The sequence below is a fragment of the Raphanus sativus genome, chromosome 6 (assembly GCF_000801105.2).
Source record: "Raphanus sativus cultivar WK10039 chromosome 6, ASM80110v3, whole genome shotgun sequence".
NCBI lineage: Eukaryota > Viridiplantae > Streptophyta > Magnoliopsida > Brassicales > Brassicaceae > Raphanus > Raphanus sativus.
The window spans coordinates 15631100-15698807 of record NC_079516.1 but is presented as its reverse complement, the minus strand read 5'-3'; the positions used below and the strand labels follow the sequence as shown (position 1 = coordinate 15698807).

Sequence of the window (67708 nt, the reverse complement as noted above, 5' to 3'; positions counted from 1 at the left end):
CGCAAAACCATGTTTTCCCATAAAAACTGCAAAACCATATTTTAGCTAGAACTGTAAAATCAAGATTTTTTCGTCAAAACTGCAAAATCAAAGTTTCTCATTAAAACCACAAAATAGGAATTTTATTAAATATAATAACTAATTCATTATTAATAATTTAAAGCTTATACTTTTAGTCTTATTGCTAATAGCATTCAAATGCTATTATATGATAAAAACAAATAAATGTATCCAAATGCTATTAACAGAGCATCTCCAACCCTCTTCTATTTCTACCTCTATAATAGTATTTAGAGGTAAAATCACTCTAACCCACCTCTATTTCTATCTCTAAAATAGAGATTGCTATTTTCTCCTCTATTTATAGAGAAATAAATAGCATTCTTCTATATTTTGCTATATATTTGAAGATTTCTATTTTAGAGGAATACATTGGAGTAAAACACATCTCTATTATAGAATTTCTAGATTTTAGAGGTAAAAATAGAAGAATACATTGGAAATGATCTAAAAATGAACATATTGTAGATGCAACATCCCGATGTTGTATTTATATGCTGTATTTAGATGCTAGTTCCAAATTCAAAAGTGAAGATGACATTATTGTTTTTAAATGGAAACCTAATTAAATCTTGTTAAAAGTAATACCTGAATTCCTTCCCACAGCTTCTCAAGCTTACTATTCTTCATTTTGAGTTCAACCAGACATTCCGCTCTAAAGTTAAAAGGCATAGATTTGGATGGATATTCATCCCAAAGTAGCAATCTGAGTTTGCGTGGAAAAGGATCCAGGCCTTGATCAGGTAAATACAATCTGTCTTTTCCAGTCTCCCATGGCCACCAGGATTTGTAAAAGTTTAGAAGTTTCAGATTACGCATTCCTTTAAATGACTTTTTATTTATAACCAATGTCTTGTTGATTTCCGACATGTTCAAATCCAGGGCTAGATTATTCTCTGTGCCCTGAAAAAAAAAAATTAAAATCCTCATTGTATCTTAACAATCCTTATATTGATCAATAACCAAATAACGATCCAGTCTAGCATGAAAGCCATATGTTAACTCACAGTTTTATCGGTAAGTACATCACATATATCATCAGCTTCCGTCAAGAACCTACAATTGTTGGTGGTCTCTGCACGATCGATTTCTTTACCCAACTTCTGTAACAAATTGTGCATTCGAACAATTCCTGTTGATTCCCTACGTATCAGGGACTTGTCATTCAGTATTTTGAGCCCAATTTCAGCACCTTCTCCGAGCAAATCTTTTAAGAACTTGACTTTACGACCATCGGGTAAGCATGCAATCCAAAGGAACAATTCTTGCTCTTGGACATCTAACCTATCATAGCAGACTTTTAGTGTATTCTTGATTTTCCTATCCAAACTATTCAGGAGCCTAGGCAGTATCTCTACCCACTCGTCCTTGTTCATCCCTTTCAACGACGAACCCAAGACACTTAAACCTAAAGGAAGATTACTGGAATGCAACGTAACTTTAGTAGCGAGTTCTTCGAAACCATAAGGCGGAGAGTTATTCCCAAACGCAGATCGACAAAACATCTGCATAGCCAGATCGTGCGATGGGAGCTCCACCTCATAAATAAGCTCAATCTCTTGAGACTTTAAAAGTTTCCTATCTTGAGTTATCACAACGATTCTGCTCCCGGATCCAACCAAACTAGTTTGATCCATCAAGGTGTTTAGCACTTCACGATCATCCACATCATCAACGATGATAAGAATTTTCTTATGCATTAGCCTTTGTTTTGCCTCACCTGCATGACGTATCTTTACGTCCTTTTGACACGAAATTTCCGACAGAAGCCGTTCATCCAAACACAACTTCAATTTATTATCGTCCCACTTTTTTTTACTCTTGTAAGAGACGAAGAAAGCGTGTTTGTGGAATCGGCTAGAGAGTTTACTACAAAGAGCTCTTCCTATGGTACTCTTACCTACCCCTGAAGGCCCCCAGATGCCTAACTTTCTAACATCATCAGACTCCAAACACAAAAGCGAATTCAACCTCTCAATATGACCTTCAATCCCCACAATGTCACTAAAATCATTTGATGGCATCATAAGTTTACTGAACACATCCTTTGCTATATGTTCAATCATTTTTGCTTCGCCTTTACCAGTCCTGAAATTAATATATTAGATGTCACTAACAGACACTTGAAATCTATTCAAATAAATCATTTATACTATTTGAGAATTTATTCTCATGATTTTATGAGAAGTCATTAGTTTAATTAATATTTTATTTTAATAATGTATATTTAAGATAATTAATAAAGACTAAAAAATTGTAATAATATATATATATATATATATATATATATTATGAATTTAAAATAATTTATGTAATTATCATGATATTTAGAACATTTAATTAATAAACAGATATTAACAATATCTACCGATAATATTGTAATTACGTTAATCTAATATTTAGTTTATGATTTTAGTGACTATTGTGATAGCCAATTTCTCCTATTTTTATTAAAACATTGATCCAAATAATTATTACAGTATTAAAGTTAAGATTAAAGGTAAATCATTATTGAAAATATATCTTATAATATGAATTATATACTTATGTTAAATATATATATATATATATATATATATATAAACGATTATGTTCCTAACCTAAAATAAATTAATTTGCATTTGTCCATGATGAAACATCAAAAGCAAAAATGAATTTATGCTAATAATAAATACAATAAGTGTTTAAGTTCAATTCCGAATTTCATAATTTGATTACTAATAAAAAACGATTTTGATCTAGAATCAACATCCCATAAATAAAACTATGAAACAAAAGAAAATAATTTAGAACATAAATTACTATTTTATATATATATATATATATATATATATATAATTCTGCACAAATTGCAGGCCACCAACTTAGTTGATAAATAAACAAACGTACCAATTCTTAAAATCCTCTCCAGCCAAATTTGCTACATCCGTTAGTGCTCGCATCCACCTTTCTATCTCACCTTCTGTTTTTTCCTTGCATGTTTCTGTAAACCTCCCGCCGAATTCCCCAGTCTGCTTTCTAACCTCAGAAGGATCGACATGGTAAAAAATCGAATCACCATCTGATCCAGATCCTTAATGCAATTGTGGATCTCCACCAGTTCGTTTAAAAACCATGTTGACGAAGCGTAGTTCTTAGAGAAGATGACGATTGCGATCCTAGAGTCTTTTATCGCCGATAAAAGCTCAGGTCCGATAGGGCGGCTTCTGTCGATGCCATTGTCGTTGAATGTAGTGATCAAGTTGCGTTCAAGCTCCATGAGAAGATGGCTGAGGAATGTGTCTCGGACATCTTCTCCACGAAAGCTTGGGAAAACATTGTATCTCCAGTTGTGAGAAGTAGTAGTAGTAGAGGAAGAAGCCATGGAAAAAGGATAGAGAAGAGCAGTTGTAATTAATATTATTGTGGTGAAGAACTCAGGAAAGGGTGTAGACACATATATAAGAGTAAGGAAGCGAAGACCAAGACTTTTAGGAAAGTTCGAGCTGATTTCCATTTTCCATTCAAAGCACACAACAAATTTGTAGGTAATTTGAAAGAAATGTGAAGAGCAATAATGGTCACATCCAACTTTAAATTAAAAGAAAAGACAAAACCATGGGCCATAGCATACCTTGTTTATAATGCAAGAATATTTGGGCAATTGACATAGAGCACACACCTAATAACTATCTAAAATTCCAAACGGAAAAAGAAATAGAGTAGGGCACAGTGCCACACCACATTTTCAAATTTCAAACGAAGACTTACAGGAAACTTCGAGCTGATTTCCACTGATTGTTACAAGAGAGATACGGCGGGAAACTGACAAGAGATTTCCAGCTGATTTCCACTTCCCAATCAAAACTATTCATCTTTTATTATCTGTAAATCAAATGGAAAAGAGAAGACCAATTATTCATGGGTCACTTACTCATAGTCTTAGACTTTAGTTAAGATGGTTTAGTATTGTCTTAGTTTGGATGGAGTTAGTTAGCATTACTTACATACGATTACTGATATCTACGTACTCTTACAAATGACTGTTATACTTGTTTTGATTCAGTGATGACTGATGAGCGCATGGCTTTTTCGTTAGTTTTATTTCACAAATAACTGATGTCTAAGTAGAATGTATAATAAAATTATAAACATAAAACATTGATTTATAAAGTTGTGTTATTATCTTAAAATGTTCTCCTCAATTTTGGTATATTTGACCGTTTGATAACATATGAGATCCGCACTGAGCGCGGTTTTATTTTAAATTTATAAAGTACTTTTATGTTTACAAGGGCTTTTTAACAGTGCACCAAACGTCAACAAAATTTAGTCACATGATGCACTCTGTACACCTAAGGAGCTAGATCTCTTACACTAAGAAACCTGGAGAGGTGTACTTGTTCCAAGTGACAAGAAACAGAAACGAGGTTCTTGGCAAAAATTTCTTAGGCACACTTATGACAGTACAAAATTTCCCTTCATGCATGAAACAGAAAATACAGAATCGCATGTGTGATATAAATTTCCCTTTATGCTTTCTTCTTCTCCAAAAACAGCCTCCTGGTTATTTCTCCTTGAAGAAAATGCTGATATGCTATCATAAGCCCGGTCTAGATCATCACCCTGAATCCATGTAAAAAGAAAAAAAGAAACGCACCATAAGAAGGCAGGAAATAACATCTTAAGACGAAACACAAGTTTTATGAACTCTCAAAGCAAACAAGTAGTTACCTCTAAGAGCTTCCCTTCTCTATGAAATTGCTCATATCTGGATCCAGAAACAAGAGAACATCCCATTAGCCACTGATATATGAACCAAATACATAGGGAGAAGTATCTTGAATTAAAAAAAAAATACCAAAGTACACTACAGAGAATAGCTGAGGATGGAAGAGCTTTCCATTCACTAAATATAACAAGGACTTTAATATCCAGCTGAACGTGTGCATGCATATAGGAATTATATCTGATTCATTCATTGCTAATATGTTCCTCAAAACTAAAATGCAAGAATAGCATTGATCAATTAATGGGATAAAATTAGCTAACTAGCAACAGTGATCGAAAGTATAAGCACAAGGTATGTTCTAGTTGAGACGACATGAGCTTCATCACTACTGGCATATACCTAATTCACTAGAAATCAACACAAATTCAAACAAGAGCATGAATCGTAGAACGGGAGAGCGGCAAAGTAAACGCACAGGGAGAGGACTTTGGACGGGCGAAGAGAGGAGCAGATCCAGTCGAGGATAGGGCGGGCCTCGTCGTACTGGAACGGCCATTCGAAGCTGTGCGGGTTCAACTTTCCGGTGCCTTCGAAACCTAGATACGCCACTAGAGAAGCACGTCTCGCACGACTCATCTTCGATTTGCTGAGATCGCACTTTTATGTTTTCAGCTCCAGTGGTAGTGGGAACAAGATTCGAACTGAGATTTGAAATTCATTGCGTCATATCTCTTGACAATGTGGTTGCCTCTAAACTCTATTTTGAAAATTATATGCGCTTGTATCCAATAAATACTTTTAAAATAAGATTTTTTAAAAAACTGTGTTTTCAAATGTACAGATTTTTATGCTTTGATTAATTAAATATGTTTACATAAATATCATATTATATAAATTTAGGTGCATTATGTAGGTTTCATCTCTCATATATTCCCATGCATTTGATCTTGTACTTTTGGTTAAGTAAGTCATGTACTAAAAAAAAAAAAGTCATGTACTAAAACTGAAGTTATAAGATTATCAAGCATGATGCTTGACATATTATCTTTTAAAAACTGAAGTTTAAGAATAGCAAGCATGATCCATGACATATTATCTTATAGAATATGAATTGCATAAATATCATATTACAAATTTAAATGCATTATGTAGATTTCATCTCTCACATGTTCTTGTGGCTCCTGCATTTGATCTTTCTACTTTTGGTGCAAGTAACTCATGTATTAAAACTGAAGTTATCAGAAGATTAAGCATGATGCATTTATATAATTTTGTTTACAGCCGGAAAAAAAAGATCTGTTTTAGCAAACAGAATCATCGATTACATTCTTCCGTTATGGAGTAGAACAAAAAGGAGATAAGAGCCTAGGAGACACAAAAGCAGAAGATATCATCATGAAGAATCGCTTTTAGTACCTGAAAACGAGAATCACCAAACACTGACCAATTCCCATGTTCTCTGCAAATTTCATGATACATTATTTATTGCAAAATATGATGCATGCAAAATTGTTAGTCATCATATAGATATGTGTGTTACAACTCACAAGTATAACTTTTAAACTGTTGAATCGTCCATGACTCAACAGTTTACACAATTAGATTTGGTCCGTTATGAAACTAACAAAAAAACAATGAATACTACTGTTTTGGAATTTCATTTTTGTTTCTCTCAGTTATAACTGATAAAAATTCTGTAAAATATAGTTAGAAAATTATATGTTAACTAGGTGGTTGCCCGCAAATTTGCGGAAACAAAATTTTAATATAATATAATATTTTGTGTTTTCGACCTATGATATATATTTTAATATTTTAAAACCGAAAGTGAATTTTTGGTAACTAATTTTAAACATATTTTATTTATTAATACTTTTTAAAATTTAAATAGGATTTATGTAGTATTTAGTTTTTTTACATCTTTTACAAATCAATATTTCATTAAATTGTTTTATAACATTATTGTTAAAACATATATATATATATAATTTATTTGGTTTGTAGATCAAATTTTCGTCCATAAAAATTATTAAAATCTAAACATCAACTAATGTGACAAATAGACCAACACTTGCAACTAAAGTATAAACACACAAAAATTATTAAGAAGAAACAAAACAATATATATATGAATTATGTTGATTTAATAGAAAACGTTAAGAATAAAAAAACCATAAATTTAGGAATATACTTTTATTCATAATATTTTTTGAATTATTTATGATTGATGTAATTTTCTTGTTACTTTCTTTTAGATAAAATCAAAACAATTTTTTTGTTTTTGAGATTTTGAAAAAGTTTTTGAAAATGATGAACTTGTAAGAAAATAATATTTGCGATTGATTCTGATTTGATAACATTTAAAACCTCTTAGAAAGGAAACTATACAATTATAAATAATACATAAAATATTTACAAATTTTAAATTTTATGAATTATTTCTCAGAAATTTTAGAATCTTTATAAATAGTTTCATAAATCTTTATAAATAGTTTCATAAATCCTAATAAATGGTTTTATAACTCAAGAAAATAATTTGTTAACAATGATCAATAATTTAAAATCTTAACTTTAAATAATTTTATAAAGATTTTATAAATATTATGTAAACTCCTATAAATAATTTTATAAAGATTTTTAAAACTCCTGTGATGATTTAAAATCTATTAACCATCATAAACATTTTGTGAACTCCTATAAATGACGAGAAATTCTTCTTTATAAATGATTTTATAAATATTTATAACATTTTGTATAGATCCTTATATATTGATTTGTAAGTTCTTATTAGTGATATAATAATAAGTATTGATGATTTAAAACCTTAAAATGATTACCAAATATTTATATAATTATATATACTATTATATCTCTGGTATAAATCATTACTAATGAATCATTATAAATGACTTTAAGTTTTTAAAAATATATATTTATATATATTAATTATCACAGATGATTTTAAACTATTTTAAATAATTAATAAACTCGTTATATGATGCATTAATAGTTATTATAATATTTTATTATTAAAATTATATGTTTTATATATGTATATTATGACTTATATAAAAAATAAATTTTTTACGATGGTTTATAATAGAAAAATAAAACTAGTATATTAGTTTTATTAACAAAGTTTTAACAACATACTTCATATAATTTATAAATTGACTATTAATAAAAAATGTAATGATGAAGTATTATATAGAATTTCCATATTTGATACTATAAATGATTATGCATAAAATTATGTAAATAGTTTGGCAACTAACATTAATTGATTCTGTGATTTTTATTTTTTTATATTTTGACTAAAATAAATAAAAATAAAAAATCATCGACCAACGAAATTATAAAAAAAATTCTTAGACTGTCTATATGAATGACACATCAGCAGAAGTCACTTCTCATTCAATATACAGGAAGATTTAAACAAGACAGTGCATAATGTCTTTAACTGTGCTTTATAGGCTTTATAGTGCTACACTATTAATCTTTCCCTAATATTAAAGCGTGGGTCTATTTCTAAGCTTTAACAAACATTTGATTGCTATAATTAAACCACTTTGTCTCTTTCTTTCTAAGCTTTTCCCTTTATTTGAACGTGTATTTTTTTCTTTCTTTCTCTAAAAAGATAATAAAAAGACGAGAAATTTTCATTAGGAAAGAAAATTAACTGTTTTGTTTTTTGTAACCTGGATTTTTATAGTTGCAACATAAAGACACGACTGTTATAATTCATCTTGAGTCACGCCCAACATATATGTGATACTTTAACTCATATGGCCGGCCCTGAAATTTTAGGGGTCTGTTCTAATATCTATGAGAAAAAAATTAGGGGCTTAAAAGAAAATTTTATGGGCTTATGTCTATATAATTTTCTTCAAAAAATTCGTGGACCTGTTGCAAATGTTTTACTACGCATGGTTCAAAATCGGTCCTCCTCATATAAAGTCATTTGATTGTTCTGTCTAAAACAAAACAAAACAAAAAACATCCGGTTACATAAAAGTCAAATTTTTGGATAATTCAAATAATATTATACGGGGCTGATTTTATCATGGGAAGAGTATTTCAAAGTTGCTAAAATCCAGAGAAAAAATGCAAAGAAAAAAGTATGATTTTTAGCTAGAAAAATAAATGAATGAAACTTTGGAATTATTAAGGCATATCTTCAACAAGATTCATCCACATCATGAATTCCAAAAATGTACCATCAATAATTTACTATACCACAGGTCCACAGTGAAAGTTGAAAAGAAATGGAGGAGCTGTCGACAACATTTGTTATGTAAAAGTGTAGCAGTGAAAAAAAATAGAGCGAGGGTGATCGATCATCAATCACCATGCATGTTGTTAACACTTGAGTATAAAATTAGCTAAACAACTCAAATATGATTACATCAATTTACTGAAAATTATCGGCCAGAATTTCATTAAAAGGTATTTCGTTGTTCAGCTAATTATTAAATTAATTTAAAATCTACCAAAAATATATTCTAAATTTCATTAATATTCATGTCCTCCCAATCATTTAAATCCTTTATGTGGTTTTCATCTATACTATTAAAGTAAAATACCTAATAGGTTTTTGCACTTGATTTTTGAAGTTAATTACAATAGTATGCCATTGCTATATTTATGTCATTGCAAATGTTTCCATATATATACTAATAAATATATTCAGAAAATTTAATATATCTTAAACGTGAGTCTTTTAATATTCTGTTAAGATTACATCTCATAAATATTTTGTTAAGATTACATTCCATTAATATTTTGTCCGATTATATAAATATTTATAGTAATTTGTTTTATTTTCTTTAAATCAAAAAGGTATTAGACTCATTTATAATAATAAAATAATAAAAAGATACTTCAGAATATGTTTTCGATATCTTATTTTGAAAATATTAGAATAACATATAAGATTAGAATATTTTTTTAATAGTAAACAATTTAATTATATGAGAAATAATATGAAGTTAAATAATGTAATGATCCAACATTGACGTTTGTAAGTAGATTTTTTAGTGATCACAGGTAAAAAATATATATCTCATGTAAAAAAATATTTTTTTAAATGTAAAGACCATGTTTTTATTGAAAAAGTTTATATAAAAATATATAGGTCTGGCTTTGTTTCTTAAACTATCTGCAACAGAAAAATATCCACATAAAAACTTACATAGTGCTCATATTAATTTCTATAATTATAAATATTGTATATGTTGGTAATAATATATATATACATATTGGAAAATAAAAATATACTGTATAAAATATATACAAATTTTGATTTTACCGAATATATATTCAATTAAGAATATAATTCCGCGCTTTTAAAGCGCGGGTCAAAATCTAGTTAACTCTTAATACATAGTCCACTATTTTCCAAATCACAAAAAAAAAGAGAAAAAGGTAAAGAGGTAGCTCTGCCACAAGTCAAACTTTATGTAGATGACGAAGCTAATCTATTCTATTCAACATTCCCCCTCCTTCCTCAGCCTTTTAACTCCTTTCACATCCCAAATCTTTCACCAAATCCAACAGTTACATTACAAAACAGTACAAACTTGGACATACTTCGAAAATATGAAAAAGTTGAAAAAACAAGATCTCATTTAAACAAAAAAACATATTCTACGTTACAATATGGCTCTCTTTTCCCGACGCATATTAAAGCTTATCGTTTAGAATTAATATTCTTTTTTCCTAAGCATAAATATTACATACACAACTTCAAAAAGCATACGGTATTTTTAAAACATACTCCAAAGTGTTGTCTGACTCACAATCTGTCACGCTTGTGGCTTCAAAGCACCCGTGTTGGCAAAAAACATCTTGAAATGCACCCAAACCCACCTCCCCTTTTCTGCAATTCCAATTATCAACATATTAAAATCTAATTCATAACAGTACTCAATGTGTTAAAGATAAATGTACAAATATCTACTTACCTTTGTGGATTTGAGGGAGAGAAGTCGAGGGGAAACCTTGTACAAGTCTTCATCCACAGGCTTCGGAGTCGCTGTCCTCCGCTTCACCACCGGTGTTGGACAGCTCCTCGGCGCGTTAGACTCACGCGCTTCCTTCTTGAAGTTGTGTTGCTCCTTGGAGCTGGTTCTCTTCGGCTCGTGGCCCACCTTAGCCTGAGAAGAAACGTTTTCTCGGTAACATATAAATCAATGCGTCGTGGATGAGTGTCAAAATGAAAGGGAAGAAATAAGTACCCGGCGTCGAGGGAGGAGGATGACGGCGGGAGCAACATGGTGGTGGTTGTCGTAAAGATCGCCAGCGAAGTAAAGATCGCGATCTTGAGGGTAAGGAGGGTAGTGGTGGAGATAGGAAGGCTGCTGGATGGTTGCTGTCTCGAAGCACTGAGTGAATGGTACGGCGTCGTTCCAGTCCCAACCGCCAAACGCCGGCACGTGTCCCCTCCTGCAGTACTCTCCTCCATATTCCTGGGTAATAATAACAAAAACAAAAGGTTAAAATTTAGGGATACCCGAAAGAAAAGAAGAAGAAAAAGAAGAAGAAAAAGAAGAAGAAGAAGAAAGAGAAGGAGCTTACGTAGTCCATGGCTGTAGTGGTGAGTGAGTTTGAACTTTGATGATGTTAGATTCTCCTATAAGTAACTTAAATAGAGAGAGTTTTAGTTTATAAAATGGCCAGATGGGTTATTTTACATTACTCAACACTGAGAGTCTTAAAGTCTAGTTGTAGGAGAGGGGAGAGTCTAGGTGAGAGAGAGAGGGAGTAAGTGTATGTTATATGAAAAATTCAGTAGGGTAAGTGAAAAATTAAAATAAAGTTGGCTTATCTACTTTTCTGCATCTTTTTTTACTTTTTACAAAACTCTACTGTTTTTTTTTTGGTCTTCTGAATTCTTTTTATAGCCAGTCTTCTGTAGTCTGTCTTTACTTTTATTTATTTATAATGTTTTACCCTTGTTTATTTTGTTTTATTGGCTTTAGATTTTGTTTTACATGGGGGTTGACAAACAAACAAACAAAAGAATTAACGTTACTTTTTCACTATGAAACCAATAAACAAGAAAAGTTATTACATTGACCAAGTTTCATGTCATCTAATAAAAGCTGATTTAAGCACTCGATATTATTTAGTTCTTTGCTAATAATGTTACTGTTCTTGTGAGGCAGATAACATTACTGATCTTTATGAGAATATCCAATTTGAAAATCAAGAGACAAAAGAGTTAATAAAGGAGCTTTTGGAAGAAGGGGCCACATGCAACATTACCTCTATTATGTAACATTGTGCTATGTGCAGTGTGCAACCAACATTGCCACGATTCCAAGCAATCCCATTTATTATCTTTTGTCAATTTTCTCACCCTTTCTACTTATAAAATTCCATCTCTACAAGACTACAATAGTTTTTGAGTACTTTTTTCATCAGAGGTTTTATTTGACAGAGGACAGGTGGGGTAAGGTCTATTCATACCAGCATAATTCAATTGCAACTGCTCATTGCAGCCTTTGAAATGGAGAAAGCAGTTAAAAAGACATACATCAACAGAATGGCTTTTAATAAATGTTTAGGTTAGGTAAGTTAATCCTTAAAATCTGATATAATGATAAGAGGCCTAGAAATATAATTACATGCCTAGAGAGTTCAGCATACCTAATACATGAGCGTGTTGTACTGCGTTTATCACTTCAATGGTCCTCATGGATCCATAACACGTATCTACACATTGGGATATAGAGATTGAAAGCAGAATTTGTATTTTAGTTTAAGATATCGTGATGTTTTGGCTTTCAGTCTATTGTCTAATTTGCTTTGTCCTACTCTATTCCTAAAGTCTAAACGTTTAAAAATTTCTTTCGTTAGTCCTTTCTATCTCTTTTATCTAATGTCTCTATCATTAATCCACTGGGTTTGTGTGTTTGTTGCAGTCAATTCCTTGTTTTTATCCTATTTTACTAAACTCCTAACCTATTTAGTTTCACATCATTCATCAATTGTTTTTAAAATGCATTTCAGAATGAGAAAATTGCATGTTAATTTTTCCTTTTCTCGAAAATCGTTCGATTGATTCTGAAATGTTTATTCATATAGTTCTTAGTTTTTATAATTAAAAACTGTTATTTGTTTAGTCGGTAGAAGTAGAGCTAACCACATATGGGATATTCGAACCTGAAGATGTATGTTGGAATATCTAACTAAATACACATTTGTGGAATCTGATTATCAGCCAGGATTTTTCTGAAAACAAAGTTATACCACTAGTTTTCAAATTGACTATAAAATACACTCTGTTATATGTTTTAATCATTTTTCAGTATGCAATTTAAACTACATAATTTTGAAGCAAAGCTAAAGTTTTGAACTGAAACTGTGTATTAGGTAATAATAGTAATAAATATAATTTCTGAAATGAGAAGGAAATCTGATGTCAAAAAGGAGAGAATGGAATAGAAACATGATAGTTGTAACTTGTAAGACACACCAGAGCTAATTAACCACACATGACACATAATATATAACATTCAGAAGATAATTGATTTGTATATATGGTTATTTGCAATGAGCTAATGCGACATGGCGATGTATTAGGTTTTACACTTGTCACAGCTAATTAGGCTCTACACAAGTCACAGCTAGTTCTGGTCAACACACCATACTATTGTACTTCTCAATGCAACATAAAATCCATTTATAGTCTACCAGTATGGACTAATCCTATATATATTTATTATATATCAATCTAACTACATCTATGAACCCATCAAATCTGAGCAAGACGAGATGTTAGGAAGATATCAACTATTAAGGATAGATACATTATATTAAAACCAGTTAAGCATTGATAAAAAAATCAGTTAACCATTGAAAAAAACGATTCCTAGACAACAGAATCGTCATGGTATAATATGACTTTTACCAACAGAAACATTGTAGAATATGACTAAGGATTAAAATTCAAAAATAAAGGAATATAGTATTGTTTAAGAACACCGAAGAGTAAAGAAAACTGAGAATCTAGAGATCTGGATTCTCTCCACACTCCCCAAAGAGAGAATGAAGTGAAAGGCTACGTCTGCAACTCTACATGCTCTTAAGAAAATTGTCAAAGGCTATCTTCTGTTTTCTTCTTCTTCTTCTTCAACGTCTTACTTTTAAATTTTTGTTTCCACCTTTGTGAGCAAGTTCGAAATGTGCAGTAAACTTTTTAGCTTTTTTAAACAAAAAGAATCCAAACGTCTGGAGTCGATGGGGTAAAAAGGCTGATGAGAAAGCATCTAATATGTAAAAAAGATAAGAGACTTGGGTTACAATTAAGTTCTATTTTTCTCAAAAAAAACAGTTGCACTTGATGTAAAAAAGTAGTTTTTCTTTTGAATAAATTTAACATATATTCAAAAAAAAAAAAGAAAGCATCTAATATGATATATTCTCTTCATTCCTTCCACATTTTGTCCTATTATATACCAACTGATGTTTTTATTTGCTTTGTGATTGACAATTGAGTGGAAAAGGTAGCTTACTAGTATTTATTTTTGGTGTCTCTTCCGATTATTTACGGAACTAGTAAATTTTAGAAAGCCCACGAGGATATGAGGTAAACCCCAAGAGGAAAAATAAACATATCTTGTAAATGGGCTCAAAATAGGCCCATTAAATATCTGATGCTAAAGAATGTTAACTTTTTCAAGAAACATACTATTATGAAAATTATTGTATAGTTTCATACTGTAGGGAATTTTCTTCTTCCATTTGCAGTAAGATACCCCATCCCAATAGTGAAGTAAATATTCCAAAAGCCCGTGACTACTGGAATAATCCAACAATCTAGTTCACGGGTCTCTCCAAGACTTACTATATATACACCCTTCTAATGCACATTCACTTTCACATCACAAAAACATCAACAAAATTAAAAGAGGATAAAATGGCGAGCAAGAAGGTGGGAGTGATGGTGATGATGATAGTGGTGGTGATGGCTATTTTAGCGGAGAGGTCAGTGGCGATTGATATCTGTGGCATGACCCAGTCAGAGTTGAATGAGTGCAAACCAGCGGTGAGCAAGGAGAATCCGACGAACCCGTCAACGCTCTGCTGCGACTATCTAAAACACGCTGACTACAGCTGTCTTTGCGGCTACAAGAACTCTCCATTGCTCGGTTATTACGGTATTGATCCGGCGCTCGCTGCTGGACTCCCAAGCAAATGTAACATGCCCAACGCTCCAACTTGTTAAGCTTTATGTGTGTGCTTTTGTCTTTGTCTAACAATTATGTGTTAATGTATTTCATAAAAGTTCTCACCAATGGCGTTTATTGATGTAAAACCCAAAGGAATGCTTAAAAAGATAAAAAACAAAGTGAAAACTTCACAAATTACGAGGCCCAAAGGCCATACAAGGATTTGAGTTTTGAGAGGACCAAAATAGAGGAAATTTGTAAAATAGACCAATAAGCAAAAGAAGAAAAAAAAGCACGGACCTAGAGGCTTATGGTTTTACTACACCCGACAACAAACTGACACCAGAGACTAACATTAACTATTCGCAATTACATTCTTATCTCTAATATCAAATAAACGGTTCTGTTGCCCAAAAAAAAAAAATCAAATAAACGGTTCTATCTCTAAAACAAAACCACTAAAATGAGACATAAATGGGAAAATCTACAGAGAATATGGAATAAGAGAAGTATGTTGCACGAAAAAAAAGATATGAGAAGCATAAATCATCAACATCCGAGATAAATTTTTGTTTTCTTTCACCAAAGTATTGTCAAAATGGGTGAAAATTAAATTTGAAACAAAAGTCATTTAGCTAATCGATCCGGTTAACTGATACCGGAGATTCCACAAAAAGACAAACTAAAAACAAAAACAGATTAGAGATAATAAAAGTTTGTTCAGACAACAACCGACGACAGTTAGAGCATCATTATTGCTAAGTCCTTAACATTAGTTCTTAATATACATATATGTATATGTATATATTATATATGCGTATGTAATTGTTTGCTAAGGACTTTACGGAAACCGAAACCAAAAATTCCTTAATTAAGAAACTTTCGGTTTCGGTTTCCGTAAAGTCCTTAACAAACAATTATATACACATATATGTATGGATTAAGGACCAATGCTAAGGACTTAGACCTCTTTAGTTTTGTCGTTCTCACACTTCTTCGCCGAAGAAACAAAGATCCATGTGAAACCGAAGGGATCCGTCACTTTTCCCTTTACTCCTCCCCCTTCTTCACCTTCAACCTCCTCCTCCACTTTGACAGCTCTGGCGGCTACGGCTTTCGCAACGGCAGCTTCCACGTCATCAGTTTCGAAGATTGCAGGCATAGTCCCCTTGTTCGTACTATGTAACAACATGTAACATAAAAAAATATGTTTTAATAATAAAGCATAATAATACTTGTAAAATGGTTTTTAAACACAATATAATACAGATCTTGAAACCCAAAAGCAAGCGTGGAGAGAGCTTACGTAGAGCCAGAGTTAACGGAGACGTCCGAAACAACGACGGTAATGCCAGCGAGCTTGAGCTCGGCAGAGAGTACGTGAGGGAGCTCTTGGTTAGCCTTACGCTTAGGGTAGAGAGAGTGTCCAGTCTCCTCCGCACCAAACACGGCCTTGTAAATGTTCAAAAAAAAAAAAAAAAAAAAAACACGGCCTTGTAAAAGTCAACAGCGTCACCGACCTTCTGTGCCTCCACGATCAGCTGGGGCTTGTACACAGTGAAGGTAACAGACTTCTCCACCACTGTTGCAACATTAGGAGACACTTTTTACCAAAAAAACATTAGAAGACACATCTTCCTAATCCTGCTATATGTGTCTTGTCTATTCGGCGTGTCTCGTCGCCAACTAATCCGTTTGCAAAAACTTTTTAAAATAAATTTACTCATAAATTAATCATTTAATACTAAAATTATGGTTGGAATCAAATATGTTAGTTAGTTATCCAGTTTTCCTTATCCAACTGTAACGTAACGAGGAATAGTTGAAGAAGACGGGAGGATAAAGGATAAATATTTAATAGAACAATGGAAAAAAAAACGCCGACTGTGGGGATCGAACCCACGGGGATTAAAAGTCACACCACTGAGCTAAGATGAATAAAGAAGTCAATGGAAAAAAAAACGCCGACTGTGGGGATCGAACCCACGGCCACGGGATTAAAAGTCACGCGCTCTACCACTGAGCTAAGTCGGCTTTGATGCTATATGTAATTAGTAATCTTACATAATGTAATGGAACTGAAACCAAACCACTTCATGATAAATAAATAAAGATTGGTTTATCAATATTGGTTTGGTACACAAATTCAGGTTTTCAATTATGGAAATCTTCAGAGCTGATCAGCAAGGGCCCAAATGAAATAATGGTGTTTTATCATTCTTATTAGAGAAGTTCATTGCCCACTTGAAAAATATCGAGTGATCATATCACTTTCTCAATAGATCTATGTTAATATTTTGATCAACTCATAAGATGAAAAGTCGTGTACTAATGATTCGAGGTAAGACATAATCGCTTATCAATGTAATTTCGTTTTCATGAAGTGAGCAAGCCTCAAAGCATGGCAAAGGATTGCTTCATACTGGCTGAATTAGTACAAAACATCTCTTTCTTTCTCATTCAGTATGTCTGGCACATGCTTTATTTCCAAATCTTCTTTTATGTGTAGCTTTTATAATATGCCGTTGAAATCAGATGTTTCTTTCATGCCTATATATAACACGTGCATTTTTATAGCAGAGGTTACACAATTACTAGTTGACCACCAAAAGTTACATTATCTAATCTGATCAAACCTTAACTAGCAGAAAATACCACATAACACATGCATTTCTGGCATGGTTCAATTTGCTCAACGAGTTATATATATATAGGCCAACGCTGCAACTTGTACACGCACGGTTGTTATATTACAATATGTGACATATTTATCGTTGTCTTTTCTTTTTTAACACTCAACTTCATTCGAAAAACAAAGAAGGATACAAAGTAGGACTCAGGTTGCTGACAAAAAAAGTAGGACTCAGATGTGGAATACAATAGCTGGTAGGTTCCAAACCTCCAGAGACAGCCCTCATGGAGACATAACCTAAACTGAAGAGAGTAAAAGGAAACCAATCGAAACAGAGTTGAGACAAAATCACTAGCCAGAGAACACAGGTCATAAACCAGAACAGACAACAGACAAAAGAAGCTAGAGAATATGATCAAGTGAGTAAGTGAACGGAAAATACAGCAAACTATGTAAATAATCTTATTGGGATAAAGAATATGATTACACAGGTACATATATTATACATTACAAACATACATATTATGTATTATGCTACAAGGGGGAGAAAAATACATGATAAAGTGCAAAACATAAAAAAACAAAACATTCAATCACCACCTGTGATCGCTCCAACAACCGAATCTCAACATTACATACAAAACCCTCCGACACTTGTTCTTCCCGTCTAAACTTGCGCTCACATCTCTCATTTTCCACTTCAAACAAAGTGAGAAAAGCAATCAGGGGGACGAACAGAGCATCTGACCTCAAATGGAAGGTGTATGTATGTGTCTATGTGTCTTCAAAAAAATCCATGAGCAGCTAAAAGTTTTCTAACTTGTATACTTTAATCACATCTTCATTACAACATTCGTCAACCCTTTTTGGCTTACACAATGTTTCTCCCGACACTTTGATCCACCTCGTAGAATTGTAACATAGATGACCGAATCTGCACACATTAGTATAAAAAGATTACATATCAAAATAAATAATGACCGTGGTACAGAATGGTGACGAGACCATTACCTTATCATCCCCACGAAACTCAGCCTCGTTCTCAACAGCTACACAATCTCTAGGCGTCTCGAAGAAAGACATGGAGTACTGTTTGCGAACAACTCCGACATCGAAGTATATAACACCGGAGCTAGGTATGTCCACGCAAATCCCTTTAACCGGAAACCACAAGAAGAGATCCTGCGCCGATATACCCGACAAACCACCGATGCTTCCGTAACCTAACGTTCCCGTAATGTTGGCCTCGTAATGTATCTCGCTCTCGTACTTGGCCTTGCACGATCGGTTTAGGTAAACCGAGAACTGTCCTGTCTTTGTGTCGACGTCGAACTCTTTTACGCCCTTTGGTAATAGCCCCATTGGTAAGGCGTGTGCTCGAAGGATCTCGTATATCGAATCATTCTCGGCGAGGATCGAGATCGCGAGAATGGCGATGATGAGAAGAAGATGAAGAACACGAAGCATCATCATCTTCGCGATCAGGAGATTGGAGATTAGGGTTTAAACGTTGGAGGAGGAGAAGATGAAGGAGGAAGAAGAAGACATTGATGACAGCTTGAAACATAGTGGATCAGAATTATTGAGAGGCGAAAAGAGGTACGAATCCTCTGCTTCTGTGTTCTCCCTGTCGGAAAACGATTTAGCCAGTAGTATGACGCCACGTGGATTAAGGACAATGTGATTTGCCTTGGAATAAAGAGGGTAACATTTATGATCTGTCTGTCCTGAAAGATGATTGAGCCTAGAGGGTGGAAATTAATGGACCGTTGTCACATGGGAAGTGTGTTGCGGGAATACAACACGCTCGCTAACTGCACGTGGAGAACAAACGCGAAGCAAGTATCAAACCTGGAGGCGCGTGATTGCAATTGGCAGGAAAGCTTAAACTGACAAAAGGATCTCCAAAACAAGCGATCTTTTCAAAATAATCCAATGCTACTAATCTTTCATGCTTGCATGGCTGCATGTGCGTCTCTTGGAAAGGATTGTTTTTGTCTTGGAGTTGTGAACTTAGTCAAAAACTCTATTTATTACTAATTCTAGACAGTTGTTTGTTTCTTTGTCTTGTTACCATCTTGTCTTTGTAACCACAAATTTCTTAGATTTTAAAATTATCTCCGCGATTGGCGCCCACTATAAAACACAAAGTTTAGCCTGGGAAAATCTATAACAAAAAGAACTCAGGTCTAAGCTTTCCTTGTATTAGCTAGATCGTCCATCCGTAAAATGTTTTATTGAAGAAGGCTAACACGTACTTCGTTGATAGTTTAGTGTGGTGAAAACATCTAACTCTTGGAGCCTGGGTTCGAAGCCCTCTTGATGGTTTTATGGCCTTTTATTTTTTATTAGCTTTTGGCCTCCAAATGTGTAGGACCGGCTCTGTTTCTAAGTTAATGTTTGCCATGGGACTAGATGAAAAAGCTCCACTATTCCTTTCATTGGCCTAGTCCATATCTCTGCATTCATTTGTACGGACTGATCCAGTTTTTCTGAGTCTTCACAAGCTCAAGATCCACTGCTGCCAGCTCTGGCAATTCCCTTATTAGAAAAGCAAAACACACACGAATAGACTAAATCATTTTACTAATTAGCTGTAGATTGTTAATTAGTTTCCGTTGTCCACCAAGCAAGTTGAGGATCAATCTATGATGTTATGTAAGGCAATACCATACAACATCTCCAATCAATAACATACATCAAGTTAATTCTTACATGAACTATAATTCGTTTCGTAGACGAGTAGTTTATATTAGATAATGAACATATGAATATCCATAAATAAACATAGAGTATGTAAGCGAGAGTATAAATTACAAAATAACATTCTTAGCTAGGGATGTTAAAATGGGTACCATTTAACATATTCATTCCAAGCTAAATCTATTAGAACATGAGATTTAGTAACTATTCATTTCATAGCTAAATGATGGTAGAGTTTCATGATGGTATATGGTAATACCTCAAGAACAACACTAAAAGAAGAAAGAAAACAAACCAAGCTGGACGTTGTCGGCATTACTTCCATTGCATATCAATGACTTCTCGGAGACTCCTCTGGCAATCTCCCGGAGGCTTTCTTGTTGCTCTCCAGTGTCTCTCCCTTCTTCCTAAACTTCCTCTCAAAGCCTGTTGAGGCTTTAGACCCTCCTACATTTTTCTTGTCTACGAAGTGATCCTTCTTTTAGCTTTAAAGTGGATATAAACAGGTAGTGTTTCCATTTCAAGTTGCTTACATGCAAGCATATATATGGTGGAAGTAAATCAGATTTAGATCCATTTCAATAAACACTTCATAACTGAGTGATCCCACATTTGAAAACAAGAACGTAGACCAGTCGTAAAGCGCTTCAACTTACTTTATACTTTTAATATCATAAAGAAACAAACTTTATACTACTTTAGTTGAGCAGATCATTGTCTTTTCTTAATATGAACAACTTGACAAACGAAAGAAGTAAAGTTATAAAGGGCATTTATTAACGTTTGTGGTCCGTAAGAACGTTGACCCTTAACTCTTAAGCCTATAACTTTAAAAACATTATTCAAACTAAAATAACAAAGATCTCGGGGGTTGATTTGAATATATTCTATAAGATTGTCGGCATTTTAATAATTTATCTGAAAAAGTGGGACCCAACAAGTATTGTGCTCTTTTGGCGCCTTGGGCTGTAATCACATTCTCTTGATTCTTTCTTTCTCTATCTTCCAGACACGGTTAAAAGCTTTCCCACTGGTCTCTCTGCACATGTCTTCTCCGTTCTTACACGAAGGTTCGTAGAGAAAGAGAGATCCAATGCGGTGCTCTCCACCGCACTTCTCGTGCACTTCACTGGTCGTCATATGGTTCTTGTCGGTGGCAACTGTCTGCTTAGCCGCCGACCCTTACGTTTTCTTCGACTGGACTGTCTCTTACCTCACCGCTTCTCCTCTAGGCACTCGCCAACAGGTTCCTTCTCTTTCTCTCTCTCAAATCTTTCAATCTTGAGAACAATGTATCAAGTTCTTGAGATCTCGTTGTAGGTTATTGGGATCAATGGGCAGTTCCCTGGTCCCATTCTCAATGTAACTACGAACTGGAATGTGGTTGTCAACGTGAAGAATAATCTTGATGAGCCCTTGCTTCTCACATGGTACGGCTGGTGAATGGTTGATTCTTGTTCAAATCTAATAATCCTTTTTTTGTGATTAATAAACATTTGTTCTGTTGTGTTCTAGGAATGGAATCCAACATAGGAAAAACTCGTGGCAAGACGGTGTTTTAGGAACTAACTGTCCGATACCTTCTGGTTGGAACTGGACTTATGAGTTTCAGGTCAAAGACCAGATCGGTAGTTTCTTTTATTTCCCATCTACAAACTTCCAGAGAGCAGCTGGTGGTTATGGTGGGATCATTATCAACAACCGAGACATCATTCCAGTTCCTTTTCTTTTGCCTGATGGAGATGTTACTCTCTTTATCAGTGATTGGTTCACTAAAAGCCATAAGGTTTTACACAAAAAAACTGAAAGTTGGCTTTCACTGTTAGTTGTCTCTTTTGCTAATCTCTCTTCTTTTACCAGAAGCTGAGGAAAGATGTTGAGAGTAAGATTGACTTTGGAGCTCCTGATGGCATTCTCATCAACGGGTTTGGACCTTTTCCTTATAGTAGTGAGCTTGCTTCCGGTGGGTTTCCTTATGGGACAATAAACGTTGAACCAGGTATCTTTCATCTTAATAGCCTAATGTCAAAATGTCTCTAATGTAGTTCAATAATCTCATAGATATAGTCAATGTTCAAGAAATCGCTAGACGGTAGTTAGATGGGATTATTCATTAAGCGGTGACAAGGTTTAGAATATCATTCTAAAATATAGTTTTGTTTAGGTCCGATTTACCGACTAGGTGATCACTTAGTCGCCGCCTAGACCGATTTTTTAGGACACTGGATGTGGTACAGTTTATAATATGATTCGTCTTGACCATTTTTCATATGTTCAATCTTTACCAGGAAGAACATACCGTTTCCGTGTTCACAACAGTGGCATTGCAACCACCTTGAATTTCAGAATACAGAATCATAACCTGCTTCTCGTTGAGACAGAAGGTTCATACACAGTTCAGCAGAACTATACAAACATGGACATTCACGTGGGTCAATCTTTCTCGTTTCTAGTCACTATGGATCAGTCCGGTAGTAACGACTACTACATTGTTGCCAGCACAAGGTTTACCAAATCATCCTCGTCCACCAAAGCTACTGGAGTTGCTATTTTGCACTACTCTAGCTCCCAAGGACCCGCTTCAGGTCCACTCCCTGATCCTCCTATCGAGTCCGACACATCTTTCTCGATGAACCAAGCAAGATCCATAAGGCTGAATGTCTCAGCTGGAGCTGCTCGTCCGAACCCTCAGGGATCGTTCAAGTATGGTCAGATTACAGTAACTGATGTCTACGTGATTGTGAACCGTCCACCGGAGAAGATAGATGGGAGGTTGCGTGCCACTCTTAATGGTATATCGTACTTGCCTCCTTCAACACCGCTAAAGCTTGCTCAGCAGTACAACATCTCAGGGGTGTATAAGCTTGATTTCCCGAAAAGACCGATGAATCGGCATCCTAAGGTTGATACTTCTGTCATGAATGGGACGTACAAGGGGTTCATGGAGATTATATTTCAGAATAGTGACACTACTGTTAAGAGCTATCACTTGGATGGTTATGCATTCTTTGTTGTTGGGTAAGGTTGTGTTTAGTTATATGATATCAGATCCCATGTACATGTCCTGAAATTGATTGATGTTTTGTTTTTTGAAGGATGGACTTCGGTCTGTGGACAGAGAACAGTAGAAGTTTGTACAACAAAGGGGATGGGGTTGCTAGATCTACTACGCAGGTGTTTTGTCTTTAACATCTAAAGACTGATATGTTGCATTCGTTTTCAACATGGTTATTAAACGGCTGCTTGTGTTTACAGGTGTTTCCTGGTGCATGGACGGCTATCTTAGTTTACTTGGACAATGCTGGCATGTGGAACCTTAGAATTGACAATCTCGCCTCATGGTATCTTGGACAAGAAGTGTACTTGAATGTAGTGAATCCTGAGATTGACACATCTGAGAATTCCATTCCTGAAAACACCATTTACTGTGGTCGGCTCTCACCATTACAAAGGTAAGATTCATTGTAGACCAGTTTTTCTAGTAATAGTAGGTTACATTTAGTAGTTTATGGAGATAAAACTTGTTGTGTTGAATCTGTGTCTTGGGTTGTCTGCAGGGATCAATCACAGAGAGTAAACTTCTCAGGATCATCAAGGTCCATAATCGCGACAAGCAGAGGGGTCCTTCTCGCTCTTTTTGTAATATTAATTAGTAGTTTAGCCAGATGAGGACTCTGAGGTTTTCAAGCAGGACTGGAGGAAGCTGCCATCCACTACCATCATTATTAGAAGTTGATAATGTTGGTGTAGTAGCGTTAGAAGCTTGAAGATTACAGATGATGCTTTGTTAGTTATGCTGTAGAGATTATTCAGCCATCCATCAAGGCATACAAACATATGTTTATGCTTGAACTGTAATAGAATATTATTTTTCAAGTTGTGGCTGACTATGGTGGATAGAAGAACTTGGTTATTAAGACAGCAATCATGTTTGTAATAACCAAGAAGATTACTGATTGTACTGCCAATTTTTTTGTCAAGGACATCTCAAAGAGATACTATTATGCATCTAGTTGCCGTTTAGTCATTTCAAACAACTTTAATAGAACCTTAGACGATATGAGCAAGCCGTTGACCAGAACCAATCCATGGTTTTCATCTCCATTCAATAATCTTTGGTATGGCTCCTGCTCTGGGATTTGTGAGTCTCTCACCATTTTGTGAGCTCTTCTGTCATACTTATCTGCTAATCATTCTTTAGCTGATGTTTTATTAGCTTGTTAATAGTGTATATCCTCTTCAGGTCTAATTGGCGTATCAAGGAGGTTGCAGGTGTTCCAGACTTTCAAAACGTAACTTGTATGATAAGATGGCTACTATAGTAGCTGGTGCTTGGTGGTTGCTGGAATGGATCTCTGATGCATGAATTGCTTAAAGACGGCAACATTTCAGTTCACGTTCCTGTGAAGCCAAGAAAGTTGAACTCATGTCTGGTTGCTCATTCTTACATTTTATTTACCCCGTAAACATCCTCTGCTAAGTTAATGCTTAGCTGAATATGAGGTTTGTCTCATCATACTTTCTAAAACTCTATGGTTTGAAATCCATACCTTGTATGTTTTGTCTTTAATCTGAAAGCCCTTTTCAAAAAGTAAACATCCTCTGCTAGCACAAAAATTGTTGGCATTTCAAGTCTCTATATTGAACCGTATCATATCATCATCAACACAAAAGGTTCAACTTGTAACATCCCCATATATTCTATACGGTAGTGCATATTAATAATGTTTTAAAGAATTGCTTTGACTATTAATATCATTAGCTATATCTTGAACCGTGTGACCGCACGGATATTAATTTTCTGATATAGTTTTTATTTATTTATTATACTAAATGATATATTAGTCATGTTTGATCCTTTTACATTACATTAGGGATGAGTATTTGGTATCCACTCGGATTCGGTTAAAATCTATTTGGGTGTGGAATTCTCGAGTATAAAGATTTCAGCTCTATTCAGATATTTATAAGTTTTGGTTTCGATTTGATTCAGGTCTTTAAAGATTCGGTTTGGATTCGGATAACTCATTTAAATTATTTTTAAAAAATTCAAATTTGTATATAATATATATATATATATATATATATATATATATTAAATTTCTCAAAAACGTAAAAATTTGAGTGATGTAAGCCAAAATACCTAATTGTTTTTTTAAAAAAATATAGGTTTAACTTGAATATTTGGATGGAGAATAAATATATATTTTAAGTATTTTTGGTATTTTGATTATTGTTTATCTACTTTAGATGTTTACTTTTGACTATTTTTTTTATATTTTTAAATAGTTTAGACAATTTTAAATTGACAAAAAGAACAACTTTAAAATAGCTTATATTTTAAATATTAACTCTAAAAAATAGCTAACATATTCAAGTATATAAATATGATTCAATTATATTCGAATATCCAAAATATTTCGTTTGGTTCTGGTTCTCTTGATACCAAAATTGTAAATATGTTTAGATATTTAACCACTTTCAATTCGAGTTTGGTAATAATTTTTTCAGATTCGTTAATTGAAGAGTTGAAATTATAATTTCCATGAATTGTTTGTACTGTGATAATAAAAATAAAATTTTTTTGAAGCTGATAAAAATAAATATATTTGACATTAATTTAATGGAGAATTAATTGGAGTGTATTTAATTCAAATCTAATTTAGAAAAATACATTAATATAAGTGAAAAACACAAAACATTAAAATATGTAATACTCCCTCTGTTTTTTAAAGATGTATGTTTTAGGAATTTTTTTTGTTTCAAAAAGATGTATTTTTCATATTTTCAATGTAATTTTTGTCAACTAATTATGAATAATTGTGAATCTCAAAAACATTAATTGCATTTCTTGAAATTTTATTGGTTTAGAAATATAGGAAATATAAAATAACAAAAAACTATGCACTAATAAGTAAATTTTAATATGTTTTATTAAAAAGTGTGAAAATCTCAAAACATGTATTATTTAAAAACAGAGGGAGTATTATTTAATTATCAGTGGTATGGCAGTGTAAATAAGTGTGAAAACTAAGAAGTAATTTAAAATGGTATTCTCTTTTAATAATATAGAAGCATATTTATCTTTTCCAACCAGCATACATTCAGAAAGAATGCTTGAATTAAACATGTTTTGACTAGAGTAATTGAATGATAGATGACATATAGACAAGGGATACATGATATGATATGGTGCAATGAGAAATACGGGATAAGATGTGGTGGATCGGAAGATCACTAAACAAGCCTGTCAAATCTGTGAGCGATGGACGCGATTACAAACTCTTGTCTGGTTGATCATTCAGTCATTCTCACATTTTATAAGTTTACTAGTTATTCAAGGATTATTAAGATTAGCACTATGTTAGCGACAAAGTATTAAGGACCGAGCCAATGAGTATTTGTTAGACAATCATGTGCCATGTACGAGTTGATTTGGTAGATACTCAATTTAGCAAACAAAGAAATTGCACCAAAAACTAATGGTCATTGGAACATGGAGATTTTGTTAGACCAACCAAAAAGCCCAGTTTTATAGATTGGAGGAAATTAAACAATTTGGAAAACAATAGCCACAGATTAATCAGACTGGCGAGTATTTTTTTTTCTTCTATTGAATACTCGTTAAATTTATAAAAGAACAAAAAGTATCATACAGTAAAAACTCTATAAATATTAATTTATAGATTTTTTTAGATTTCTCTAATTTTAGATTATATTTTTATAAAATAAGAAAAATTTGTTATTTTGTCATATATGTATTAATTAAATTTTAGAAATTCAGTTTTATATCGTTTTTGCTATACTATTTGGTGTCTACGAACTATGTTTCATAAAATTTAAATGTAGTTTAGATATAATTTTAGTAGCCATTATAAACAAACATTAAAATATTAAGAAAAAATAAAGATGAACTTCATTGTGAATAAAAAACAAATACTACAATATTTTCTGTACTTATAAAAATCTTATATATAAATTATTAATTTATAATTCTAGTGGGACTATATATTCACATAAATTTGTTTAAAAAAATTTATCTTATTATTTTATCAATTTGTGTCATATTTTGAATTTTCCAATCCGAGACCAAGAAATTTATTAATTTAGCAAGTTTATTAAGTTATAGAGTATTAATTTATAGATTTTATACTATATTTACATTTTTCCTTCTTAAGCTTAGAGAGTGAAGTAGATAATTTTATCACAAGATATGATTTGAATTTTTACATCAAGATTGAAAATATATTACAACAGCTACATCTACAATTTACAAACACTGATTGCTTTAAACATCCATTATAACCACATCACACCATTTTATAAGTTATAAACTCATGCACAAGAGCATGAGATGAGCACTTGTATTAAGGATGCTACGAATGATTATAATGGACCTTTGCTACATGTGAAATAGTTCATGTTGAATGTTACGTTGAGCCATTTGAACTACATTCACAACATCTTGCCCATTTATCTCGGAGCCAGTGAATGAGAAGAACTGCAAGAGCAAAAGAGGAAGAAATCCAGTGATCATAAAACACACCGGGAATCTGTCAAGGGTTATAGGATTTGATGTATCATCTGTTGCATATGGAAGTTGTATCTCAAACCCATCCTTTGCTATCTCGTTTAGCCTCCCATTTTTCCTCACATTGGGATTTCTCTGGAAACCTTAGGCACCAACTCGTCACCCTTTTGAAACATCTGATTGAAACATGATTTACAAACCAACACCTTTTATTAGTAAGTAAAAATAAGATGAAGAGTGAGAAAACTGATGAAGATAAATACAAATCTGAAACTATTGGTGGTACTTTGTGTTTTGACCATGAAAAACTTTCCAGGATTCTCTCAAGGATGACTGTGGAGGTATGGCAACTCATCGACAACAAATGTGGCAGTTTTGTTCAACAAGGCTTTAGCATATTTTCAGAATTAATATTGAGACCCTTCTTATTCATTATCTGGTGGCTGGGAGTGGCTAAGGCCGCCATTGCGATGCGTGATCCCAAAAGGTGGCCTACGTGATTTTTTGTTGGAGACTTGGAGTTGTATCTTATCTGTTGCATCGTCATCATTGATGTCAGTGTTGCAGTATAACTTGTAGTCAATATGAGCACTGCAAATACCCAAACTGTAACTACAAATCTTGATAAGTTGCATTTTAGCTTCTCCCCTGTCACAAATGGTAAGCATTAAAAAGATGGAGAACTACATCAACAACTTTATAAATTAATAATGTTTAGAATTATATTTGCTTATTAATTTGCAAAGTTATTAATTATCAGAAATTTTGTTTTTGATTTTATATGTTTTGAAATAAGTATATAATTGTCTCACAGTTTATATGTTGATTAAAATTTGTAAATTCAGTTTTGATATTGTTCTTATTGGTTGATTTAGTGTATAGAAAATATAAACTAACTACAACAGGAGTGTTGAATGAAAGATTCAACAGTTGATTTACTACAATGGAGATGTTGAAAAATGAAATTTGATTATGTAGATTAATTGATGTTGAAAAGATTCAATATGTTAGATAAGAATAAAGTGGAGATCATTGACACCACATATCACTTTTTAAAAGTTTTGATATTTCACATCCTCTTTATTATTTTAAACCAATAATCTTATTATAAATTAAATAATTTATTTTTACTTTTAATATGAACATTTATCATTTTAATTCTCTATCAATAGAGACTAATGCTATTAATTTGGATTAAGAAAAAAAAATTATTTATTTATAAAATATGGTGTTGAATTTATCAACAAGACTGTTGTAGTGAGTAAAAGTTGAATATGTGTTGAATAATGAGGTGGAAAAAAGAGATGATGATGTGGAAAGTTAAAATATGAAATGGAAGATATTGAATCTTGAAATCATTGTACATAATACATTATTTGAGAATTGATTTGACATTTGTTTTCTTTATAATCAATTTCACAAAAATAGATGTGACATAACATTGTAGAAATGATGTTATAACATATGGTTAAATGTGACTCTAATTGCCATTCAATTCATTTGATTCTTATTAATATTTTTGTAGTTCATCTTGAGATTAAGGAGTAGATAAGATTAAGCTAAGGACACACTTGATGTACAAATTTTTTTGGTGAATAAAATTTAACATTCATTCAAAAAATAAAATAAATGGTTTGGATAGTCATGAAAATATCAGATCAGGAGAGTGATACTGCCAAATTTATATTTTGCAAGGTTTGTTTTTCAATATATTGGCTGGATCGGATCATGATCATCATTTTTTTTTTGATCAAACCTTTTGAATTAATTCATGAAACAGAGTTCAATACCTAAACGGTGGTTACAGGAAACAGAGAACAGGCTGATTTAGCAAGACAATCAGCCTCAGAGTTGTTTATCCTAGGAACAAAAGAGAAAGAGATAGATTCAAAGGAACTACTCAACAAGAATATATCATGGAGGATTCCTTGAATTTCCACGGCTGAGCCGTTACTTGATAGGAGGGTGACGAGATTTTTTGAGTCAGAGAAGCATTCCAGCTTCTCAAATCCCGACGACTTGGCAGCAATAAGAGCTGTCTTTACCGCTAAAGCTTCAGCCATCAGGGCCGAGCCAATGTAATTGGGTTTGAAGAACCCTGTCCCACGGTGGAGCCAGAGCTTGATTTGAAGATCCAACCTAAGCCACCCACTTTCGTTCCAGCCATCCAAGAGGCGTCAGTGAAACATTTAGTAGTGGTGGAGGTTTTGTGAACAGCAGAGGACGTGACCTGTCTGTCTGGGCTCTTACTAGGGAATTCTTTTTGAGCATTTTTTCCATGACCTTGCCTCTTTTACTGCTTTCTTCTTTTTTTCAAGATCGAGCATTTTGCCATGATCATCTTTAAATCCAACCAAAGAAGCTGAACTTGCATTCTTCTTTTTTCAAGATCGACCATAAAATAAAACTACAGAAAAGATTAAGGATTTAGCTAAAGGAGAGAAATAACGCTCTGATTAACCAATTATATATGCTTTGGAAGGCAAGCATTGATTAATCAAGCGGGGAGTCAAATCATCATTTTATATTTGCAGACGTCATCAGGTTGGAATGAAGCAAGAATAATATCACAGAATCCCTGGAGAAGAAGAGAGCAAGGTTGAAAAGTAGGCTTTAAGTATTTAGTTTAAGATTATATTTTCCTGTGTCTAGTGTTTAAAACTATATAGTTGTCGCCTTGTTGGGTCTTTTATACTAATAAGGATACGTGAGCAGATAATATATATAGTTATATATTTATAGTAGCCTAAGCTTTTGGTGTGATGCAGATTTACGTAGCACCAAAATGTATCTACACTATACACAATGTTTGGAGGCACTTTCACCGGCATTGTCGCATGGATATTCGGTCCTTTCAACATAAATGCCCAAGTTTATATTCATAAAGATAGTCGTCGAGTTGTATTTTGTTGGGAATACTTATGCCTACTTTCCGATGGATTTTTCCTGACGACCATGTTTTTTTGGTAGTGAAAGATAACATATTAGAGACTATATTAGAGACTGGAAACATGCACGTTACTTTGCGCATCAACAATTTCAACGACAAGTTATGGCACGTAGGTCTACTTTTCTCAGCATATATATAATGGAGTCTTGTTAATGTAGGCATGTGAGCTAGAGTACTTGGAAGGTGGAAACAGACCACTAGTATATATACGTACTCGTCACTTGACGATCATATAACGTTCTCAAAACCTAGAGTTGTGTTACAAGGCAACGCCATTAACACGGAATAAGAAACACTAGATTTTTGATCTGCACGCTCGTGCGGATATATTTTTTATAAAATATGTTGCTATTTATTTTCCATGTCAATATATTAGTTGGACAAAAAACTCGAATCCAAAAAAATTGAACCGATCCCGATCCAAAAAAAAAATACCAAACCTGAACCAAAATTGATTAACTATCCAAATTATTCAAAATTTTGGTATTTAGAGAACTGAAACCGAATCTGATCTGAATCGAAGTATTTCGGATACCCGAATGTATTCGAAATGATTTATTTACTTATTATATATATATATATATATATATATATATATTTTTAATTTATTTAAATACATCCAAAATATATATGGTACTTTTAAGTTGGTTTAAATAATTGATAATATATATAAATAGTCATATGTAAATATCTAAAATCGTTAAAGTATACTCAAAAGACCAAAAATATTTAAAATAATTATTGATTTTCTATCCAAATATATAAATCAGATAAATTTATATTTTAAGTTTAGGTATTATGGCATATGTTATTCAAATTTATACATAATATATTATTTTTTATATATTTGAGAAATTTAAAGTATATAATGAGTTTTAAAAAACAATTTAAATAGGTTATCCGAACACGAACGAATCCGCAAAGATCCGAATAGAATTCGAACCAAAATTTAGAAATATCCGAATGAGACTGAAATCTTTGACCCCGGGAACCCGAAACCTAAACAGACCCGAACAGAACCCGAATAGGTATCCGAACGTCCACCCCTAATTCACGATCTATTTTTTTCCTTTAAAACAGAGTAAACATATAATTAATTGTATTTTATACGTACTATCATATAAATAATCACATATATTATATTTAAAAATTTAATGTCAAATTAAAAAAAATCATAATTTAGTTGGTATATGAAATTTGAATTTTTATTGTATTTTCTTATATATATTGAAACAAACCCGATTTGTATTTCGATTTTAATAATATATATATATATATATATGTCTTTCATTTTATTAGATTTATAATATCTTATTGACCAGTTAGTATAATTATAGATTCTAGGAATATGTTATGAATATATAGGAATTGTTAGATGTGGCGAGATTTGTAGACTGTTTGAAATATTCCATTTTCGTAAATCAAATTTTTAGAAATATGTTGTCTACAAAATATTACGTGAAGTTAAGTTTAGGTAGTAAATAATCAAATGATTTTGGTATAAATGTATTAAATATTTTCTGGTTAATTAATTATTTTTAACTCAGTGCATGAGATTGTAATTCTTTAGCAAAAATCAGGGTTAAGTACTAATTGTACTTTAGTTTTAATAGATTAGATTCCATTTTCGTAAATCAAAATTTTTAGAAATATGTTGTCCACAAAATATTACGTGAAGTTAAGTTTAGGTAGTAAATAATCAAATGATTTTGGTATAAATGTATTAAATATTTTCTGGTTAATTAATTATTTTTAACTCAGTGGCATGAGATTGTAATTCTTTAGCAAAAATCAGGGTTAAGTACTAATGTACTTTAGTTTTAATAGAATAGATGATTTTGGTATAAATGTATTAAATATTTTCTGGTTAATTAATTATTTTTAATTCAGTGACATGAGATTGTAATTCTTTAGCAAAAATCAGGGTTAAGTACTAATTGTACTTCAGTTTTAATAGATTAGATGGCAAGAAGTGACAAGTTATTGGACTGTGGTGTTGGATACGAAGTGATCGCAGGACACAGGAGTGAGAAATAAACATATTATATCTGCAACTTACAAGCAAGTATATGTCAAAACATTATTTATATTTACAGACCTATTCCGGTTGAATCAAGCAATAATCATATCACACTGAACAGACAACCTTCTGGAGAAAGAAGGGCAAGGTTGTGCAGTGAGGTTTCTAGGTCAAGAGTCAGAGACGAACAACATCACAACAATTGTGTAAGCTAAAGACTAATTGGACACAACAACACACAAGACATAGAAACATCCACTATTACACACAAGAACAGAACCATCCACTTCACTTGTATGGGACCTTTTGCTATATTTGAATCAGTTTCTATCCTCTGTTAAGTTGAGCCATTTGCACCACCACATTCCCGTCAAATGGGTCATGGAGGGGGATGGGATGGATAGTTCCTGCAAAGAGAATCCTGAAATGTACAAGTCCTCGTCTCGAGAGAAATACGTTGAGGGAACTCATAAGATCTTTCCATCTATCACGTATCCACATAATGAGAAGTACTGCAAGAGCAAAAGCTGAAGACCCCTCCAGTGATCATAAACAAACCACGAAACCTGTAAAGGTCTATAGGTCTGATGTATCATCTATTATGTATGGCAAACGATTGTCAAACCATGCTTTCGACATCTCGTTAAGCCTCCCTTTTGTCCTTAGCTCCGAGATTTCTTTGGACACCAAATGCACCAACTCGTCACCCTTTTGAAACATCTGAAACATGAACAACACCTTTGTCAGCAAAGTGAAAAAAAGAAGATGAAGATAAAGAGAGGGGACACATACGAATCCGAAACCGTTGGTGGTGATTTGTGGCTTGACCATGAGAAAACGATCAGGCTCCTCCCCAAGGAGGACATTGAGGTATGGCAACTCGTCGATAATGAATGCGACGGAGTTGTCAACAAGGCTTTAGCATAATCTGTAGAGTTATTGAGGCCTCTGACATTCGTTGCATTGATGTTGGTACTAGCTAGGCTCGCATTTGCTATAAGTGATCCCGAAAGGTGACCTATAAAGTCTTTGTTGGAGTTGAATCTTATCTGTTGCACTGTCATCATTGATGTCAATGTCGCAGTGTAACTCGTTGTCAGTATCAGTACTGCAAATACCCAAACTGTAACCACAAATCTTGACAAGTTGTGTTTTAGCTTCTCCCCTAGCATAAAAGAGCAAGCAGGAAAAAGTGAAAAACTATTTTTATGGTCAACTAAAACTAATAATTAAGTGAATCAATGGCTGGTCCTGACCATGTTCTAGTGAAGTATTGGTTTATGGTCTCCAAATTTTCAGAAAGAAACAAAAAAAAAAAAAATATATATATATATATATATATATATATATGTTTCTAATAAAAAAAGTTATATAAAATCCTTACTAAATTGTTGTCTATAACCTCAAAAATCTCAAGACCGGTCATGAGTGAATCCAACACTAACGATTAATTATAACTTATATGAAACTATAAGTAATCTCATCTTTTTTAACAAGAGAATCGGCACAAACAGTTAAAGGTGAAAAATAATTTAAAGCATTACTTCAACCTCTTCTGACCGTACTAGTATTGGCATATATAAGAATTAATGTGAAAAATGCACTTACTGTGAGCATAAACAAGGGTAGAGAAGCCAAACCAAAGCATAACTCCAATCTGTTGAGACCAAGATCCCTGGAACTCAGTGTTCTCAGGTTTTTCTATCAACCAAACTATAATGCCCGTCAAGACAAAGAAAGCTGCACTTGTCATCCAAAGATCTGGTGTTAGAGGCTGAAAGAACACCCACATACCACTCTGCTTTGGTGCCACCATTCCAAGACCCAGTTCAGTATACGGTATTGTAAAATCAACATAACTCGATCTATTGGAAGTGATTGTAATATCTCCCACGGCCATATCATATTTGCCTTTCTGTGGGATCAATGGAGGTGGTTGAATTTTCCACACATTCTACATAAAATATTCGTAATCATAAACTGACCCAAGATTAATTACTAGTACCTGGCTACTAAGTGTATATGCAAGATTGTCGTAGTTAGGACCACCAGTCCAAAGTATGTACTCCACATCATAGTTGAAACGCCTAATGGAAGCATTGAAGACTTCTATACAGAACCCATCAGCAATTTTTTTTTTTGTTACTGGATCAGTCATCCAACTCACCAGCTTTGGGAACCTGTTGCTAGATGTAACCAAAACCCTCAGCGTTTTTCTCTGAATTTCTCCTAGTTTGTGCCCTTGCGGACTTTGAGAAGACACACCGGGCCAGATTATGGTCTCTAGGTTGTTATCAGTAGAAGAAGACAAATGTCTTCTACTGGTGAAACTACCATTAGGGTTCCATAATCCTACCCTTCTCTCACCTGATCCTATCAAGTTCACAATCTCAAACTTGTCTGACAAGAAACTCTTATTCTTGATTTGGAAGTTACCACTCAAACCCTTAAACCTACACTCTGTGATTGCCTCAAGGAGAGTTGATGATACATTTGGCATCCTTGTAACTTCCACTGCTCTCGCCAGCACCAAAGCTATATCATGAGCCCATACACCATAGATGCTCAACCGAGTTATCTCAGACCCAACAGCTTCTTCAACAGGCAGAGAATTTCTCCATCTTGAAGTGAAGTTTTGAAGCTCTTTTGACATTGGAATGTAAGTCTTGAAACCTACCACACCTTCCATTGCTTCTTTTGCATATTCATTGCCATTGTTCCCAAGGAAGCCGTTCATGCTTTTGGCAGTGAGGATCCAAGCAAACCCTTCAGACATCATCCCTAATTTCTCAGCACATGGGAAGAGATGAGTTGCAACAAGCTCAGATAAGTGAACCACAAAGACAGTTGTTCCCAAGTCCTTCAGCTTCCCCAGCTGATCCATCATAACCTCCTCATTTGAAGACACTGTAAAACCAACCTTGGACCGTATATGAACTCCGTTCTCGTTGAAATGGTCTACCATGAGCTGCATACTGTCTCTCCAGTCATCATCATCCTCATAAACAAGAGCAACACTGTTCCAATCAAACCCATGAATGAAAGCTGTAATGCCCTTTGCCTCGGAGGAAGAATCATGCGTGGCTTGGATCAAGTGACCATACTTTCTTAATGACAATGAAGTCGGAGAGTTGAGTGAAATCACAGGAACCCTAGCTTGCTCCCCAATCTCCGCCAAAAGCTTTGTTTCCTGCAACGAGTTCCCGCCAATAATAGCCTCCACTCCTACGGTTTGCAGCAGATCAACAGCTGTTTCATTCAGAAAAGACAGAACATAGGTAGATTGTGAGTGAATGTAGACAAGAGAAGATTGAAGGTGGAATGATGGAGTACGTTACCAGAAGCTAGAGCAAGGAGAGGCTCTCCTCGAGAGTTTCTGATCGAGAGAGAGACTCTCGTTTTGTAATCACTGTTGACGGCGTAGAAATCAGAAAGCGCCAAGGAAACAGAGCTTCTCACTATCTTTCCCTCCACGGAACCCAAATCCAAAACCAACCCGACCCGGACACTAACCCGTTTTTGCTCGGATCCAGAGCCTTCATTAACCGCGTCGGTTTGGTTCGAAACAAAACAGTTAGAGGAGATGAAGAGAAACAGAACAGGAAGAAGTGAAACCAGAGTTTGGTTTTGGATCCCAAACCTCTTCATTAGAAAGAAGTTTCCAATTGCAAAGGAAAAAACAACATACACGTTCTACATGAACATTTTTATTATACTTTTACTATATATAACCAGTCGATTCTAGCCAACCCATAACGTGTTTTTTTTTCCTCTTGTAGAACTATTCCACACTAGAATAAGATTATAATACAAAATATATTCGTATGGTTGAAATGTTCCGAAGTTTCAGCTTGTATTTTGAGGTTGGCTACTCTTTTGTCAATCATATTATTATTTTAGGGAGTTCAATTGTATTTTTCTAATGTTTTAGTCAAAGAAAAGAAAGGAAAATAAGGATTTTATAGTGTAGAAAAATCGTTAGACGGATCAATGTTAGCAACAAAAGTATTTGTCAACGGTTGTCAATGATCTCATAAAAAAACTAATTTTTTGTGGATAACAATTTAGATGATGTAGTTAGACAGAAATTTTTTATAAGGCAAATAGTATTATTTGTTCTCGAATCGTTTATGTAATTTTTTTTATAATTATGATATCATAATAAATCAGCATAAAACAAAAGAATAAACTTTTTAACAAACTTGGTCTTGAATTATCTTGAAGAATATTAGTAATGTTGAAAAAATAGGCAGACGACAATTAAATGTTTTATAGGAGATTATTTCTTAGACTGCGTCTACACCAACTTGTTTAATGACTGTAGATCGATTTTCTAAAAATCATTCTATACAAATCGCTTCTTTTAAATCCGATTTCTCGGTTTGTTTTGGTTAGTACCAAGTATTCCTCTTTTAGGTTTTTGTTTTGGGAGATTTCTTTCATGTGTTTTTTTTTGCTGAAATTTTTTTCTTTCTTTCATGTTCAGCCTTAAAAAAGAATTGATTTGTCATCTAAACATGTGTTTAGTGGGAAGTCTCCCGCTAAACCGACTTATATAACACTAATATTTAGTGCCTGTTTATATTACTAGTTACGCTGCCATTGTTGCCTCGTAGGTCTTTTACACTAAGAATTTGTGAGAAGATCAAAATACAATTGTTTCCTTATGTACGTACACTAAGAACGGTTTTAGTATGATGGATTTTCTTATTTTTATTTTCTTCCCTGGGAGCAAGAAAGAAAATAATACAACAGTGAAAATATAATTAATAGAAATTCTGAGTTTTTTTGTTTTGAGTAGGGTTGATCCTTAAAAATACTAAAATCATCCATACACAACAAACAATGTAACATCGAAGGAAAATGACTAGTAGGAGAGGAGGGGTTAAAGAGCTGCTGCCACTAGTTAACACCATAGAAGAGAAAGAGTTACGGTCACATTCACCATCAACCTTAGTGAAAGTAAGCAGGAGGAGGAGCCTGGTACTGATAGCAGTTTCCGTAGAAGTTTCCATGAGCAGCAGCAGCAGCGGGACTGAAACTGTAAGCCTGAGGAGGAGGATGAGCTTGTGCTGCCATGATTGGACCCCTAAGGAAAGGTCTGTTGTCATACACATACTGCGGATACCTCTCAGGTATCACTCTACCATATCCTGTCTTGCTGTTATTGTTGTTATTGTTGTTGTTTTCAGTGGCCCGGGGTTGAGGACCACGTGGTCGCTTTGTCTGAGGCTTTGTGGGCTCCGTTGCTCTCTTTTTCTCAGCTTTGGCCTTCTCCAGCTGGAGAATCCTTTTGTGAAGTGGCTCAACTGGGTACTGCTCTTCCAGGTCATGCTCTTCCACACACTTTATCACAGCCTTAAGACTCGTCAGCTCCCTCTCACTGAACTCATCCTGCATTAGTACATAAATAAATATGATAATCTGATCTTGACGTTTCAAGTTTCAAAGGGTTTAGAACTCTGAAGTAAAAGATGACCGCTAAAACAGAGCTAAGAGACGTTCCAACGAGGTAAGATTTAACTAAGCAATGTGCATTATCTTACAAGTAATGTGTAACACAAGCTATCAAGTAAGAGAACACTAGCCTGAACAGCAGGAGATGCATTGCCAGGTCTGCCTTGGGAGGTAGATCTACTTGCCTCAGTCAAGTAACATTTAAGCAACTCAACAGGTGGGAACTGTTCGGTGAGTCCAAACGCAAATGCCAAGTTCACAGCATCAATCTGTTTACCACTGTTCACTAGAACTTCAATCACACCTGCAAATAAACAGAACGGTAAGACCAATATTTACTTCATAACATGCAGTAGAATCAGCCATATATCTTTTAAAATTAGAGAACAAACCAGGCATTTTTTGAGACAATCCAAGAGAACGGCAAAGCTCAGCAGCCTGACGGCGACGTGATACCATAGGGATCAGCTTCAAGATCTCATCCTCCTCAAACTCGGAAACAACACCAAAAGTGGCAAGCAATTGCAAGAAAGCATGAGCCTCCAAAGAGTTACCATTGCCAGCAGCATCCATGTCAAGACTCTCCAGCAGTGGACTCCATCCTTCCGCAACACCTTTAGCTCTATCCTTAACATCTTCCGAGAGAACATCAGCAACGGAGTTACTGTCCAGACCATACAACAGTACGCCAAGGCACTCCATCAACATGACACAAGTCCTCCGCATTCCCAAGAGGTTAGCGTCTTTCTTCCCATCACTGGTTGGTGGTGGATAAAACCCTTCCAAAGCGTCCAACACTAAACTAGCCGGATTCGCCGCAGCCCTGAACGCCACAGGAATCTCTTCTTTTAGTAGAACAAGGTTCTTGCGGTTGTCTGATACAAACTTGTGTAGCCCCGCTGAGTCCATATCCCTGCACAGCTTCACTAACTCTGGATAAGCCTTCACCTCAACAACATCTTGCACAGTACCATCCACATCCTCATCATCAGCAGCAGAAGCAAAGGCTTCTGTACTCTTGACGTTGTTGTTGTTGTTGTACTTATCCAAAGCAGTGTTGATAGCAAACACAGCTGCGTCTCTCTTCTTCTGAAGCCTCTCCAGCGACGCCTTCTCCTTGGCCTCAACGTCTGCTTTCTTCTTTTCCAGCAGCTCTTGAGCTTTCCTTGTCTTGGTCTCGTACTCTTTCTCTTGATCCTCGAGCTCGTGGAAACGTCTCTTCAAAGACCTCTCGAGGCCGTGGAAATGCTCCTCGAGTTCGTTCCACTTGAGGTTAAGCGTTACTGCGCGCTGGCTTTCGAGCTCGGCAAAGGCCTTTTGGAGCTGCTGGATCTTGGATGATGTTGAGTCCATGAGGGAAGCAACTGACCTGTTGGTGTCCTCCATCTTGAAAGAGCTTATGGAGTAAACCCTAGCTATACTATTTGGGGGGAAATCAGCAAACCCTAGCTACAGTGGGGACATGATCAGATAAAGACAATATACACTACAAGAGATGATAACAGCTTTACCTGGGAAGATAACAGACCTAAGTAAGAGATCAAGAAGCAGAGGAAGATGGTTGTAGATCCATCTCGAGCGATCGTGAGATTTTCGTGAGAAGAGGAAAGTGAAATTCGGAAAGAGGAAAGTCGAAGGGAGGAGGCAAAAGGAAAGTGGTTTATTATTACACAGAGACACTTTCTATCTTCGTTGTCTTTCTTTTCTTTTGGTAATAAGTGGAGGCACGTGTTAGTGTTACAAAAAAAAAAGAAGTGGAGGCACGTGAGAGCAAAAGTGGTGGTGTCTGGTGTGTGGTGGCTCATTCTCCACCATCCGGCTCCACGAGACATTCGTAGTGGCTCGAGTCATGAATTTTAGAATGTCCTTTTTTTTGAAGTTTTAATTCGTCACGTGAGTTTGTGTGAATCTGCTGGGAACTTGACTTAAAAAGGCCCAAAAAAGAATCTATTTTAAAGATATGGGCCCTAAATAATATTGGGCCGACATTGTTGTTTGTCCATCTGTCGATAATATAATGGTGTTGAAAAAGTCAAAAGCGAAAGAAAGAAAACAAAAACACTAAACGCGCAAAGACTTGACCGGTTGGTTTAAAAGTCACAGCGTTCTCATCAGATTGTCTTTGCCCCATTCTTCACGAAGTCTGAATCTTCCACACATATATAATAGAGGCGATCTAGTCAACGACACACCAAGACAAAGACCGACGACTCCACTCTCTCTCTCTCTCTTTCTCTCTCTTTTATTTATTTTTATTAAAGAAGTCCTTTCTTCATTCACGCTTTTCCTCCTCCTTACATTAACACTTTCCCCCACAACAGATGCGCCAACTTCTTCTTCCTCATTCAACTCAAACACACTTGAAACAGAAACAGAAAGTATTAGCACGACCAAGACCAAAGCTCCTGCCTTTGTATCTCTAATTCTTGCCTTCGTAAGTAAAGCTGATAGACTTTCTTGAATTATCATTTACCTTTCGAGTCAACTCATTTCAAGATCGCTTTCATCTTCTTGTTTCGGTTTCGAATTTTTCCACCTGATTTATTGCTATTTGTATTTTCTTTTGCTTCCAGGACTTTGGATGCTCATCAGAGACAACCCTAGTTTCTAGCAACTTTACTCTGTTTCTGTAGATTCTAGGAGGGGGATATGATGGTGAGTAGGTTAGTATTAGCAGTTTTAATCACGAACTGTCTCTGTTCACTCCTCCTCTCTAGCTTGATCGGTGCAACAAATGAAGCCAACGTTAACTGCTTGAGGACCATTTATAAACAAGTTAAAGATCCTAACGGATATTTAACGAACTGGGTGTTTAGCAACCAGACTGCTGGTTACATCTGCAAGTTCAATGGTGTGGCTTGCTGGCATGATGATGAGAACAGGGTTTTGAGCATTAAGCTCGGTGGTTATGGTCTCGAAGGAGAGTTCCCTGTTGGGATTAAGAATTGCACTGATCTAACAGCTCTAGATCTTTCTAGAAACAACTTCTCTGGACCTTTACCATCCAATATAACCTCATTCATTCCACTTGTTACAACTCTAGACCTCTCTTACAATCAATTCACTGGTCAAATCCCTCCCAGTATCTCAAACATTACCTTTTTGAACTCTCTTATGCTTCAGCACAACCAGTTCAGTGGTACCCTTCCTGCCGAGCTTGTGCTCCTAGGACGGCTAACTAAGTTCTCTGTGGCTTACAATGGTCTCACAGGTCCTATCCCAGCTTTCAATGAAACCACATTGAAAATTGTGGTGGGTGACGTTGATAATAACCAAGGTTTGTGTGGTAAGCCTCTGGATCCATGCAAGGGTCCTAAGAGCTCTCGTGGCAAAGTTATTGTTATAGCAGCAGTTGGTGGACTCTCTGTGGCGGCACTAGTCGTTGGGACTGTTCTCTTCTTCTACTTCCGTAGATTGGCTGTTGTTAGAAAGAAGTTGAGAGATGATCCTGAAGAAAACAGATGGGCAAGAATCTTGAAAGGACAGAAAGGTGTCAAGGTAAACATTTATTACACACACATACTAATGTTGTTATTAGGCCTGAGAGTTCGGTTTTTGGTTCGGGTATTTTGGTTTTTGGTTTTAGAAATTTAGGAACCGTTTGGTTATTTACTAATTTTGGTTTGGTCCGGTGTCGGTGTCGGTTTGCAAAATTGGGAACTCGTTAATATCCAAAATAATTTCGGTTCCGGTCGGTCAGTTTCGGTTTCGGTTATTTCTGTTCTTTGGTTCGGGATAAATGTGTCCATGCCTAGTTGCTATGTTCTGAGTTTCTGATTATATGTTTGGTGTTTGTGTGTCTTCAGGTTTTCATGTTTAAGAAGTCAGTTTCAAAGATGAAGTTAAGTGATCTTATGAAGGCAACAGAGGAGTTCAAGAAAGATAACATCATTGGGAAAGGAAGAACAGGAACTATGTACAAAGGAGTGCTTGAAGACGGGACTCCTCTTATGGTAAAGAGGTTGCAAGATTCTCAGCACTCTGAAAAGGAGCTTGATTCAGAGATGAAGACTTTGGGATCTGTAAAACACAGAAACTTGGTCCCTCTTTTGGGATTCTGCATTGCCAAGAAGGAGAGGCTTCTTATATACGAGTACATGCCTAACGGTTACCTTTATGATCAGTTACATCCCTCAGATGAAGACTCTTTCAACCCTATGGACTGGCCTTCAAGGCTGAAGATCGCGATCGGCGCTGCAAAAGGACTAGCGTGGCTTCACCACAGCTGCAACCCGAGGATCATCCACCGCAACATAAGCTCGAAATGCATATTATTGACTGCAGACTTCGAGCCTAAGATCTCGGACTTTGGTCTAGCTAGGCTGATGAATCCCATTGATACTCATTTAAGCACATTTGTCAATGGGGAGTTTGGTGATTTTGGTTATGTTGCTCCTGAATATTCAAGAACCATGGTGGCAACTCCTAAAGGAGATGTATACAGCTTTGGGGTTGTGCTTCTAGAGCTAGTGACGGGGCAGAAAGCAACGAGTGTGACAAGAGATTCTGAAGAAGAAGACAAGGAAGAAAGCAGCTTCAAGGGTAACCTTGTGGAATGGATTACAAAGCTATCGAGCGAGTCAAAACTGCAGGAAGCGATTGACAGGTCTTTGGTTGGAAAAGGTGTGGATGATGAGATCTTCAAAGTGCTTAAAGTAGCATGCAACTGCGTTTTACCGGAAGTACCAAAGCAGAGGCCTACCATGTTTGAAGTGTATCAGTTTCTGAGAGCTATTGGAGAGAGCTACAACTTCACCACTGAAGATGATATCTTAGTTCCATCTGAATCAGGAGAAGGTGATTTCATTGAAGAGCTCATAGTTCGCTGATCAAAGTGGAAGGGTGAGAGTTGTGAAACGTTATTTAGTCCTAGCAGTGCCAAGATATACATATATATATATATCGGTTTTGTCTTTTATTTATTTTTGGTTTCTCCTCTTTGATAGTGTGGTTGTAATATAAAATAATATTGTTAGATGCGCTGTCTCACATTACTGCTACACTGAGCTTTGAGTGTTTTAAGTACAGCCACTGGTTTGGTCTTGTGGCTGCTGCATCTGTTCAGTTTTTCAAAAAAAATTGCTGCTTGAGAAAAGCTGGAAAGGCTACTGATTAAATTTCATTTGAAACAAGGGGTTCCAAAACTATAATACTACAAAACTTTGGTTCTGTTCAAAGAACTAATATAAATGAGTATCATGATTAAAAGAAAGCAGTTAAAGAAAATTGGGTGACAGAAGAAAAATGCTTGATGAGCTTGTGAAGATGTCATCCTGATAGAAACAAAAAAAGCTTACAAATCCTTTGTCCTAGAAAATGGATTCACCGTTCTAGTACAATGGATTTATAAACTTTCAAGCTTTTATCAGGATGACAATCATCACTAGCTCATCAACTTTTTCTTCTTTCACCCAAATTTTTTCGACTGCTTTTTTAAAATCAAAGTCATCTATTAAACACAGAAAAGCTAAAAAAATAAACATGGTGAAGAGTTTATTGATGAAGCCACCATGTTTACTCTTTGTCCTCATCATCGTCCACCACAACTGAGTTCAAAGCCTTCACTCTCTGGATCAGACAAAGCCTCCTCTCATCATAGTAAGTCTCTTTGGGTTGTACCTATTAATCATCATCCAAAACCAAATTTTCAGAGCCTAACACCGCACTATGCCTAGTTGATCTGTCATGACTCACCCTGAACAAAGCAAAACAAGCCACACTCATTCAATCATCATCCACTATGACAACAAAATCAATTCATCTACAATATCAGATTATCTAGTCTAAGGTAAAAGCTGAAGAGAGACACCTCAGTGAATAACAAAGAGGTATACAAAAATCACCTTGATGGCACCAAACACACGGTTTCCTCCAGGTGGTGGTCATAACAAGTCCAACATCGAGAAGAGCACGGAAGGGCCTTCTGGTATCAGTAAAGTAATCTTCTCCAGTGTCCTGTATGAGAACATAAATGGTGTATCTAAGCATACATGTAAACACTGTAAAAAATTGAGAGACAATTATCAAGCAGTTATAACTTATAAGGGTTAAACTCTATTACCTGAAGCATGGTTAGTAAGACCAGCTTTAAGGCCATAACGAGAAAGCTCATGAGCATTAGGCAGACGCAAGAACAATGCCACCGGTGATAGTGGCAGACACTATTTGAGCAGTATTGTCCTTGTTGATCTATAGCAAAGTGAACGGCATATTTATCTGATTAGACCTGTTAATTGTGATTAGCTTATGTAATGAATGTAATGTCGACCGTCTAGTGGTCAAACATACGAAGAGCAATGGGCAAATACGATTTATATTAAACTTAACAAACTTTGACATTTCGTCGAACACCTTCGAGACTATTATAACAAAGGCTAAAACATTACACATAACAAGTCACCATTAACGAGCTAAACAGAGATCATAAGAGTGTCTTCAAGCTCTTTCACCACGGATCCTCCTCGCCAGCTGGATATCCTTGGGCATGATCGTGACTCTCTTAGCGTGAATCGCACAAAGATTCGTGTCTTCGAACAATCCGACGAGGTAAGCCTCAGCAGCCTCTTGTAACGCGGCGACGGCGCTGCTCTGGAACCTCAGATCGGTCTTGAAATCCTGAGCGATCTCGCGGACCAGACGCTGGAAAGGGAGCTTGCGGATCAGAAGCTCGGTGCTCTTCTGGTACTTCCTGATCTCTCTCAGCGCGACGGTTCCGGGACGGAACCTGTGCGGCTTCTTCACTCCTCCGGTGGCCGGAGCGGATTTTCTCGCGGCTTTGGTCGCGAGCTGCTTCCTCGGGGCTTTGCCTCCGGTGGATTTCCTTGCGGTTTGCTTGGTGCGAGCCATATCGGAATCAAATGGTTAGGATTAGTTTCTTCTTCTGGAGAATGTTGAATGTGAGATTTGATTGTGAAGGATGAGTTGGTTTTTATCATGAGTTTTCTTGAAATTTAGTCCGTTGGATTTAAAAGTGCTATCTACGGCTGAGATTTTCGAGATTTCGATCCGCGTGTTCCCCTTGCCAACCAATTAAAATAGTCCACGTCATGTTAAGCATGTTTCACCCATCCGCGTGATGTTACTATGGACCAATTAAAATCATTCTTTGCAAGACCACGACACCTTTTAGCGCTTACTTCCAAAATGTTTTGAACTTTCTCGCGCCACTCGAAAATTTTGGCCGTCAAATTATTTCGAAAAGATGAGTATTTGTATACAAACATAATGGGCTCATGTGTTATGAGTTCGTAGTAAAGTGTGACGTATTTATTTATAAGAATTTATAAGAGCCTCTGGGCCAACTATTTCTTTTAACACAATACTTAAGAGGAAAATAGTTAACGTTAGGCCTTGACCTTCAGTGGCCAGTTTGGTAACGGTCCGGATGATTCGGATTTTCGGATTTTTGGGGTTATGCTTAAAAGTACCATTCGGTATTTATTAATTATCAGATCGGATTCGGTTCGGTTTTTTCCGAGTTCGATTCGGATCGGATGTAACCAATGTTTAAAATCGTTCACAGACATACTTTTTAAACCTCAAAAAGTGACAAATTTTTGTTTCAAAATATATAAATTGTTTACAAATCTAACTAAATATTAGTTAAACTAACTAAATTAGCTAAAAATAATTCAAAATAACAAATAAAACAAACTACAAATATATTTTGAATAGTCAAAAATAGCTAAATCACCTTAAAATATATCAAAAAATTAACATATTTAACTAATTTCAGATATTTTCAGATCATAATTCAGATTTCGGATCGGTTTGGGTTATAACCAACTACCAAATTACTAAGCTCATAAGTTCCGTTTGGATATTTTTGTACTCTCTATGTTCCAAAATACTTGATGTTATGGATGATGGCACAAGAATTAAGGAATGTATTTTTATCTTAAAAAGTAGCATCGAAAAGAAAAATTAAAACTAATCCAACCAATCATCAAAAAGATTATAAGACTCTATTGGTCACACAGCTTTCAATAAAGCTATAACTAATATAAAAATATCAAAACATCATCTATTTTGAAACATCCAAAACTCTCCAAAACATCATCTAATTTGGAACGGAGGGAGTATAACAGTTCGGATTCAGTTTCTGTTTTTCCAGTTCGGGTTTAGGTAGGTACTTCGGGTTGAGGTAAAACCGCCCATATCTAATTAACGTAACAATGGACCTGCTGAGAGCATCTGAACAAATTTTGGGTTGGATCCTCGCCCAACCGCCGTTGACCACTGAACAAAACTTTTGAGAGGTTAGCTTGTTAGTTGTTATTGCTTCCAAGACCAAATTTCTCTATATTCGTAAAACATAAATGAAAAACGACCAATCCGGTCCAATCCATTACTGACTTGCATTGATTGATAAAGTAAATCGTATTTAAAAAATTGACTCCCTAATTTGAATGTGATATATATATTCGTTTCACGCTAGTTAAATTGTTTAAATAATAGATTAACTGATAAAAATCATCCCTAAAGTTAATATATATATATATATGATATCAAGTAAAAAAATAAAACCTTTTAAGTTTAACTAATAATCTTTTAATATTATACCTAAAATCTATTTAATTATAACCCCTGGATTATAATGATGCAACACTAAATATTAAGTTACTAATTTAGTATATTATTGGTACGAAATTTGTAAAGTAATATACAAATTAAAAACTAAAGTTCGCTAAAATATTAGTTTATGCTTAAAATTTCCTTTATTTCTACTCAAAATTTCCTTTGTATCTACTTTAGATTTCCTTCACTTTAAGTTCTAAACGAATTACATTTTTCTATATTGAATACAAATCAATTTTTGACTCGTATAATAGCGCAAAATAGCATATCACAACCAGCTTTAAAATGTGCATACTCAAGTACTTTTATGAACGACAAATAGACCTCATCTCTAGAAGATTGATTTGTAGATGAACTACTTACTTGGTCCTTTTGTATGGAGCCATTGATTGGTCTTTCCATCTCGGCACCCTTCATTCATGACATTTGGCTGTTCATGTGCGCTTCCAATGTCTACAACTTGCTTTCCTTTTTTTACTTTACAACATAAATAGAGAAATGAAATTATAAAATAAACATATTGAATAAACCTGTAGTTTGTAATTCTGTAAAAGCTCGTGACTAAAGGCCAGCTGTTTATGTATGCCCACACATTCAACATTTTCTCGATCTGAAGTCAGTAAACAAGAAAAATAAATATTGATATGCTAGTATAAATTCGATGGGGGTGTGGAAAACACACAAATAAAAAGATTAACTTTTGAAAATAAATTTTTGTCATAAGTATGTAAAATTTTAACTAACTGTTTACAACAAAATGGTTTTCGAGTCTTTTACATCGGTATAACAACAATTTTAAGAGGAAATATGCTAGGTATAGTCCACCACAAACACGTTTTCACCGGCCATTTCACTTTTACTTATACATTCGTTGTTCAACAACTGTAAATATGATTCTCGTAAAATACTCAGTTATTTTACAACTATTTTTTTATAATCGTGGAGATCCGACGACCAAGATTAATCGACTAGTTCAACGAAGCCCACAACACTTCACGTATTCTTGCGATTTAACGCTAGTCTGGATGGCCAGTGGAAATCTAACTGCAGGTTCATTGTATTGGGATTATCCTTAAGTGCCAATAATCCAACTCCGTTGGTTTATTTTACAATTGAGTTACGACGAAAGTTCTGTAAAGTCGTCACAAAGTTCCATGTGTTTTATTATAAAAAACATTCTCCTAGTAAATTTAGTTATACTTTTTTGGTCTAAATGTTAAAATTAAAACCATTTTTGAGTTTTACATGTTGCATTAGCAACTTATTACAAGAGCAGGAAACAGAGACTGAAACAGAGAGACTAAGACATAAATAAAAGCAAAATTAGCTAAATGGAACAATAAACCAGAAATTAAGCTCTGGAAGAGAGTGAGCATCAGTTGGGGCTGGAGACAGCGACAGCAACCTATCTCGCATTTGCCGGTCCACCATCCTGAAGAAGACTGGAGGCTGGTGATCGAGGTCTCTGAATATTCGGCCGCTCACGCCAAAGAGAATAAACCAAGGTCTCTGAATATTCGGCCGCTCACGCCAAAGAGAATAAACCAAGGTCTCTGAATATTCGGCCATTACGCTGGTGATTGAGGTCTCTGAATTTAGTTATACTTTAGACGAAATTCCTTTTTCATGTAATCTACTCGTCATTTCGTTGTGAATTTACGACGACCGATATTTTCTCATAAATGTTATTTTTTATACGAATGTTTTATGTAGTGTTTATTTATTATATGCATATGCATTCTCGATCCGGAACAAAGAAAATGATACGGCCACTTATGACATCAATTTTAGTTGTATGTAAACTATTGTGAAAATTTATATGAAAATAAGAATACAAACTTTATTTGACTGTAGAACATTATGAAGATAAAAAAAATTCAGCTGTAAAATATATCATATGTTTACATACGTTTTGTTTGAACTTCACAAAGCCATTTTTACCTTCTTCGCCAATATTAACATGTGTCAAATATAGACTCCTTCTTTATCGGTGTTCCATCAACCATCCTCTCGAGAATCTTCCTTCTCCCTCTCTCTCCTTTGCTCTCCCTCTTGCCAAACTCAAAAGGTTTCTATCTATTCCCAACTGAATCAAAACAAACTGAATCGGTTGTCAATTGAATAATCGTACAGAAAAACCATTAACAAAATCACCATTTTGGCGAAACTCTTATCACAGCTGCTCAAGAATTTTGCAATTTCATGTTGAACAAAATCTTTCTCATCTATACTTTTTAGTTGTTGATTCTAATAGGGATGTTATCTTTTCGAATCCCATCTATCGGAAGCCAACCTACGGCATTTGCAGCTAAAATAACAGACACCACAAAGACCGTGGCACAACTCAAATCAGCTGCAACCCCCACCCCTCACAGCACAGTCACGTGCGGTTATCAAGCTCACGTGGCGGGTTTCTTTCGGAACATAACTGTTTTGTGGTCCAAGAATCTCATGAACCATTCCCTCACCGTCATGGTCTCGAGTTTAGACAACGACATGAACTATTGCTGCAAGATAGATCTCGTGAAGCCGTGGCAGTTCTGGAGCAAAAGAGGATCAAAGTCATTCGACGTGGAAGGAAACTTTGTGGAGGTCTTCTGGGATCTCCGGTCGGCTAAACTGTCTGGAAACGGTAGCCCCGAGCCGATGTCAGATTATTACGTGGCAATAGTTTCTGATGAAGAGGTTGTTTTGTTAATGGGTGATTTAAAGCACAAGGCTTACAAGCGGACCAAGTCAAGACCCGCGTTGGTCGAAGGGTTTATATATTTCAAGAAAGAGAGTATTTTTGGGAAGAAAACGTTTTCAACTCGCACAAGATTCGACGAGCAGAGAAAGGAACATGAAGTGGTGGTGGAGAGCTCACACGGTGGAGACGATCCAGAGATGTGGATAAGCGTGGACGGGATCATGGTCGTGCACGTGAGGAATCTGCAGTGGAAATTTAGGGGTAACCAGATGGTGTTGGTGGACAAAACTCATGTGATGGTGTACTACGATGTGCATGATTGGTTGTTTGGACGTTCAGAGTCGACAGCGAGTTCAGGGTTGTTTGTGTTTAAGCCTGTGGCGGTTGGAGGGATGGTAGATGAGTACTTTAGCGATACGGAGGAAGGAGACAGTGGAGGAGGGAGTAGTCCTTTGAGTCGATACAACTCGGCATCAAGTGGTTATGGGACATTGCATGACTTTTGTTTGTTTCTTTATGCTTGGAAAGTTGAGTGAGAAATATTTATACCATAGCATATAGTGCCTTTTAATTTAAATATCTTTTGTTAAGTTATTTGATAACCTAGATAGATTTGGAGTTGAGACCAGACTAGTTTTCAAGATTGGTACGTAGAATATTTGTGTCATTTAAGAGGTCTAGAATAGATAAGAGGAATCACAACAATGTTGAAAGATAGTGAAACTTGATTTCTAACTACCAAAACAATTTTCTAACCAATGGGAAGAAAAACCAAAGCATGAGCCTCATGTTCTTGGTTAGGTTAGAGTAGAAAGAAAGATTGTGATTATTTTTCAGCTTAGAGATTATAGAGCTACTAATCTGCATTTACATGATGTAAGTTGAACCATCAATACTTGGTTTCCAAAATTTAAAGTTATCATATATGTAGTATGACTTTCAAATTGTCCTTTTTAATATATATTTTTTTTTTTTAGAAAACCCCTTTTTAATATTAAAAATTGACTTTAGTATTTATAACCTTTTAAATTTTAGATGTGCATGCCCATGAGTTGTGGAACACAAACCGTGCAATGTACGCCAATCAAAACAAATATAATCATCTGTGTCACCGTTGGAATTTAACATATCTGATTTTTTTTTCTCAAAAAAACTTACTGTGACAACTAATCAGGGCCAGCCCTTTTTGATAGCAACTAAGTCATGAAGGACCATCAAATGTAGGGAAGCCTTGTAAAGATAGACTTTTTCTCTCTAGTGGAATGCCATTGTATTGGTTGAATCAATTGCATGGTGCGCATTATATAAATTGACTACAGTCACTACACTGCACATGCATTGTTTATTGGTAAAAAGGGAAAGAGTAGACAGTAATTTAAAAGTAGATACCGACACTGCGTGTCAGTGGTTACAGATTACATCAAATATCTTTCTGTGTAGACGTATCTAACATAAATATCACTTCTTTTAGGCAAAAGATATTTGTTCATGTGAGTGTGCGAAAAAAAAGACGGAACAGATATTTTGGTTGTGCAAGGTCAAAGCAAAGACTATGTTGAAATAAAGCGTTAAAGCATCCAAAAGGAGCATAAAAAGGTTGACGTGTACACTCTAAATCGCGAGTGTAACTCTTTTTCCTTACACCAAAGCGCGTGAGATTACACACCTAAAATATCTGTAGGGTTCTCGAAAAATAAATTTTTTTTTCACTTTTTCCCCATAAATTTTAATAGTTCTATCTTATGTCACATGCCTACATGTCCCATTGAGGACAACCCAACCCATTGTCTATCTATCCATCTCTCTTAACCCTTTTCCACACGCAGAACATTAAATTTCTTCCCAAGCTTCTTCCTGTTGAAAACGTTGTTGTTTCTGCTACCGAAGATACTCAGACGATCTCTCTCGTACGTGAGTTCTTATTATCTTTAAACTCTTGTGTTTTTATTTGAGTGTGAGTTCTTCTTTGGCTGATCTAGAAATGGATCTATGTTGCTCTTCTCTATGATTCTCTTTTATGTATATATCAACTCTTCTGATGTGCTGTAAGGTTGATAGTTCGACGCTTTAGCTAATCTTTCTGTGTTTTTTTTTGGTTGCTCTGTTCTGTTTTGATAACAAGCAGTCTCTGTTCTGTTTTGCTCTGTTTTGCTCTGTTTTACTCTGTTTTGTTTCGTTTGATTTTTGTTCATAGAAAATTACAACCTTTATTAAAGAAATGTTCAAAAGATTGAATCTTTCTTCTAATTCTGGACTTGCTTTTGATTGTAAGATGCAATCTTTACTTTTATATAATGTATCTAAGTCAAGAGGACTAACAGAAACGGTTTAATTCTTGATCAGTGGAAGGACTCTGCTTTCTGTAGCGTGGAGGTGGAACCAAACGTTAGTTTACTTTTGAAATAAAAATGGGTTATATGTGTGACTTCTGTAATGAACAAAGATCAATGGTGTATTGCCGCTCGGATGCAGCGTGTTTGTGTCTCTCCTGTGACCGTAACGTTCACTCGGCTAACGCTTTGTCTAAACGTCATTCTCGGACTTTGATATGTGAGCGGTGCAATGCTCAGCCGGCTTCTGTTCGGTGCAGCGATGAGAGGGTTTCTCTCTGTCAAAACTGTGACTGGTCAGGCCACAACAATGATGCTACTTCACAACATAAAAGACAAAGTCTCAACTGCTATTCTGGTTGTCCTTCTAGCGAGGAGCTTGCCTCCATATGGTCTTTCTGTATGGATTTGGATTTCTCTTCTGCTGGACAATCTGCTTGTGAGAAAGAAATGGGTTTGATGACTATAGATGAAGGCACCGGAGAGGATAAAACAAACGTACAAAATGTTAATGTAGATCAGCCTGGAACCAGTTCTGCATTGGCTAAGGTAATGTACATGAGTTTCTCCATACAATGTTCAAAAATAGCTTGGCTGTAACTAAACACTTTACCAGAGGTTATTAGCTCAACCGGAAAGGATCCTGACCATTGTGTCAGAGGGTCCCCAGTTCGAGTAACCGCTGGGACGAAATTAATTTAACATGCTGTGATTTCGGAACTAGGAGAATTTAAACCAAATTTAACGGTTTCAAACGAATTTAAATTGGTTTAAACTGATTTAGAATGGTTTAAATCGATTTAAGTTGTATAAATCAGATTTTAATAAAACCGTTTCGGTTATTTAAATGTTTCTTGTTATTCTTTTGGTTGCAGGAGTTTGGAGTATCAGAAGATGATTTCTGTGGCAATCTCATTATGAATGAAATGGACTTGGCTTTTGAGAAGTACGACGAGCTCTTTGGCACAGCTTACAACTCTTCAAAAGATCTTTTCGAACATGGTGGAATTGGAAGTCTTTTCGAGAAACATGAAGGCTCGAAGGCAATGCAGCAGCAGCAGCAGCCAGCAGGAAGCAATGCTGCATCTGAAGATTCTTTCATGACTTGTAGAACCGAGCCAATCATTTGCTTCTCATCACAGCCAGCACATTCGAATATATCCTTCTCTGTCGTCATGGGAGACAGTACTAGTGACTGTGGGGCGTCATCTATGCAGAAGCTTTCAAGAGAGATAACATCACAGGAGGAGACTAATGCTTCCTCACATGCAACAACAACACGTAACAACGCTGTTATGCGTTATAAGGAAAAGAAGAAGGCTCGCAAGTAAGTTTTAAAGCATTTGGAAATGGGAGTGAAGTATAAGCATTGCTAACGTTGTACATGTTTTGTGTGAGTAGGTTTGACAAGAGAGTGAGGTATGTGTCTAGGAAAGAAAGGGCTGATGTGAGAAGGCGTGTGAAGGGACGGTTTGTCAAGTCAGGTGAAGCTTATGATTACGACCCGATGAGCCCTGCAAGAAGCTACTGAAGAAGCCCATAAAGTGGAGATATATATCAGACAAAGAGATGTATCTATAGAGGGCAGTTTCAGGATCACCAGTTTCATTTTGTTTCCTCCTTTCATTGCTTCTTAAGCATATGAATAGATAGTGAAACTCTTGAACGGACTGAGGAGCAAAGATCCTTAGAATTTTGTTTTATTGTAGCCCAAGGCAAGAGGAGGAATGTATACATGTTGTTACTTATATGTAAATCCGCATATGTTTTTCTAATGTAGGAGAGCAGAGAGAGGCCATGTTCTATATTTATTTCTGTGTTTTTTTTTCTTTTTAATATCTTGCTGTTACATCATCTTGCTTTCAACTTATTTTTGCACTATCAGCAAAACATAATCAATCATAAGAATTATTCAGCAATGAGGAAATCATTACATCTTCTCCTGGGAAACCAAAAGGTTTTGCAGGTTTAACATTGTTAATTCTCAGCATATCTTAACGCATTGTTACTAGACATTGACTCATCATCAAAACCACAAACAGACAGAGAAAACAAAAGGAAAGGTGAGTAAATGCAAAACCAAAACCATACCAAATGTTTTGCCTTTCTGGCCTGACCCTTAGCCTTCTTCTCAGCTAGCCTATTTCTCTGACCAATAAGATGCTTATGTTATGTGCAGACAAAACAGGACCATGTTACACCAACCCACACTGTAATAGTTTAGCATAAGGGGTTGATCAATAGTTTAATTTTTTTTTAAATAAAGTTCTTTTTCTTTATGCAGAGATCTCATAGCCGTCGTGTTGCGCTTCATCGTCGTTAATTCACCAACGGCAACGCTCTGTACTTATAAAACTCTCTTCCGTCTTTCTCTGTTCCAGTTATATTGTAGAATTGATTGTGAGTCATCATATACAGAACAAGTCACTTTCTTTTCCACCTTCCTCTGTTCTTCCTCTGTTCTTCGCGCCCACTCTGTTTTGAAGTATCAGGTAACCGATCCCTTAGCATCTCTGCATTAACTCTTTGATCAAAAGGGTCCCTTGTTTGACTTTCACTCACATTAAAAGTTTTAACCAGTCGACTTCATCTTGTAGTTTTTCTGATGCCACATTCAACAGATTCCATCAATCCCAGAGGTATGATAACTTCGTCACTTTTCTATTCGTGGGAAGAAATGTTCACACAAACGAATTTTTAATTGAGAAATTTATCCATGTTTTTGTATCTTTTACTGTATGAGGGCATTACAAGTCACAAAAATGGAAATGATGATTTAGATAACACCACGAAATAAAAACTAAATTAGTAAAAAAAAAATAGTATGCTTTGCTGCATGTATGATGCCTTAATATCTCAGTTTGATGCTGAAATTGAGGAAACTCCGTGCAAGTTTGAAGGAGAATGGAGGCACTGTTACAGCTGGAAATGCCTCTAGCATAAGGTCCTTTTCTTGTCACATATTTTTCACATATTTTAATAAAACACATTAAGTTTGCATTTTTTTGTGAATATTTTTTTCCATAATTTTAAGCCAATGAAAATTTAATCAGTGCAATTTTTTTTTAAGTTTGCAATTAGTTACTGAAATATTCATTGAAAATATAAAAAAAAGATCTTTTTAAAACAATTTTTTTTCTAGAATATACAAGTTTGTGAAAGGGAAAGAGTATATTTAAAAAACTCATGTGTAAGCTTCTACATGGATCTTGGTTAGTGTTGCAACTTTTGTTTTTTTCTTAAGTAGAGTTTGTCTCCTTTTGGCAGTGATGTGCAGCTGTCCTTGTCCTAGTTATTGGGGAGAAGACGCTTCAGCTAGGACTTCAAGTAATCGCAAAAGTTAAAGGTTATGTATTTTTAAAAATTATAGAAAATATACAATCACAAAATTATGTATTTGTAGTTAAAATTTAATATGTGAAATTTCAAAAACATACATTATTTTAAAAGAAAGAGTATTATCCCTTTTATCAAAAAAAAAAAGAGTATTATCCTTATTATTATTCAGTTATCCGCAAGATGTTTACATCAACAGGAAGTATGTAACTGTGTAACAAAAAGAAAAACAGGAAGTATGGAATATGGAAGTTAAAAGTTGTTATTTAAGCAGAAACATAACATTGTTTGATAGCACATTTATGACCAAGAATATGTAGGATAATAATAACACCCTTGAAACAAAGACTCGAAAGGATTATGGCATTCATTGTTATTATCATCATTGTCGGGAACAATAGTCTCTTAGAGCCGAAGGGAATTCTTCTAGAGTGAATTCAAACCTCTCTTTAATACAATCTGCACTGAGACCTAAGAAGGCATGACAACAAGAACGACCAACAGTCCCGATTTCTCCGTTTACTAACGATTGGATAATTTCTGGGATACAGTTGGGAATAACAAACATGGATGACATACAATCTGTTGGGTCCTGTCCAGGTATAGGCTGTGAAGGCAACGTTTGAGCTGTACCGAACACGGCCATGAATGCAACTGGCAGAAGGAATAAAAACTTGTTGATCAACCACATTTTTGATAAGAGAATTGTAATAAGTTATTGAGTGTTTTTTTAATCTTTGGTATGAATGTCAGTGATTGGATATATATAGGACGTGTAACAAATGTAAAATCTTATTACATTGCATTTGTGTGAACGGTTTCTTTGTCAATTAACGTAGGCACTCTTGGGATGACCCCGAATACAGGTTAATTAACACAGTTTGTTTAGTATTATAATCATTTTTTCTTGATATTTTTCTTGTCTTACTTAAATTGATTTGTTATTCTAATAACTGTATGTTGACAACTTCCTTAACCATCTCGGTATCAGCATAAATGAGTGAGACTATTGATGAAAATGCGAGCATAAAAGGATGATAACATTTTATTCTATTAAAATAAAAGTTATGACTTCTTTGATTTGTGATTTTTTTAGACTATCCATTAGAAAAAGAAAAATCCAAAAACAAACAAAATTCCATTAGAAAATCACTTAAATGATTTTTTTCCTATCTAGATGGAAAATTTAAAAGAATATTCTTGTATTGTGTCAATGGTTATTATTATCTGCAAAGCAACCACGAAAATCATGTTATCTAAATCCCATCATTGGTAGCTACAGACTAACTATACTAAACTCGTGGGCATCTCCACATAATTTCAATAATTAAACCGTCAATAAATTAACTTATGTCCTCCCATGTGTGTTTTTATTGTTAAGGTTGGTGAATTGAACAGACGTATGTATCTCTCTTCCAACTTCCAAGAGTCAGTAATAACACTTCAAGGTTGATATTAGTTGGTCTCTCAATAACGAGTGATCCTTGATGTTTCTAAGTCTATTTGATTATTTGAAGTATGTCTCGTTCAAGATTTTACCTAGGTTACGGTTATTAGTGCCAATGAGTTCAATTCTTTCATTTGCAAGAACGCGTTCCACTCCCTTTCGTCATGAACTTTAAAATATACTCTGTTATCTTTCTTACAATAAAGAAAAATGCAGTGATCTTTTTCTCTTCTTTTCATCTGTAAATGCTGTGCCCCCACCTTTTGAATCAGACGAACTCAATGCGAAAGACGAACATGATATACTTATAAGTCTGTTTTTTTACTTTTGCATACACGAAAGATATTTCGTGTACAAGGTAGTAACACATAGAGTGGTATTAACGTGACCAATCAATTCAAAGCCAAACTTGTTCATATTATCACGAGGTTTTGGACCAAAGTCCATAAATATGAAATTGTCCTTATTATTATTTAGTTATACGCAAGATGTTTACATCAACATGAAATATGGCAGTTTTTTAACAACAAAATATATATGGCAGTTAAAAGTTGTTTTTTGAGCAGAAACAGTAAATTTTGTTTATAGCAAATCTTTATGACCTAGAACATGTCGGATAATAACAATAAACTCCCTTGAAACGAAGACTCGAAAGGATAATGGCATTAATTGTTATTATCATAAATGTCCGGAACAATGATCCCTTAGAGTCGGAGGGAAGTCGGGAGCGAAGGCAAACCTCTCAGTAATACAATCTGCACTGAGACCCAAGAAGGCATGACAACAAGAGTGACCAATAGTCCCGATTTCTCCGTTTACAAACGATTGGACAATTTCTTGGAGACAGTTGGGAATAGCATACAGGGATGACATACAATCTGTTGGGTCCGGTCCAGGTATAGGCTGCGAAGGTAACGTTTGAGCTGTACCGAACACGGCCATGAATGCAACTGGAAGAAGGAAGAAAAACTTGTTGATCGTCCACATTTTTTATTAGAGAAATTGTAATAAGTTATTGATGTTTTAATCTTTGATATGAATCAGGTAGTAGTCGGTGATTGGATATATATAGGACGATAAAGAATGTGAAATTTAAGTACATTTCATTTATGTGAACGGTTTCTTTGTCAATTAACGTAGGCGCTCTTGGGATGGCCCTAAATAAAGGTTAACAAAGTTTATTCTGTATTATTGGTGGTTCCTCCTGATAGTTTACTATTAGTTCTCTTAGAGCACTATTATTGGTGCTTCTAAGAAAAGTCTTAATGCATTATTTGGCCAAAAATAAATCAAAAAAATCCAATTAATACATTTCCAGCGAAGGACGTCCTTAGCTAAGATATTTTTGGAAAAAATTACTCTCAGAGACACTTTTTTTTACTTTGCAAATACACTCTAAGGCACTTTCTGCTTGCAACACACTTTTTTGTTTGTCTTTGTCTCTTATACCCTCAACTTAACTAGAATAAAATGAAATCTCTTTTTTTTCTAACAAGAGCGACATTATTTATTGTCTTATTATTTTCCTAAAATTTAATTTTTTATGGTAATTCAAAATTACTTTCCCAATTCATGGAATCTCTTCCATGAAAACTCAAAATTACTTTTCCAATTCATGGAACTTCTTCCATGGACAAACCATCAGAATCTGGCTCTGTAATTAAGCATGGATGCTTGAACCTTGACTCGTATCTCTCGTTCAATGGCCGAGTCGAGATCGACATTTCGACACAGTTCGAGTCAGTCAGAGAGAGGCGGCTAATCGGTTCGGAGGTGTTGGTTTCCGGAAACCTTCTCATAATTAAAAACCCCAAGCAACCTTTGAGGTTTCTCTTTTCTTTAAGCTTTGTCCGAAAGGTTATGACTTTTTTTACACTGTTAAATTTGTACGCGTGCTTGGCAATGCTCTTGTCTGAAAACGTCAAAGATGATTATTTGACACAAACTATGTCTCTCTTACTGAATTACTTGGAACTGAGGTTTGATGATTGTTTGGTTCATGTCCTAAACGGATGATGATGATAGTTGATTTTATTTTCATGTAAGGGAAAGAGATAGCCTTTACGAGAAGATGGGTTATTTTGATTCGGCAAGAGTTACGGTGGAGAGCGGCGCCGGACCATCACCACCACCGCAATCTCTGGTCGTCAGAATCACGAGTAACAGAAACTGCGCCGGACCACCACCGCCGCTAACTCTGGTCGCAGGAAGCTGAGAGCAACAATGGTGAAGTTTTACATTTTTGCAGTTCTGGTCCTTTACCTTTTGATTATTCATGCTTTTATCTCCAAAATTCTTAAAACGTGAAGAAAGCTCCTCTCGATTTAGTTCAAACATAAAAACTAGAAACAAGCAAGAAATATATGAATTGTGTGTCACCATTACCCATCCACAACATTTTTTTATGATACTAGTCCACAAAATTTTGTGTCCACAAAATTTTGTGTCCACAACATTTTTTATGATTGAGAATTTTGTGTCCACCATTACTCATCTACAACATTTAAAACTCACTAATTAGTAAGATATTAGTTCACAAAATTTTGTGTCCACCATTAGTCATCCACAACATTTTTTAAGATTGAGAATTCTGTCTGCAAAACAGTTTTTGGTTCAAACTAAAAACAAGCGAGAAATATATGAATTGTAAAATGTAAATTTTTTTGATTGTTCATTTAACATGAAACAAAGATTCAATATGAAATTAGCATATTTTAACAATATATTATATATTATAATTTGTTCACATGATATACTACCATTTTAGTTTGTATATAAAAAGTTTTTTCACGTTGTTTCATTCATCTATGTCTACATCTTGAATTTCATTTAATTGTACATGTCCATGAAATCTCATTTCTAACTCTAATTTGAGTTTCTACGCAAAGCATCCACAACTCTCCCATCCACACAAACTCCCCCATCCACATTTCTTTAATACAACAAATTAAAATTCAAAATTTTAATATATATATATATATATATGGATATCAAAATAAAGATAAAAAGATATACATTTTTATTTCATATGTTATATATGTTTTTACCTATTAGATAACAGAATAAATAACGTTAAAAAGATGATAGGGTAAAGTTTTTTAAAAAGTAATTGCTATATTGTCTATTTTAATTTGAACCGTCAGATTAATCTGTGACTTTATGATCTTGTGGCCTTTATAAACTCCAACCCCATCTACGACCTTGGATTTTTCTAACTAAGACCATCTGCAACGGAGACTCATGACAAATCCTTAACTGTTACTTTTATGTTTAACTGATTATAATATTAATATTAAAGCTAATATAGTTAAGGATCAGTATGTAAATAAGGGTTTTAAGGACCCAATCCTTAGTGCACGTGGCATGTTGCCATTGAGTCTTCTTCTGTTTCTTTCTCTTCTTCATCTTCTTCTCTGCCGATTTCACAGTCAAACTTTCTGAATCAAATGGGCAAAGCGAAGAACATCTTTTCCGCGAATCAAAACACCCAGCCCATTGTCTCTCTTCCCTCTTCTCCTTCTCACTCTGGTACCATCTTCTTACTCTTTAATTTTCATAAAGTTTTGATTTTTTGCCTCCTCCATTTGGGTTTCTCTCTACACTTAACGATCCCTTAGTCTAAAGCTTTTTGCCATTGGTGGGGAACTATTTTGAAGTATTGCGTCTTCTTCTTCTTCTTCCTCGTACGAGTCGTAGCCGTTGAGTATTGCGTCTTCTTCTTCTTCGAGCGGGAAGAGGGCTCTGTGGCGTGGCGGGTCAAACTCTTCATCTTCTTTGAGAAGGAATCTGAAAGGGGAGAGAGATGAAGAGGCGAGTGATTGCTTCTCTGATGGCCGTAGAAGATGCGCTTGGATCACTCCCAAGTCTGGTAATAACCCCTTTCTTTATCGATTTTAGTTAGCGTTTGCAATTGTTGCTTGACTTGTTTAGAAGTTTTGTGGAAGTTTTTTTCTTTTTGGGTTTTGATTTTGTCATTTCTGGGTTCTGTTCTTTAGGCCTTTTGGATTGTTTCAATCTTGTGAATGTTTATTGTGCTTGTGTATTTGTTAGATTTCGAGTTACAAGATGAAACTCTTCGATAATTTGGTGGGAAAAGCAGAAAAGGTTTTGGAGATTGGCGTTGGAACAGGTCCTAATTTTAAGTACTACTCGGTTATTCCAAACGTTTCTGTCCCTGTAATTGCCTTTCCCCTCATATTCTTCTGTTATTGAATCATTTTGTTTTCGAGCTTGTTTTTATCATGTCAATGTGAGCTGAATTCTATGGTGCTACTTCAATCTTTTATAGGGAAAACAAAATAGTCACCTGGACTCGAAGTATGTGGAGACTATTTTTTCTCATTGAACGTTTTTATAAACTGCGTGAGCCTGTTCTTCTTGTTGGTGAAACTGGGGAAGGCAAAACAACAATCTGCCAACTACTGAGGGAGTATAAGAAGCTAAGGTTGCACATCCTTAACTGTCATCAATACACAGAACAGCGGGGAAGCTTTACAGTATACTTTCTTTGCGTTCTAATGAGCATGGGAGCAGAGAAGTTGTTTCATACTTTGGGTATACTTTCTTTGTGACACATTCTAATTGGTTTTACAGTAGATTCTTCATAGGAGGGACAATGGATTCAGAAGTAGTTTTATTGTTTATGTTATTGATGACTATTTATTTCCAAGAACTTCTAAAGGAGTTCACCATTGGACACAAAAAATATTGTGGAGTCCTTGATTATTCAAAAAAAAAAAAAACAAAAAAAATACTATAATAATTTTAAGGATTCCAAGAGCAAGTCCACCATTGTGGATGCTCTAAACCGTTTCACTTCGATAAGGGCAAAAAAGTCTATAATCTCTCTTGTTTTCTGAAAAAGTGTCTTCCAAATAGAAAGTATCTTATGATGAAAGAAAAAGATAAAATGTGCCTCATAGAGTAATGCACTCATATTTTTGAGCACGTCCTTAAGGGACACGTGTCACACAGGAAAATCTTCTAGTCTCTCTCATCTCATCTCTCTCGACTTTGTATACTCCGCAATCAGTCGACAATTGATCTTTCCTGGACGGAAGAATCCAAATCGAGTGATTGATCTCACCAGCTCTTCGTTCTCCACCACTCAATCTTTCTCGGCTTCTCTCTCTTGCGGCTTCTCTGCTTCTCCCGTTTCGAAGCTAAGAACATGAGTCAAATTCGACAAGTTTCAGGCTGATTCTCCTCTTGAACAGACCACATCGGCTTCTACCTCCCCTGCTTCACAGGAAGTACCATCAGAAGCGTAGAGTATGATTCAAACTTTGCCACTTTCCTCTGTTTCGTTAATGTTTTGTGTGTCTATTGGAACAAAAAAACACCATATTGTTTGAAAATGTAATGGGTATAGTCTTTTTTTTGGTAATCATGTTAAATTGGGTATAGAGTTTTGTTCTGTTTTTGTGAAGCAAACTCGTCTAGTTCGATTCAAAGTTGGTCACAATACTCTGTTTTTTTAATGTTTATGTGTGTCTATTGGAATAACAAGGGAACATATGTTTTGTAATGATGTCTTTTTGCAATTGAATGATTAGAACAAGTATTGTTATTTAGGGAACTACTTACAGATTTGTTATAATTGTTTCAGCTGCTTGCCTAATGATTTGGTGGGAGCTGTTAGGCAATCAGGTGAAGCAAGTGCCTCTAAGAAGCAGAAGAATACTCCTCTCATTCGTATCAATAGCCTCTTCGACGCTATTGGCTGTGAGGTTTTTTATTTTCTCCATTTTCTTAATTACAGTGGTAGCATTATTATGCGAATTAAAAAGAAAGACACTGACTTTGTTTCTTCTTCTTCTTGTTCAGATTCTTGGCAAGTGCGAGTTTTTGAATCCAGGAGGAAGCGTTAAAATGCTGTCAAGATCATTCAATAAGGCCAATGCTGGTAATGCGTGTCTGTGCCCTTTTGACTGCCAGTGTTGCTTCTAGTCTTGTTTCTCTGTTTTGTTGAAATAGTTTTGAAAGTGGATCTTTAGTTAACACAGCTTTGTTGTTCATGTTTGATGAGAAAAAGCAAAACAGTTTTACTTTCTATCCAGGTACTTCTTGATTGTTTGTCTATCTTTCTGCTGCAACTAAGAATTTTTTTTGTCCTACCAATAATCTACAACATTAGAAAAGTCTTTAAACTTTGTCCCTAACTTAAAAATATTACTAAAATATGCTAAATACATTTTATTTGTCCCACTGATAATGTTGCTCTTATTCTTCTATGTACGGCTCTTTTTTAAGTTCACAAAACTGTCACAAATTTTATTTTCTATTCTAATTATTATCACTTTTTCCTGATATTTCTACTTAAATTGATTTGTTATTCGAATAATCGTATGTTGACAATTTCCTTAACCATCTCGGTATCAGCATAAATGAGTGTATCGATGAAAATGTGAACAAATGGAGTATGCCATTTAAAATAAAATGTATGGTTTATTAGTGCATGTGATAATAGTCCATATGTTTCAGTGTAGAATCTATTCTATTGAAACAGAAGTACACTTTAAAAATACCCCTTAATTTTTAGTATTATTTACAATGATATGCCACTGAGCATTTAATTAATCTTCCTATATTAAAGCTTGTCTTTTTCAGTTATTTAATGTGTATTTCCTAAAAATTCTTTGTCTTTTTGGTTAATTAATGTATTTCCAAAATCAAATTCTATTTAATGTGGGTTACTTTTTATGATTTTTTATTTTTCTGTTTAATTAATACATTTCTAAAATCGAATTCGAAATAAAAAATTTGGCAACAATAATTAATAAACCTAACTTATATTATTCATTGTTTTTTTCCTATTTTCTTATATATGTGTGTGTTTTGAAATAATTAATAAACATAGATTTAAATATTTAACAAACATTATTATTTTTAAACATGTAATTATATTTTTATTATTTATTAGTAATAACTAAAAATAAAAGTCACATTAAAATAATTATTTTATTTAATATATAAAAATATTATGTCACATATATTTTTCATATAAATAATACCACAATGTAAGTTCAGTATGATAAATGTTGAAAATATAAAATATATAACACCATATATTTTAAATAATATATACAACAATTTTATTATACATTATCATAAATTTTGATCCATAAAAATACATTTTGTACCTATATATTGGGTCATATTCTAAAAGTATGGATTATACAATTGGTGGGTTATAAAACAAAATAAAATTACCCAATATAAATTATAAATTATTATGTTTAAAAATGTCATATAAACAATTATTTAATTGGGTAAATTTTTTTAAAATATATAATCACTTATACAGATAAATACATATTACAAATTTAGATCACATTCCTAAGTTTTTTAACTAATTAAAATTTTCAAAAAAATCTATACTTTTTGGAAATTTTGCTAACGTGATTTAAAATATTTTCACAGTGTATACACCTTCTCTATTTTGAAAAACTATTGATACAATTATACAAATTGAATATTCTATGGAATAAATTGTCTATATTTTTATTTTTTTTACAAGTTTTATAACTAATGTATCAATTTTTAATACCATACTAACTCATATTTGTATATGTTTTTTACTTTTAATTTAGAAATTTATTTTCTAGATATTTTATACATAAATCTAATTATACAAATGTTTGATTTGTTTATATGATTTCCAATAAATATTGATCATATAATTTACTTTAGAATACAAAAAACTATTTGATGTAACTAAGCACATTGTTATTTTTAAATATATGATATTAGTACACACATTACAAACTATGTATAATATTAATATAAACAAAGAAAAAAAATGAAAATTGATACCCGTTCGGTCGAACGGGTCAAAATCTAGTTTTATTCTTAAAACACAAATATTAAGAAATTACTTTTGTTTATAAAAACCTTATTAAAAATATAAATTAAAAGTAATTCAACTAATCATAAAAAAAGATTGAAAATATAACTGGTAGAACAAGTTTTCAATAAAGTTCACATAGAAAACTTAAAACATTTTAATATCTTGGATTTTGAAATACCAAAAACTTTCTAAGATATCTTATATTATGAAACAGTCGTTTTGTACTATTTGTTCCACGATAACTGAAATTAAACTGCAAAAATATTATTTTTTGCTTAAATTTTTAATACACACTAGTTCTGTTTTTAGAAAACTGATACACTAGTTCTTCAACTTGTTTGATGATTATGAATTCAGGTAACTCACATTCTGAGTAGTGTTCGTCGATCAAAAACATAGAATGTGGAAAAAGGACTGACACTAATGATCTCCTCCATGTGTATTTTTATTGTTCATGCAAATAGACATATATGTATCGCTCTTCCAACTTCCAATAGTCAGTATAATAATACTTCAAGGTTGATATTAGTTGGATCTCTCTAAACGAGTGATCTTTGATGTTATTAAGTCTATTTAGTTATTTAAACTCGGTTTCTGGACTCAGTTCTACATTATGAACCAATTTATCGTAGTTAATGTATACATTTCTGCAATTTATAAGTATAAAAGGCAAAAAATAGTTGGACATAAAGGCACAAGTCTCTGCTGGCTTGAGCGGCATTTAAAGAGAAAGGGAGACAATGAAGTTTTTCTCTACACAATGGTTCTACATAAAACTCATTTAATTATGCTATTAACTTGACCAACCAAAGCCAAAGGAGAACACAGCGGTTTTGTGAGGAGCCAAACTTGTTTATGTTTCTGTATTTTATGATTTAGAGACTTATCCTTTAGGTTATTATTATTATCATTATTTAGTACGCAAGATGTTTATATCAACATGAAATATGGATAACGATGGTCACATGGGTTTACATGGAAATTAAGAGTTGTTATTTAAGCAGAAACATAACACTATTTGATAATTATGACCTAGAACATGTAGAATAATTATGGCAAAGATTGTTTGGAACAATGATCCCTTAGACTCGGAGGGAAGAGGGGAGCAAAGGCAAACGTCTGCGTAATACAATCTGCATTAAGAACCAAAAAGGCATGGCAGCAAGAGTGACCAACAGTCCCGATATGTCCACTTATTATTGATCCGAAAATTTCTGAGATACAGTTGGGAATAACTTCCAACGATGACAGACAGTCTGCTGGGTCCTGTCCAGGTATCGAAGGCAACGTTTGAGCTGTACTTAACACAGCCATGCATGCAACTGCAAGGAGGAAGAAAAACTTGTTGGTCCACATTTTTATAAGAGAATTGGAATAAGTTTTTGAGTTTTTTTTTTCTTTGATATGCATCTAGTAGTAGTTAGTGATCGGATATATATACAGGAGGAATAGAACGGTTTCGTTGTGAACTAAACATAGGTAGGCACTCTTGGGATGACCCCAAATAAAGGGTTGACAGTTTTTCTTTCATTCTTATAGTTGTGGTTCCTATCTATCCTATTAAAAGTGAAGTACAAATGGGTATTAACCCTCACTTCTTCACAGTATTTACGGCAGAATGCCACTCCTTTTTATTAAATAGATTTCTTTAGTTATCTACCAATATTTTCGTAAAGTTCACTGCATATAACAGCCCATTCCGTTTTTGTTTTTTGACTTTAATGGGCCACGATTTTTTTAATTTCCATTCTTATATCTATAGTTTTATTCATCTAACCATATCTAATTATCTTTAACCAGCTGTAATCTATAACCATAAAATTGGGGTCTTATAAATATTTCATATGACCATCTATAACTATCAAATTGGACAAATAACAAAATTTCAAGTGACGACAAACTTATAACAACTGTTGACTTATATTGTAACAAATGTTTTTTAAAGATATAATACTGTACCTGACTTTTTTTATTGAATAATTTTTAAAGATATAATACTGTACCTGACTTTTTTTATTGAATAATATACCTGCATCAAAAAACAGTCCGTTTAATAATTGACAATAGAGATTAGAAATCATTTGGTTACCTTATTTATTAAATAAATTAACTATCGCCTATCAATTAAGATTACAAAGATATTTTCCTACAAAGATGATAACTAACTATTTCCAAACTTAAAATCTAGATTTTCGCCATCAATTCAAACTAAATTTCGAAAATTGTAAACAAATCAACTACATATTCTTTAGATCTTTAAATATCTTATATACTTACCATAAAAATCTCCTATATCTAAGGTCTCACATTTATCATATTTATGAAAATACTTCCCAATCACGGTAATATAGGTTTGATTGCGTGTAATCTACCCTAAATATCGATACAATTAAACATGTCTAATTAAAGAAATCAATATTGTTACCATAAAAATCTTTAAAAAATCTTCTAATATTAACTATATTCCTTACCTACCGGACGTGCTCATCAAGTTTTATAATAATTAGTTTAGATTTTATTCTCTTTGGTAGATCACCTATGTAGCTATATATAACCTTTGTTATATGTTGAATAACAACATTCGAGTTCCAAGCTAAAAAAATACAAAACATGTCTAACAACGCAAGTCTCACCCCCATCAAAGACTTGAAACCATTTAAGACTAAGTGGCGATGTCAAGTAAAATTGCTACATTCGTGGATGCAAAACACTGGTTTTGGTGGTGAGACTCTTCAAATGGTTCTGACCGATGACAGTGTAAGTTTCATAATGCAATTAATCATTACTTTATTGTTGAATGATATGCATTGCTTACATTATTTTGTGCTTATTTTGTAGGGTGAAAAGATAAGTGCTACGTGCAAAAGGAATAACGTTTTGAGCGTCCAGCGAAAGCTACCTCTAGGAAAATGGCGTGTTCTCACAACGTTTAGCGTCTCACAAGCGTCAGGCCAGTATCGGCCAACAACCCATCCATACAAGATGACAATCAGTGACGAAACTGTGATAACGAATTCTGACATCGTTCAGGATAGCATCTTCCTATCTCTTGCTAGATATGCGGACATCATCGATGGAACCTTAAAGACCCACTTGCTTATTGGTAATACCTATATGTCAATGTTTCATATAACTATATTTCAGTTTCTGGTATTTAATGTTGTTCTGTATATTAATTTTTATTTTCTTATAGATGTTATGGGGAAAATTGTAAGCCTTCAACCAGTTCAAATCGTCCAGG

General features: G+C 34.5%; 16 protein-coding genes, 1 non-coding gene and 1 pseudogene across 21 annotated transcripts in view; 7 read left to right on the top strand and 11 right to left on the bottom strand.

Annotated features, from left to right (window-relative positions):
• LOC108811996 (protein SUPPRESSOR OF npr1-1, CONSTITUTIVE 1) overlaps positions 1-3525 on the bottom strand; it is a 9060-nt gene extending 5535 nt beyond the window's left edge. Inside the window, 4 exon segments of the mRNA XM_018584122.2 lie at positions 649-963; positions 1068-2148; positions 2950-3112; positions 3115-3525. Coding sequence (XP_018439624.2) covers positions 649-963; positions 1068-2148; positions 2950-3112; positions 3115-3424 — 1869 coding nt within the window. The 5' untranslated portion in view covers positions 3425-3525.
• A 748-nt stretch (positions 3526-4273) lies between these two features.
• On the bottom strand, positions 4274-5532 carry LOC108810966 (AUGMIN subunit 3-like). The gene is made up of 3 exons (XM_018583033.2): positions 5247-5532; positions 4774-4810; positions 4274-4665 (listed from the first exon to the last, which is right to left on the bottom strand). Exons 1-3 carry the CDS (start codon positions 5405-5407, stop codon positions 4498-4500), a joined length of 366 nt encoding a protein of 121 aa, XP_018438535.1. The 5' UTR covers positions 5408-5532; the 3' UTR covers positions 4274-4497.
• Positions 5533-10307: 4775 nt separating this feature from the next.
• LOC108809300 (uncharacterized) lies at positions 10308-11520 on the bottom strand. The gene is made up of 4 exons (XM_018581446.2): positions 11348-11520; positions 11008-11238; positions 10735-10926; positions 10308-10649 (listed from the first exon to the last, which is right to left on the bottom strand). The coding sequence occupies exons 1-4, from the start codon at positions 11354-11356 to the stop codon at positions 10590-10592; spliced, it is 492 nt and encodes a 163-aa protein (XP_018436948.1). The 5' UTR covers positions 11357-11520; the 3' UTR covers positions 10308-10589.
• Positions 11521-14646: 3126 nt separating this feature from the next.
• On the top strand, positions 14647-15141 carry LOC108808883 (putative lipid-transfer protein DIR1). The gene has a single exon (XM_018580978.2). It carries the CDS (start codon positions 14694-14696, stop codon positions 15000-15002), a length of 309 nt encoding a protein of 102 aa, XP_018436480.1. The 5' UTR covers positions 14647-14693; the 3' UTR covers positions 15003-15141.
• Positions 15142-15907: 766 nt separating this feature from the next.
• LOC108807919 (uncharacterized protein At5g48480-like) lies at positions 15908-16540 on the bottom strand. The gene is made up of 3 exons (XM_056987003.1): positions 16519-16540; positions 16253-16439; positions 15908-16124 (listed from the first exon to the last, which is right to left on the bottom strand). The coding sequence occupies exons 1-3, from the start codon at positions 16538-16540 to the stop codon at positions 15908-15910; spliced, it is 426 nt and encodes a 141-aa protein (XP_056842983.1).
• Positions 16541-16908: 368 nt separating this feature from the next.
• TRNAK-UUU (transfer RNA lysine (anticodon UUU)) lies at positions 16909-16980 on the bottom strand. The gene has a single exon. It is a non-coding gene; the product is annotated as a tRNA-Lys (tRNA).
• Positions 16981-18017: 1037 nt separating this feature from the next.
• Positions 18018-19140, bottom strand: LOC108805887 (uncharacterized). The gene is made up of 2 exons (XM_018577874.2): positions 18590-19140; positions 18018-18512 (listed from the first exon to the last, which is right to left on the bottom strand). Exons 1-2 carry the CDS (start codon positions 19049-19051, stop codon positions 18450-18452), a joined length of 525 nt encoding a protein of 174 aa, XP_018433376.1. The 5' UTR covers positions 19052-19140; the 3' UTR covers positions 18018-18449.
• A 2130-nt stretch (positions 19141-21270) lies between these two features.
• Positions 21271-24287, top strand: LOC108805623 (monocopper oxidase-like protein SKU5). 2 transcript variants are annotated; one of them, XM_018577547.2, is made up of 8 exons: positions 21271-21527; positions 21602-21711; positions 21797-22067; positions 22145-22280; positions 22570-23299; positions 23377-23455; positions 23537-23733; positions 23839-24287. In XM_018577547.2, the coding sequence occupies exons 1-8, from the start codon at positions 21375-21377 to the stop codon at positions 23948-23950; spliced, it is 1788 nt and encodes a 595-aa protein (XP_018433049.1). In that variant the 5' UTR covers positions 21271-21374; the 3' UTR covers positions 23951-24287. The 2 variants fall into 2 exon arrangements, with proteins under 2 accessions (XP_018433049.1, XP_018433048.1); XM_018577546.2 differs by having other exon boundaries at positions 22142-22280.
• An 8531-nt stretch (positions 24288-32818) lies between these two features.
• Positions 32819-36459, bottom strand: LOC108837746 (glutamate receptor 1.3-like; annotated as a pseudogene).
• A 1067-nt stretch (positions 36460-37526) lies between these two features.
• On the bottom strand, positions 37527-40086 carry LOC130494416 (FRIGIDA-like protein 3). 3 transcript variants are annotated; one of them, XM_056989525.1, is made up of 4 exons: positions 39751-40086; positions 38632-39688; positions 38371-38543; positions 37527-38176 (listed from the first exon to the last, which is right to left on the bottom strand). In XM_056989525.1, the coding sequence occupies exons 1-4, from the start codon at positions 40069-40071 to the stop codon at positions 37736-37738; spliced, it is 1992 nt and encodes a 663-aa protein (XP_056845505.1). In that variant the 5' UTR covers positions 40072-40086; the 3' UTR covers positions 37527-37735. The 3 variants fall into 3 exon arrangements, with proteins under 3 accessions (XP_056845505.1, XP_056845507.1, XP_056845506.1); XM_056989527.1 differs by having other exon boundaries at positions 39768-39907; XM_056989526.1 differs by having other exon boundaries at positions 38632-39654; positions 39751-39884.
• A 289-nt stretch (positions 40087-40375) lies between these two features.
• Positions 40376-43239, top strand: LOC130496891 (probably inactive leucine-rich repeat receptor-like protein kinase At5g48380). Its single transcript, XM_056989528.1, has 3 exons — positions 40376-40673; positions 40813-41737; positions 42046-43239. The coding sequence occupies exons 2-3, from the start codon at positions 40889-40891 to the stop codon at positions 43066-43068; spliced, it is 1872 nt and encodes a 623-aa protein (XP_056845508.1). The 5' UTR covers positions 40376-40673; positions 40813-40888; the 3' UTR covers positions 43069-43239.
• A 1297-nt stretch (positions 43240-44536) lies between these two features.
• On the bottom strand, positions 44537-45148 carry LOC130496892 (histone H3.2). The gene has a single exon (XM_056989529.1). It carries the CDS (start codon positions 45083-45085, stop codon positions 44675-44677), a length of 411 nt encoding a protein of 136 aa, XP_056845509.1. The 5' UTR covers positions 45086-45148; the 3' UTR covers positions 44537-44674.
• A 3924-nt stretch (positions 45149-49072) lies between these two features.
• On the top strand, positions 49073-50136 carry LOC108812063 (uncharacterized). Its single transcript, XM_018584210.2, has one exon. It carries the CDS (start codon positions 49073-49075, stop codon positions 50039-50041), a length of 969 nt encoding a protein of 322 aa, XP_018439712.1. The 3' UTR covers positions 50042-50136.
• Positions 50137-51263: 1127 nt separating this feature from the next.
• Positions 51264-53689, top strand: LOC108812061 (zinc finger protein CONSTANS-LIKE 10). 2 transcript variants are annotated; one of them, XM_018584208.2, is made up of 4 exons: positions 51264-51412; positions 51849-52384; positions 52711-53162; positions 53237-53689. In XM_018584208.2, exons 2-4 carry the CDS (start codon positions 51914-51916, stop codon positions 53364-53366), a joined length of 1053 nt encoding a protein of 350 aa, XP_018439710.2. In that variant the 5' UTR covers positions 51264-51412; positions 51849-51913; the 3' UTR covers positions 53367-53689. The 2 variants fall into 2 exon arrangements, with proteins under 2 accessions (XP_018439710.2, XP_018439711.2); XM_018584209.2 differs by having other exon boundaries at positions 51264-51416.
• A 3379-nt stretch (positions 53690-57068) lies between these two features.
• On the bottom strand, positions 57069-57665 carry LOC130496041 (uncharacterized). Its single transcript, XM_056987783.1, has one exon. It carries the CDS (start codon positions 57603-57605, stop codon positions 57297-57299), a length of 309 nt encoding a protein of 102 aa, XP_056843763.1. The 5' UTR covers positions 57606-57665; the 3' UTR covers positions 57069-57296.
• Positions 57666-58114: 449 nt separating this feature from the next.
• On the top strand, positions 58115-59236 carry LOC130495937 (uncharacterized). Its single transcript, XM_056987581.1, has 2 exons — positions 58115-58444; positions 58665-59236. The coding sequence occupies exons 1-2, from the start codon at positions 58248-58250 to the stop codon at positions 58831-58833; spliced, it is 366 nt and encodes a 121-aa protein (XP_056843561.1). The 5' UTR covers positions 58115-58247; the 3' UTR covers positions 58834-59236.
• Positions 59237-65437: 6201 nt separating this feature from the next.
• LOC130496215 (uncharacterized) lies at positions 65438-65888 on the bottom strand. The gene has a single exon (XM_056988088.1). The coding sequence runs from the start codon at positions 65875-65877 to the stop codon at positions 65518-65520; it is 360 nt and encodes a 119-aa protein (XP_056844068.1). The 5' UTR covers positions 65878-65888; the 3' UTR covers positions 65438-65517.
• A 1189-nt stretch (positions 65889-67077) lies between these two features.
• Positions 67078-67708, top strand: part of LOC108850772 (uncharacterized) — a 2321-nt gene continuing 1690 nt past the window's right edge. Inside the window, exons 1-3 of the mRNA XM_056987002.1 lie at positions 67078-67224; positions 67306-67570; positions 67661-67708. The exon at positions 67661-67708 is cut by the window's right edge and continues 49 nt beyond it. Of these exons, the coding sequence (XP_056842982.1) occupies positions 67078-67224; positions 67306-67570; positions 67661-67708 (460 nt within the window). The remainder of the gene's footprint in view (positions 67225-67305; positions 67571-67660) is intronic.

Bases quoted from the DNA above. Each gene is read 5' to 3' on its own strand.
- LOC108810966 (XM_018583033.2), bottom strand. From the start codon at position 5,407: ATGAGTCGTGCGAGACGTGCTTCTCTAGTGGCGTATCTAGGTTTCGAA. The intron at 4,811-5,246 runs GTGCGTTTACTT...TTCTGGATCCAG, and splicing joins CCGTCCAAAGTCCTCTCCCT to ATATGAGCAATTTCATAGAG. The intron at 4,666-4,773 runs GTAACTACTTGT...ACATGGATTCAG, and splicing joins GAGAAGGGAAGCTCTTAGAG to GGTGATGATCTAGACCGGGC.
- LOC108809300 (XM_018581446.2), bottom strand. The intron at 10,927-11,007 runs GTACTTATTTCT...GTTTCTTCTCAG, and splicing joins TCCTCCTCCCTCGACGCCGG to GCTAAGGTGGGCCACGAGCC. The intron at 10,650-10,734 runs GTAAGTAGATAT...TTGGAATTGCAG, and splicing joins TCTCCCTCAAATCCACAAAG to AAAAGGGGAGGTGGGTTTGG.
- LOC108808883 (XM_018580978.2), top strand. From the start codon at position 14,694: ATGGCGAGCAAGAAGGTGGGAGTGATGGTGATGATGATAGTGGTGGTG.
- LOC108807919 (XM_056987003.1), bottom strand. From the start codon at position 16,540: ATGTTGCAACAGTGGTGGAGAA. The intron at 16,440-16,518 runs GTCTGTTACCTT...GACTTTTACAAG, and splicing joins GTTGCAACAGTGGTGGAGAA to GCCGTGTTTTTTTTTTTTTT. The intron at 16,125-16,252 runs GTAAGCTCTCTC...GTTGTTACATAG, and splicing joins TCCGTTAACTCTGGCTCTAC to TACGAACAAGGGGACTATGC.
- LOC108805887 (XM_018577874.2), bottom strand. From the start codon at position 19,051: ATGATGATGCTTCGTGTTCTTCATCTTCTTCTCATCATCGCCATTCTC. The intron at 18,513-18,589 runs GTAATGGTCTCG...TAATGTGTGCAG, and splicing joins AGTTTCGTGGGGATGATAAG to ATTCGGTCATCTATGTTACA.
- LOC108805623 (XM_018577546.2), top strand. From the start codon at position 21,375: ATGCGGTGCTCTCCACCGCACTTCTCGTGCACTTCACTGGTCGTCATA. The intron at 21,528-21,601 runs GTTCCTTCTCTT...ATCTCGTTGTAG, and splicing joins CTCTAGGCACTCGCCAACAG to GTTATTGGGATCAATGGGCA. The intron at 22,281-22,569 runs GTATCTTTCATC...AATCTTTACCAG, and splicing joins GACAATAAACGTTGAACCAG to GAAGAACATACCGTTTCCGT.
- LOC130494416 (XM_056989525.1), bottom strand. From the start codon at position 40,071: ATGTCTCGTGGAGCCGGATGGTGGAGAATGAGCCACCACACACCAGAC. The intron at 39,689-39,750 runs GTAAAGCTGTTA...TCCCCACTGTAG, and splicing joins TAGGTCTGTTATCTTCCCAG to CTAGGGTTTGCTGATTTCCC. The intron at 38,544-38,631 runs GTTTGTTCTCTA...GTTTATTTGCAG, and splicing joins ATTGTCTCAAAAAATGCCTG to GTGTGATTGAAGTTCTAGTG.
- LOC130496891 (XM_056989528.1), top strand. From the start codon at position 40,889: ATGATGGTGAGTAGGTTAGTATTAGCAGTTTTAATCACGAACTGTCTC. The intron at 41,738-42,045 runs GTAAACATTTAT...GTGTGTCTTCAG, and splicing joins AAGGACAGAAAGGTGTCAAG to GTTTTCATGTTTAAGAAGTC.
- LOC130496892 (XM_056989529.1), bottom strand. From the start codon at position 45,085: ATGGCTCGCACCAAGCAAACCGCAAGGAAATCCACCGGAGGCAAAGCC.
- LOC108812063 (XM_018584210.2), top strand. From the start codon at position 49,073: ATGTTATCTTTTCGAATCCCATCTATCGGAAGCCAACCTACGGCATTT.
- LOC108812061 (XM_018584208.2), top strand. From the start codon at position 51,914: ATGGGTTATATGTGTGACTTCTGTAATGAACAAAGATCAATGGTGTAT. The intron at 52,385-52,710 runs GTAATGTACATG...TTTTGGTTGCAG, and splicing joins CCAGTTCTGCATTGGCTAAG to GAGTTTGGAGTATCAGAAGA. The intron at 53,163-53,236 runs GTAAGTTTTAAA...TTGTGTGAGTAG, and splicing joins GAAAAGAAGAAGGCTCGCAA to GTTTGACAAGAGAGTGAGGT.
- LOC130496041 (XM_056987783.1), bottom strand. From the start codon at position 57,605: ATGTGGACGATCAACAAGTTTTTCTTCCTTCTTCCAGTTGCATTCATG.
- LOC130495937 (XM_056987581.1), top strand. From the start codon at position 58,248: ATGGACAAACCATCAGAATCTGGCTCTGTAATTAAGCATGGATGCTTG. The intron at 58,445-58,664 runs GTTTCTCTTTTC...TTTTCATGTAAG, and splicing joins AACCCCAAGCAACCTTTGAG to GGAAAGAGATAGCCTTTACG.
- LOC130496215 (XM_056988088.1), bottom strand. From the start codon at position 65,877: ATGCATATCAAAGAAAAAAAAAACTCAAAAACTTATTCCAATTCTCTT.